At 39.3% G+C, this 63,620-nt stretch overlaps 1 protein-coding gene across 4 annotated transcripts; it reads left to right on the plus strand.

Annotated features, from left to right (window-relative positions):
• Window positions 1-10,157: 10,157 nt before the first annotated feature.
• Window positions 10,158-59,690, plus strand: myt1la (myelin transcription factor 1-like, a). 4 transcript variants are annotated; one of them, XM_053489538.1, is made up of 24 exons: window positions 10,158-10,380; window positions 22,928-23,053; window positions 23,292-23,346; window positions 23,588-23,621; window positions 25,431-25,493; window positions 34,842-35,356; window positions 36,682-37,671; window positions 43,071-43,205; window positions 45,345-45,435; window positions 46,927-47,034; window positions 48,152-48,372; window positions 49,450-49,506; window positions 49,693-49,982; window positions 51,262-51,480; window positions 52,029-52,147; window positions 52,278-52,346; window positions 52,430-52,492; window positions 53,228-53,311; window positions 53,428-53,649; window positions 53,762-53,853; window positions 53,963-54,066; window positions 54,178-54,321; window positions 56,934-56,996; window positions 57,644-59,690. In XM_053489538.1, the coding sequence occupies exons 3-24, from the start codon at window positions 23,292-23,294 to the stop codon at window positions 57,782-57,784; spliced, it is 3,879 nt and encodes a 1,292-aa protein (XP_053345513.1). In that variant the 5' UTR covers window positions 10,158-10,380; window positions 22,928-23,053; the 3' UTR covers window positions 57,785-59,690. The 4 variants fall into 4 exon arrangements, with proteins under 4 accessions (XP_053345513.1, XP_053345514.1, XP_053345515.1 ...); XM_053489539.1 differs by having other exon boundaries at window positions 34,884-35,356; XM_053489540.1 differs by lacking the exon at window positions 56,934-56,996.
• The last annotated feature ends 3,930 nt before the right edge of the window (window positions 59,691-63,620 follow it).

Below are 63,620 nucleotides of genomic sequence, written 5' to 3' on the forward strand. Positions count from 1 at the left end.
AATCTTTAAATATGACCCCTAAAGCTATGCACCTGGAAATACAGAAAAAAACAACAATTCAGAAGTACAAATGCCAGCACTGTCAGCATGTCATAAATAAACACTGTAAATGCATCAAACACCATGGTCTTTTTTTGTCCCATGAGCTTCACATTTGACTGCTCACACGCACAAGAAAGAAACACTCCTTCTTGAATGACATTTTTTTTTTGCTTTTGCTTTCCATGAGATCCCAGTCCAAATATGCACTTTTAGTCTCAACTAGATGCCATGTAAAAATTTTGCCAACCTTTCGAAAAAACTGCACCTTTTTCATGTTTATATCCATTTATAACACATCATCTGTATTCATTTTCATCTTCAGCATACTGCAACCAATATGTAGATATCGTTCCTCCAAAAACATCAACAAAGAAAGAAATACTAATCTAATACAAGGCACAATTAAATTATATTTTTATATTCTCACTACAGTGGACATCCTTCTTCTGGGAATGCTTTTCACGAGATTTGGGAGCCAGGCTGCAGAGATTTTTGTTTTCATACAGCCACAAGGGGCGTTATTGAGGTTCGAAACTGATGTCACGTAAGAAGGTCTGGGGTGCAATCGGTGTTCCAGTTCATCCCAAAGGTGTTGAATGGGGGTTGAGGTCAGGGCTCTGTGCAGGACACTCGAGTTCTTCTATATCGATCTTGCCAAATGAGTTCATGGACCTCACTTTCTGCACAGGGGCATTGCCATGCTGGAACACGTTTAGTCCTCTTAGTTCCAGTGAATGCAGAGAATTTGTAATGCTACAGTGTACAAAGACATTTTAGACAGTTCTGTGCTTGTAACTTTGTGGAACAACATATGGTCAGGTGCCCACATACTTATGGCCATACTTATTTCATCTTGAAAAAAATTAAGAATGTTAAATGAGAGCAGTTAATATAAATAGATTATTTAATCTCTCATTCTCTAAAATTTTATGCACACATTTCCCAATTAAAGTCCAAATTAGACAAAAGTACAGACATCAGCACCTTAAGTGTAACGTCTTCAGTTTGAAAGCGGGAGCGGCAACTTTTCTGTTTACTCTTCCTGCCGATTGAAGGAAACACAGCAAGATGCCAGCACAGCATCATGGACTTGAAAAATTTTGACAACACAGACGGAGCCGTCTAGATGCCTTTAAGTTTGCTTATATGTGTGTGTGTGTGTCACCAATGAGACATTGTGATATAATGCACCAGTCTCCCCTAATAGTTTCATTGGTGAGCTGTTGATATTAGATTTTATTCTTCCCATCCTTTATAACGACCGGCCGTCGCTGGTCTTAATGCAGTTCTCTGTCCCAGCGTGTGCCAGCGAGCAGGAGACATGCACATGCTTGAGATTCTCTCCTTCTTTCACATCCTTCTCTCACCTCTTTCCACTGACGCCCTTCGTTCTTCTCACCTCGCTACCAAGCCTGGGAGGGAGGGAGGCAAGGAAGGAAGGAAGGAAGGAAGGAAGGAGAAAACAAGAGAGAAAGAGACTCTGTGTATGTGTCACAGAGAGAGAGAGAGAGGGAGAGAGAGAGAGAGATTGATCTCGGCTTCAGTACAGCAAACATGTCGCTGCAAAATTGTCCTTCACACCTGGTACCTAGCAGGCAGGTCTACTGAAAACTACACCTCGCTGTAACAGGCTTTCACTGCAGAGGAGCAATTATATTTTGAGCTGCTCTGCCTCTAACTTTCCACAGTGCTGCAGATGTGTACCGTATACTGCTTACACACGGCCAGTGTGAGCGTGATATTGCCATGCATTGCATATGTTTTCTGCAAGCATCGTGGGTACATACTGTATTGACCAGCTCTACGGTTATTCACAGTAAAAAAAAAATAAATAAATTGTGATTCGATTTTAAAACACATTATTTTCTGGAAAAGATTCTTTATTTGTCGAAGCTCCCAAAAACTAAAAGTAATATTCAAATCACAGCTCGAAAAATGTAGTTCTTCTGTTTATGTGTTATTTTATTAACCGTAAAGTAGTATGATATGATATTCTATATTCTGTATATTTTCTATCTTTTTTTCTTTTGTTGCCACTAAATGAACTGCTAAAACTTACCAGCTTGGATTAGATCAAACCCTGATGTGAATGTTTCATATCTACATTATAAATACAATCATTACCCTCCTCATCATACTATGAGCAAGCAAAGGACCCATGGGTCTTACTGTTCTCCCTCTACTGTGTGTCTGTGCAGGAATGTGGATCTTTTTTTTTTTTTTTTTTTGCTTTTTTGCTTTTCACACCGCCAATAGCAGCCTGAGTGTGTGGCATTAGTGAAATGATCTAATTAGCCACATTGCATTGCTCAGGGTGGATCTACACACACACACACACACACACACACACACACACACACACACACACATAAACATACACGCCATACTGTGTAGCCTAGCAATCAGTTTCCATATGTCTTTCTACCCCGATTTGACTTTTACACACACACACACACACACACACACACACACACACACACACTGCTCACTGGCTGTCTTTCAGTAAAGCCACATGCGATCGTTTTCTAGCTCCCTCTTCAGCCATATGGCGATGCGGAGGTCATTAGAGGTAGAGTGGCAGCTGTCAGAGACATGGGAGACTTAACACAATCTGAGAGGACTGGGGACAACCTGAGACTGAATTTAGTTTTTGCTTTCTTCCCTTTTTCATTTACTCCTCGCATGTCCATTGATCAATAACGTCTATTGCATCTACACGCATCTCGTCCATACTGTACATTTACTTATAGACTTACTGTAGACCATCATCTTCACGTGATATCTTCTGATTCTGTAAAAAGCATCTGACCGGTAGCTACTGGGAACAAGTGGAAAATGATTAGTGAGTATTACAGTATGAAAGTGGAAGAGGTCTATATGATCTATATTTCTGTGAGGTTCAGGAAGTTAAATGGTTAAATAAATAAATTCTCAGGCTCTGCTAAGAGCTCTGCTGTGATTCTGATAAAGCCTGCTAATATTGTTAGACAGTGAGAGTATCTATACGCCTCGATATGCCATTTCACCACTCTGGCCTGTGGATTGCAGTAATAAAAACGATAAGCAAAATATAATGTATAAAATAAGTAATATAATTATTAATAATAAATTATATAATTAAAACAATATTGAAATATAACATATATAACACGCATGCATATATATATATATATATATATATATATATATATATATATAAAATGTAAATTAAATTTAAATACACGCATATATATATATATATATATATATATATATATATATATATATATACGCATATATATAATACACTCAATTATATATTTATATATATATATATATATATATATATATATATATATAATTTAAATATTTACTTGCATATATGTATGTAAAGAGACTATCACAGAAAAATAAATAATAATAATAATAATAATAATAATAATAACAACCAATTTCAATCCTTTTTTCTGGTTGAAAATGTTTAAAAACACTGATGATTTTCTCATTCTTTCAGTTCTCTCTCTCTCTCTCTCTCTCTCTCTATTTCATTATCTCTGCATTCCTGCACGCACTTATAAAAGCTGTTAATATTGTTAGCCTCTGAGAGTCTCTCTACTTGTAACCGAGACCAAACACAGCACAGTCCTCGCTACTGTTCTACATAAACGTGATCTGGTTCAGGTGTGTGAGATCATGACTGTTTTTGGTGATTTCTCTTTGGAACTTTTTTTTGTTATCAATTTATAGCATATTCCATTATAATATGCATGATATGAATAGGACAACCTGGACATGCAGTATATTTTTAAGAAATTTGGTTTAAAAAATTAACCTTCTGTTACTTATAACATAGATTTGAAGTCCCAGTTGAAAAGCCAGTTAAACCTCTTACTTTCGATACTGGATTGACCTCACCTTTTCATTCTCTTTCTATCACACACTCCTAATATTTTTACAGTTCTGCCCTGAGATGACAATGAAAAAGGCAGATTTGTAAAGATTTGATGACTTTGATGAAATATATATATATACTTTATATATAAGTTTAGAACCCGGATACGTCCATGCTGTTGTTTTATCTTGCATTGTTCCTATTGTTCCTAATATTTGTTTTTTTCTGCATGTAAAAACTAAAAAAGTATCATCTGGTTCTAAGGCTATAGTTAATTTGAGATGTACGTACCGTATAAGAAAATAGTTTGTAAGTCTCATGGCAGAATCGTACATTTAATGTTTAGCCTCTTGGACCTTAATGCTTTAAGTATCCAGTTTCCAGTGAGGTATTGCAGGAGTATTTTTATGCGAGGCTGAGGTTAGCAGAGGTTAGTCAGATGTGAGCTCTAGCAGCCTACATACCATCTGCCCCTCCCATCATCACCACCCACCCGCCTCCCAGCTCCAGCATCCGCTCTTAGACCTTGCCCTGTCTGAATGGCTCTCTTTTGCTTTCTCCCTCTCGCTCTCTCTACGCTTTATGAGGGGAGACTGTTTGCTGATGGTGAGACGCAGATGTTCGAAAAAGCTGTAAGAATCGTGGATTCCTGTACCACCACCATCACCACCACCATATCTCTCTTTCTCTCTCTCTCTCTCTCTCTCTCTCTCTCTCTCTCTCTCTCCCTATTATTCAAGCTAGGCGCTTTAATTAGGTCATGCTGCCATAGCCTTCAAATGAGCCCAGACTGCGAAGGCAAGAGGCACACACACACACACACACACACACACACACACACACACACACACACAGAGTAGCACCCTGACACAATATTCTCTCATTCTTTGCCAATAATCTCTAACGCACCAGTGAATGATATGTGGTTCAATAGCTCAATAGCTCCAAGATTTGTGTATGTGTGTGTATGTGTGTATGTGTGTGTGTGTGTGTGTGGTGGTGCAAGAGTGCTTGGAACAAACATTTGCTGCAAATTTAGGAACGGAATTTACTAGACGGAGACTGTAGTCAAAACAGAGAGAAATCGGAGAGGCTGTGAAGTGATATTGTTGCGCCCACTCTCGCACTACGCCTCTCTCTGTGTCTCTCAGTTGTTCTCCTCATGAGACCTTTGTTAGCAGGTCTGCGCCGAGGAGCCGCCTTTCCTCTGCTTTCGTGTGTGTGGCCATGTTTTCGTATCTCAGTGGGGACCAAATGTCCTACAACCATAGCGATATCTGACAGGGATGGTCCTCCATTAGAAAAACTTTTTTTTTACTTGAAATATTATTAATTTTTATGAAGATAAAAAGCCCAACGGTTTTATTTTTGGTTACAGCAGTTGGGGTTTGAATATGATTCAGATTTGGGCACATTGTTAATTAGCTGCATTGGAGGATTGGACAGTGGAAAGTTCTCACAAGCATATTAATCCTAACAGTATTATGTATAATGTAAAGTTAACCTATAGGAAGACAAAAAGGCCTAAATGTCTATAATAATAATAATAATAATAATAATAATAATAATATATTCTATAATCATATAATATTTTAATAGAGCTTATATGCTTATATTATTTAAAAAATAGAATTATTGCTTATATCATTTGCCCTCTGATATTTTTGCTATTTAAAATGTGACTTCAGCACTTAAAATATTCAGGGTAAAAAAACATACTGAATGCTTTCTCTTTATACAGTCTGAAGGTAAACATTTCCAGTCCCAAACAAAGCTTTTCCAAATCCAATTCCATTTTTTCCATTGTTACAGGACTTTCTCTCTCTCTCTCTCTCTCTCTCTCTCTCTCTCTCTCTCTTTTTTTTGGCTTGATCCCAGTGCCGAGTATGGGATCTGAGCCATCTCTATTAAAAGCCGAACATAAAACAATGCCACATATACACAAAAGGACACATATATTTATATGTATGCAGTCGCACATCTGGACTAGGAATGTCTGGAGCACTAAAATGCCATCAAGTCAGTGACAGCTGTGTAGGGCGCCGTGTCTCTGCTGGACGTGAAGCACATTGCCTGAGCCAAGCATGACCACCACTCCCTGCTTCTCTCCTCAGCACGCACGGGTGAGAAACGCTCCCTCTCGTCTCTTCTGCTCTCCTCTCCTCCATCAGCAGCGCTCCAGCAGGCCATCTGTCAGTGCTAATGGATGCACGCTTATTTGCATGGCTGATGAGCACTCCTCATTTGGCAAGGCTCGAGCGGAAGGTCGCGTTCTGACGCGCCGGAGAAGGAGAGTGTTGGCAGGGAGAGGAGAGATGTGTGTGTGTGTGTGTGTGTGTTTAAGAGAGAGAGAGAGACTTGTAGAGAGACTGTCGAAGCAAAGGATGTTCTGTAGAGAAATATTTATCAAATTTAATTTTTTATGTTCATTTATGTGATTGAATGTATATGTATTTATGTGTACAACTACCCCAGTGACAGGGGAAAAAATGACTGGGAAATCATCTTGCATCTTCCCAATGAACTCCTAGATAAAATTTTTGCTTGTATTAAAAAATAAATTGGCAAGAAAAGGAAATCGTGAATTATATCTGAGGTGTGAGCAATCATTCAAGCCAGTCGTTGAGATTGGTTTCTTTACAGCATCATGCAGCATTTGCATGAATTTGAGAAACTTTCACCTCACATCACTTGTTGTGCTGTCACACAGTACATAACATAGTATATCAAAAACGAAGGATCGTCTATTGCTAGTGTGAACGTAGGGTCGCGGGTCCATGCTTCCATCTTTCACTCTCATGACTGTGTGCATTAATGTAACAGTAGTTATTGAATAATTCATACATTCAAGTATACTTTGGAATGATTATCTAAATATAAAAGTCTGGCTTTGTAAAGCATCTTTGAGGGAAAAGAAAAAAAAAACATAAAAAATCCCCCTAGTGGTGGAATTAAATGTAACTTTTTTATTTTCTAAAAATTCTTATGCTTAGATGATGAGGAAGTTTTTTTTTCTTTTCAGATGAAGCTTGCTTTGGTCATGTAGTGAAGGTGATGAAGAAGAAATAAGAAAACTCTAAGGGTAGTAATACAAATATGTGTGTGTATACTGTATATGTGTGTGCTTGTATTCCACTTCTGTGGAAAATAAATCAGGTCCTATGAGGCTCCTGCAACCTATCATTCTGCATTTGTCTCCTTCCTCTTCCAGGGAAAGCGTGTCTGTCCCCACCACATCCACACACAGCTCTTTACCCATGCCTGTGTATGTCTGTGTGTCTTCTCTTCACAGGCTCCCCAGCCTATCTCCTTTAATTACTGCTTATGGCTCTCTACACCCCAACCCCTCCTCCCCTCCCTCCCCAAATCCCCACCTTCCGTAGCTGCTTCCATCCGCTCTGCTTCTTTGTGCCTGTCGCCTCCTTTGCTGCTGTTTTACCTCCAGCTTCTGATCTAAGATCAGTCTGCTCTTCTCATTCGGGGTGTGGGGGACATAAAGCTTCCAGCCCGATCTCAGACCGGTATTTACAGGTCCTTAACAACCCCTGCAGCTTTTACAGATTAAAACCTAGAGTGGCAGAGATCAGGGAAGCACCAGACAGACATGCAGCCTTCTCCAAATGGCAGGCTTTGATGCTGGGGCTGTGAAAGAGCCTTGAGAGGGGTGTGATTGCTCTGTGTGTGCTAGTGTGTGTAATTGTGTAGTGTGGTGTCTATCGATCGCTCGGTTTTCCAGGCTGTGACAAGAAGTCTGTATGCAAGAAGAAAAAAAAATCACATGTATGTACAATCCTCGAAGAACGTGTTCATTCCTTTTCCAGTAAGTAGTCATCCATTAGAAGCAGTCAACCCTATTATACATTGGCTTTTTGAGCTGGGATAAGGAGTTAGAGTACCCTTCACAAGTGTCCTCGGTGTCGGGTGGCTTTTTTACCCAGTCTCCCGTCCATTAATTAGCCTTCCTATTTTCTGCTGGCCACCGTGACATTTCCTTGCTGCTAATTCTCTGATTAAGCCTATTAATGTGATTACAGAGGCATTTCTGAGACAGCTGCCATTATATACAGTACATGGAAGACAGGCAGCCCAGTTGCTCCGTTCATCTGTTTGCTCAAACAGAATAGATATAGAGGAGAGACGAAGCTAAATAAATAAACTGTTTGTCTCCCAAACTGCCTTGTTTCGCTGCTGCTGTCTCATGCTAAATCTGTGCAGGACCACTTCAGGGTTTCAGCGCACATGCACGCTGGTCTGTTCTTTTCGTTTTTGTCTTTGGCTTCCACTCGAATCTGTTAAGCATTCCCAATGTGTCCTATATTCGTTTATGCACATTTCATAAAGGAAGAGTTTCTGACTCGGATTTCTGTAATAATACTAATACTAAATCTGATCCTGAGATCTAATACTGAATCGGCTACTAATGCTAGTTCTTCTAAAACTGAGGAAGTGCAGATCCTAGCTTGCAAGGGCAGAATTGTGCCTCCAGGATGAGTTCAAATAAAAATTATTATCAATAAACATACTCTACATATACATCAATTTGCCAGTGAACTGTATGGCCAAAATATTGGTGGACACCTGACCTTTACGACTATATATGGCTACCTTAAACTGCTGTCACAAAGTTTGAAGCACAACATCTTTAAGAATTCTTTTTCAGGAAGGGTTCCAAATCTGTTCCAGCATAACAATTCCTCTACACACAAAGCAAGCTTCACAAAGATAAGGATGATTGGTTTACCAAGGTTGGAGTGAAACAACTTCTTAAAGCTCTAACCTTAACACCACTGAACACTTTTTGGATGAACTGGAATACTGATTGATGGTATCCAGGCCATTCTTGTTTTCTTATTCTTGTCCAACCTTTAGGATGTTCTTGTGACTAAATGAGTCATGCTTCAAAATCTACTGAAACTTATTCTTATAAAATTTTGAATTTATAATGGAAAGCTCATAAAGCACAATACTATAGGTATTCAAATATTTTTCACCATATTGTGCATATGCAGTATACAACCTGTAAATTCCATAAAATTGAGAAGTATGAATGTGATAAGAATTTGTTTTCTGTTTCTGGCTTGTTCTGTAAACATTACTGCTCCATCAGAACCAGAAAACCATCATCTCAAAAAGCCATCTTTGACAAAAGAGCAGCATTGTTCTCTACTTAACATTTGTGGTTGCGTTTGGATTGTATTTACTGTATTGTTTTTGCCCTTTTATAGCTTTGTACTTTTGTGAGTTGCACCTTATGTATAAGTCCTTGCACTGATTCACCAGGTTAAATTTGTGTGTATAAAGGGATTCTGAGTTTGATTCAGCAGGCTCTCTTCAGTGTTCTCTGAGCTGTGCACTCTGGTTGGGATTTCAGCACCGGGAGCTGTCCCTTAGAAAAACCTCAGTCCACACGCGTTGGGATGTTCTTGCTTCCCAGAGTGCTGCGGATAAAAAGCTAATTTATATACAGTATATATATATATATATATATATATATATATATATATATATATATATATATATATATATATATATAAATTAATTTAAATATAAAGAGAAAGAGAAATGAGCATCTTATATACTTAATAATCTATATATTTAAAATAACATACAGCTGAAAGTGATTCTATTACCATATATAAGCAGAGAGACACTGTACCTATAGAGTATGTTCTAATCTATGTTATAACATCAAACTCTATGGTGTTAAAAAAAGACCTGTTTGGAGCAAATTAAGGCATATTCTCCACTCCTCTCTCCCTCCCGTCTCTCTCTCTCTCTCTCTCTCTCTCTCTCTCTTTCTCACATGCTGTGGTCTAAAAAAAACTCCAGCCCTGACTGAATACAGCAGAAAGAGAAAGTGAGTGAGAGAGAGAGAGAGAGAGAGAGAGACATTTTCAACCTGCCCTCAATTCCCTCACGGGTTGGCTGGTGGTGAAGTGAAGAAGAGGTAGGCTAGGCCTGGCTCTGCATGCTCCATCCGTCCTCCACACACTCTCTCTCTCTCTCTATCTGCTGCTGCAGCGTAGCATCGCTTCTGGAGGCTTCAGTCGCGCTCACGCTCTCTCTCTCCCTCCTGCCTCGTACATTCTGCTTCCAGCTCCCTCCCCTCCATCCCTCGCTCCCCTCCTTCCTGTCTGTCTCTTTCTCGCTCTTCCTCCCACCCTTTCTCTCTCTCTCTCTCTCTCTCTCTTTATCGCTCTCGCTCTCTCCTCTAGAGCGGCTGCAGCTCCCCCGCTCCTCCACTCCCTCTCCCTCCATCTCTCCAAGTGCTGGCGGAATACAGAGAGCGCAAACAAAGAAAGATTGATAGAACAAGGGAAGAGAGGAGCTTAAGAGTGAACAATAAGCAAGGATAGACAGAGAGAAAGAGAGAGAGGGAGAGAGGAGAAAAGATAGAGGGAGACGGTCGCAGCATTTCAAGCTACAGGAGAGAGGCAGAGACAGTGTGTGAGAGAGTCGCCATTTCAGTAGGTTTCATTTTGTTCACTTCTTCTGTTGTTTGGGTTGAACATTCTTATGATATAGAGTGTGTATGTGCGTCTAGACGTTATGGCGTGAGCTCTTGTATAAGTACGTGTCTCTGTATGTTTGCATATCTGTGTGTGAGCAAGGCAATCTTTAGATTCATGAAGCAATCACTTGTGCATTCCAGCACACTAAGCTGCAGACTACTTGTCTAACAAAGTGATCACGACAGATCCGATGCATTTGTAAGACTGATGCTAGCTTGTAGACACCATGCTTGATTTGTAACTTGACTTTTTTTTCAGTGTCAGCATCTTTTCAGCCTGACAGTAGGGTTAAAAAAAAAACAAACTAATATTACACTTACCTTGATCTTGCACTCATTCATGGGATTGTTTCATGACTCATAACCAAGCGACTGGGTTAACTTTCTACTCTCAACGCGTCTTAGATGAATTTGAACTTAAACAAGTTGCAGTTGCATTTTTCTGGACAAACTTTCACTCACCTAAGGTTTTTAAAAAAAACTGATATTTACCTTATAAACAGCAACAACTTCTCGACTTTCATCATAAGTTTATTTCTTTTTCATTTTAATGTTACATTTCAGGTTACAAATGGAGCAATGATTGTCTTTTGTCCTGAAGTTTTGTTCATAGTAAAGACTTGCTGTTTATTATTAACATGTAAATACTTTGGTTCAGTTGATTATGCATGGTTATTAACTAAGAGAAATTCTTCGTGTGATTTTTCTAAGAGCTTAATTTTAAGAGAACATCCTTGTATCGATGCTGTGCTACAGCTGTTCATGTCTGGTGCAGACTTTCAGACTTGAACAGGCATGAACAGGATTTTGATACTGTAAATTAACATGTATAAATGTGTTATAATTTCGTAGGACTTACTGTATTGTTCACGTCTTTTTTTTTTACTAATTGCACTATGAACAATTTTAAATAGCTAGTATGAAATGTTTCAGTTTAAACTTTTGAATGTTTGCATGCTGAGGTTTGCAAATGTGAATTATAAAGTTAATATTTAAAGATTCTATAATTTAGACCTTTCTCTGAAACTATTTAATGATGTTTACGGAATATACTTTTTAAAGTATGAAATTTACTGTGGGTACTATAAATAATTAGAATTGTTTCCATCTGTTGTAGTTGCAAACCGTACATGGTTTTGATCGGGGCTGGTTGAGGCAGACGGCTCAGCACGCTGCCGGTTTTTCAATTTTATGATCTGAGTCTGTAACTTTTTCACATTCGAATGTGCAGCTGAAGATGAACTTTCAGGTAGAAGCTTTAAAAATACGAATAATTACGGATTCGTTTGAGCCAATCTGAATTATCTGTCTGTGAGCTGTATGACCCCAGAGGGTTTTCCTGCCTCAGTGAGCCAGACTCAGTGAGTCATTAATAAGATAGCTGGCTGAGCGAGAGAGAGAGCGAGAGAGAGAGAGAGAGAGAGAGAGAGAGAGAGAGAGAGACGCCCTGCCTGTTTCACAATGTTGCAAGCTTAATGAACACCCCCACCCCAATATTCACACACACACACACACACACACACACACACACACACACACACACACACACACACACACACACACACACACAAACAGTCTGATGTGTGTTGATAAAAATAGCCTATTTGGTGAATGCGGCTTGGAGAGAAGCCGTGCTGTATCAAGTGGTTACAGTGGTTTTACTGGTGTGTAACACACATTCGTAACATAATTATGTCATTGATTTTCTGACCTGTTGTATTCACACATGGTCCCAGGAAATTCCTCATGCCTCATGTTTTTGTTGGTTATTTTTTTCCCCTCCGGGTGTGCAAAGCAAAAGCAGTCCCACTTAGTGATACGAGTGACACGCTAGCTGCAGTGTTTCCACAGTTATTTAGTTCTGCATAAACACACAGAAAAAAGAAAGCTGCCGTCGGCTCTGAATTCCAATATTACACCAATTCATTAAAACTGCTCTGAAAGCCCATACTGCTGTATTCCAAGCAAACATACTCTTCACATGTACGTGCGTTTACATTTAGAGGGCGTTTTTCCCAGTCGAGGCGAGATTAGCAGCATTATGAATTCAGTGTAAAAAAAAAAAAAAGTACATAAAATGCAGAGCTCGTCAAAACAATTCTATTTTGCTACTAATTATTTAGTTTAGTAGGGTGAAGCACTAAGGGATTGGCTTTCTTTGTTTCATTAGACGTACGGACAATGTCTTCACCGGTCGTTGCCTATGATTGCGGCTTGGCCAGGTCAAAGTCTCTGCTCTGAATGAACCTCATGCATAATACAAGCAGGTCCAAGTCAGAGAACAAAAAAAAAATACAAAAATCATTGAATAGAAGAGGGTCAGAAGGAGACTTTTTCTTTCCCTTACAACCTGTCACGTTTTCCAAGCCAGTAAAAATCCCAATTGTAGGAGAGCGTTTAAGCTGCCATCGAAAGTATGTTCATAATGACAAGACAATTAAATTAGCGCAGCACATCTGACCAGTCCTGTAATGGAATAAGGTGCTCTTTACTCTACCTGATATTTGATAAAGGCTGTAGAAGGAGGAGTAGAATTACCATATAGTGGACCAGCAGAAGTTATCCTTGAAAAATGCAAAAAAAACAAAAAAACAATGTACTGTAGAGCTAGAAGCTAGAAGTTTCGGTAGGTTGAGTGCAGGATAGTCATGCTGGCCACTCAGACGATAACACGCTCTTGTTGGGTTTTCATAAGAAGTTCATAAGAAGCATCTGTGTACATGGCACACTGCTTTGATCCAATTGATGGGGCCATGTGAAGAATAATTGTAATGTAGACATTTAGACTGCTTCTGTTCCAGACACATACTTGCCATTCAGGTTCGTGAAATGATAACGTACAGTACAGCTTCATGTCGGCCTCGGCTAAGGCGGCGGAGATGAGCGACATTAGTTAATCAGTAGTTGATAAAAACTAAATCGTTTTGGCTGGGGGATGTTAAACTCTATGTCAGGTTAGGAATAATACACGACAGGTCGAGCTGTTGAGGGAAAATAAGCCATGCCAGGTGTGAAATAAAGCGTGAATGCACTTACATCATAGCACACATCAACAAAATAACTTATCTTACATTACAGCATCTACAGTATAAACAATCTTTCTCTAACCAGTCTCGCTTTTTATCTTATGCAAAAAAAATTAAAAATCACGTTGCTGAGAAACTAGAAAGTGCAAACACCTCTGTTCTGAAGTCTCTCACATAATGTAAGCTTACTGAACGGTACAAAGTTTAGATAAACACAGACAATCTCCTAACACAGTGCTTAAAGAAATCTACAGTATATTATGAATAAATATTTACCTTGATTAATAACATGCTTTTTTCAACAACCACAAAAAAAATTGCTAGGTTTAGATCATGCATCGTGTCTCCGTGAATAAACTGTTGCTATACCGTATACATACTGTATACAACATATTAAAAGAGACCGATGAATTAATCCACAGCTTCAGATAATTCAAAACTTCTTTTTATAATTATCTGTAGCTTTAGGACAATCAGTCATTTCACTTGAGAGATTTCTATATATTTCCCCCCCCTTTTTTTTGGTCTGGTTGATGTTGAGTAAAACTATATTGGAAGATGATGGCATGCTGTCATAACGTGTATAAATCAGAATTAACAAGCTATCTCTTCACTCACTTCATTCTCACTCGTTCCATTTTTAGCTACTCTACACTCTTCTCGAAGTGTTAGTCTAGCTAGCTAGTTTGGCATTTTGTATACTCTGTTTGAAAGCAGCTGTGGATGCATGGTCATGCCGGGTGTTCCCGACGACAGCTGGAACAGAAGCAGATTGGACGGAACATGACGAAATACCGTCCATCTTTCGATAGCCTACAAAACGTCCTTACCCAGTGTGGCGCGAGATATGTTGGATAATAATTAATTAGCCCGAACCGACCACAGTGCCATCAGTGTGATATCGGGGAATCCAATACGAACTGCGTTAAGTGCTAACTATGACACTATGCACCATGTTAACCAAGTGCTTTAACAGCATCAGTCAAGTGCGCGGAAAGATTTCACATGAACAGCGCACTCATGTGATGTTGTACCAATTTTCCAAAAGTGAAAACCGCGACACAATTCTTTATTAACTGACATTGTCAGTCACTTAATTGACAATCACTGCTAGTTATAATGAAGGTGTAACTTTAGCAAATTTAATGTTGTATTTCCAGCATCATTCTACCTTTACACTGTTTGTATAAAAGAGTTAAATCATTAGCCTCAGTCAGTATAGCTACTGTATGTTCAGTGTCAATATTTCCTAGTTGCTTAGCAACACCATTTTCTTGACTTCAGCCACTCTAAAGCACAAACTCACATTTTATGTTTAAATGCAACCTTTTCTATAACTAACGTTTGATATCAGCACTGCATGTAATTCACACTCCCAGAATTCATCTATTTTGCTTTTTTCTTGCTTTCTTTTTTTTTTTTTTCCACTGCAGTCTGATAGAGCAAACAATCAGAGGAACAACACTGGAAGATTAGTAGCAAGGAGGAAAAAAAAAAGTAATACCATAGCATTTCTCATGCATATAGACCCCTGCAAGTTCGCATTCGATTCGCATCACTTTAACTGAATCTATACTGAAGCTCCAGTTGTTACAGCGCACACGTACAGTACATTGCCATGCAGCACACACCACTCGCTTCCACTAACGATCCTATCTGAGCAGGCAGCGTGTGTGCAGTAAGCCAGACAGATATTGCAGGAGGTGTATTAAAAAGGAAACTTCTCATTCACGCTCATCTGATGAGGAGGATGATGATTCAGATGTATCTCAGAGAGGTTTTCTCTACCTGAGCCTGAGTAGTGTGATGAGGCCACTATCCTGAAAGCTGAAAATATGGATGGGGTGGGGGTGGATTTAGGGTTGGGGAGGGTGGCTGTTCGTGTAGGTAGAGGGAAAGCCATCATCATCACCACCCTGGTCTTTGAAGGCAGAAAGGACTCTTTGTGTGTGGGTTTGTGAGACAGGGCATTTTCCCTAATTACTCATCTCAGGGGATTATATGAGTCCTGCCTGGTTTCTCTCGCCTCTCTGCGCACCTCCAAAGAAAGAAAGAAGGATATAGAGTACATTAGGACGCCTAAATTGGGACAAGTGGCTATTTTGCAATTATAGACAGAAAGACAGGTTACAAGGTTTTTGTGAATAGTGTACTGCCAGGAAACAGGAGTAGTGGAACAAGACAAGAGGTGTTTTTTTTTCTTCTTCTTCTTCTTTTTCTCTCTAAAAGCTAGCTAGAAGTAGATTACATTCATTTTATGCCATGTTGTGATAATTAGGTGTACACCGCAGCATTATTTGGTTGCACGAACAATATCAGTTGTATAATAGGGCTGAATTTCCTTTACTTTGAAAGTAAAAAGTCAGAGCTCTGATTCACATCATTTTTTATTTTGAGTTACAAAGTTGGCAAAAAAATAAATAAATAAATCCTCCTCCGCGTTCGTCTTTTGTTAGCGACAAACTAGCCAGCTAACATTTCTGTCAGAGTTACAGATTTACTCAGCGAATATGCGTCCGTGTTGATTGATCTAACACAAACCCTAGTACACGTACTGTAGAATAACTCACTTATACATGAGAAGTGTTACTTTATTTATCGCTGACTCTGCGAGTGCCTACGTTGACTTGCTAAACGTACAGAATTCCTTCAGAGTTTCAGAGTTCCATTCTTCATTCACGGACAGCGCAAGTACTGTATATGTCCATGTTTATAGTTTTGGAATCATTTTTATTTATTCGCAGTACTCTTTATTGATATTAAGCTCAATTTGACATTTTTGCTACAGCTATCCTAAATCCTAGTAATGTAAAGTAGAATGTGGACATGACATTCAAGAATGAGTTATGTCAGTTTTAATATCACTTCCAGAACACATATGGTAGGATTGTTGGGTTCAATTAGAAGAAAATTTGTAGATTTATATGGGGTTTAAAAAAAAAAAGGCAAGTGTGCAGTGATATTTATAATTTTTTTCTCTTTCTTTTTTTTTATTGTTCGTCATTTATCATTTAGTAGCTGGAAGCTTTTTTTCTGGTGAGGGTTTTGGTGGTTCCAAAACCTACCCCCGAAACAATAAACGTGGACTACACCATGAAAATCGACAAACACCAAACTTCCATACTCTCGCAGCAATGCTCTAAGACTCATGAATACTATTCGTCGTATTTCTAAATCATCTTTGTAAAATTGCTTCAAAAAATCCTAATTCAGCAAAAATGATTCAATTACAGCCTGAATCAAGTTCCCTCTGCTTCGGTCATGTACGCAGGACGACGTCTACTGTTACGTAATCACTGTGTTTAATAAGGCTTCTGTAAAGATTCATTAAAAAAACATGTTTAAACTGTCTTGTCATAGGTACTGGATGAGTTGACATATTGTAAGCATGGGACTCATGCAGGCACACACACACACACACACACACACACACACATATTTATACACAGATTAATAACTGATCAGCCTGTAAATCAAGTAGTTGGCTGCAGGGTTTTTTTCCAGACGTTGTTTGGGAGAGTCGGACAAGCAAGCCCACAGAATGAGTCACGAAGTGGGAGAGTGGTTATTTTTACCACACACACACGCATGCATACACCAAAAAAATAAGGAAAAAAAAAAACCACGCTTCACACAGGCCACTATGCAACTGGCTCACCGGAGACAGATTTGTAATGGGTGATATGAGGCAACACCTCCGTTAGAGTCCAGTAGAGGCCCTTAAGCATGATGACTCAGCAAAAACACAGTGCTAATTATTCATTAAATCCAAATGTCTCTAAAGAACATGGCAGCGCGAGCCTCCAAACACACGCAAGACCATATTCCCCCCCTAGTCAAGCAGGTTTGGTGCTGAAAATGGAATTTTAACAAGATGAGTAATTTTTGTTATTCTTACGTAAATGGGAGAAGTCATATAAAAATGGCAAATTATTGCATATAATTATGCCAAGGCCTCTAGCCTTCTCTCTGAGCATGAGGAGAGCGAGAGAAAGAGAGAGCGAGAAAGAGAGAGAGACAGAGAGAGAGATCCTGTCTTAGCTGGTGGTAATTAAAGCATGTTCTTCTCGGTGGGATGCAGTAGAGGTCTAGCTGATTGCTCCGTGCCATCACCATCTCTAAATGCGCTGTGAATGAGACAGACACGAAAGAGAGTGCAGGGAGCAGCACGCTGATTAAAATCATATTTCCTCTCCGTCTTGGCCCAATCTGCCCTGATTTGCCTTGCTGATTAGCACTCACTCACGGCAAACCAGGAGATCCAATCAAGCGCAGGAAACCGGCCACTACTGTACATTCCAGCATACAGGTTTATTTAAGGAAAATTCAAAACATGTTTTTAATGTCCAAGAAACTACTCCAACTGACCTAGGGACATGTCTATACCTTCCCCGCTAATTAAAAATCTGTGAAAATACATAATATTCAACCTGGAAACAGCCGCTTCAGCCATTCAGTGGAGCTTACCTACTCGGTCTTCTTATAATAAAGCTCATATTTTATCATAGGAAGATAAAATAAAGCTCATATTTTATCACAGGAAGACACCCCTGGGTTAGAAGTTTCTGTAAAAAGAAATTTACAGAATTTGTTTCTTGCAAATATACTTCTCAAATAAATAAATAAATAAATAAATAAATAAACAAACAATGGGAATACTTTGTCCCGGTTTGACTTGAACAAGCTTACAAGGGGACAAGGTTTTCCTTTTATCATTTGAAGCAATATATAATGAGTGGGGTTTTAGTAAGAGACTCTTAATCACCTTTTGGCATGCAGTATATACAGTGGTTGTCCAACCTGTCCAAATATTTTTGTCTCAATATGTAATTTCATTGGTTACTCATTTAAATATCAAGCATCAAGCATACATTACCCCATGTTTAACAAAAAACAATGTCAACTGTTTTCAACCATTTTTTATATCTAATATATATATATATATATATATATATATATATATATATATATATATATATATATATATATATATATACAATTGAGGTTTGTACAGTTTGAGTGGACAAGCTAAAATGTTTTTTTTTTTTTTTTTTAGGTTTAATTGCAGCTTTAGGTTGAGATTTACCTGAAACATGCACGGTACTTAAAATGCCTATTGCGTTGACTTACATATTTGTTACTGGATGATCAACAGAACACAAGCGACATCTCAATCGTGGAATCACCCAGATGAGCTCATCAAGTTAGCTCGAAATGGAAAAATGTAAATTTAGCACTGTGGTACACTAATCAGTGTGAGCGGAATTAGCCATCCAAGCTTTTTCTTCTTCTTCTTCTTCTTTTTTTTTACATAACTTGGCATTCAAAAATATTTTTGTGTTGAGGGGTAAAAGGTAGAAAATAGCTGCATGTGTACTTTAGTACTTTTACATTTGTACTCGAAATAGAGAAAATAGCAGCTTGATCAGGGTGTATACAGCAAGTCAATCATTTACACACACACACACACACACACACACGAGCACACACAAAGCCTGTGGAGAGCAGGCTTGGTGAACCCCTCAGGCTGCTATGGTGCAGCGAATGTGCTGTAATTGGCAGGTGTGGTGTGAAAGAAGGCAGACAGGAAGAGCTGCAAGGTGGCCTGCACTGCGAATACGCTATCAGCAGCAAGGTTCATCGTGATATTTTCACCTTTGTCACATGACATTACAAGGTCTTTTTTTTTCCCCCAAGTTAATTTCGAGTGTGTTTTATTATTTAAAAAATCATATTTTTATAGATATTAGAATGAAGAAGCTTTGTTTAAAGACCATTACATTGATTCTGTTTCTTACATGTCCTTGGCTAGTGTGACTACTGACAAGGAAAACAAGTGAAACCCTGTCCTCTCCAAAAAAAAAAAACAATCATTTATGTTTAGTCGGTTTAATTTTGAGTTGAAAGGCTTGGTCATGACCTGGTGTTACCCAACAGCAGGGCTCGGTGGGCCGAAAGCTTTCCTTTGTCCATGAAATGACGTCCCTCTGCCTCCCTGGGAGGACACAGCATCTCAGGGAGGTTTTGCCTCTTCTGTCTTTGTCAGAGAAGACTTCTAGCACCTCGGTTGCCATTGACAACGTGTTGGTCAGATCTCCTGCCGTTGCCAGGCATCATTAAGACTTGCTGGCATGAGCTTCACTGTCTCCACGAGTAGGCCTTGTACAGGGAAACGGCAATTAAAGATCCTCTCAGCCTGATGGAGGAGAATGATACCCTGATATGGGGGGAGTCTGAGGGAGAGAGGGATGGAAGGCAAGGATAAGGAGGTGGTGGTAAGAATGTGACTTTGTGTTCGAAGTCTTTTTTTTGGGGGGGGATGAAGTGGTTGTCTGTTTAATGGAGGGTGACTGATTCATGCTGTGGATGAAAACATCATCATGGATAATGTTCATGCTACGTGTAATATCTCGTTAGCTCAGAAAGCCATACAGCGATGTTCTAAACATTTTTATGTAGATGGTGTTTTAAGGCCGTGCTTCTTCGCTAATGGTATTAGTGCCTGAGTCTCTGTGAGCTCCGTCCAAACAGGAGTATATTATGAGGAACAGCACTGTTTTTTTTTTTTTATTCTTACAACTTTAAATCATTCAGATGGCATTATTGTCAGGATGCTAATTTTACCTACAGCCTAATTTTAGCTGTTTTTTTGTTCCATGCTCTCTGTCTCTCCAGGAGTCTCCGAGTAAAGTCACCGGAGCCTGTGTTTTTCGTTGCGGTTACATGTCCAGTCGTGCGGCTAATCATGAAGCGCTCTGGCGTTTGTGCTCAGAGAGCAGATGAAAGTGAGAAAACACCATTAGCCTCAACTCTCAGCTCTCAAGGCTGATTGGAATTCTTCCTGATGATTCTGCAAGCGTCTCTGAATTACTGCAGGCACACAAACACACAAACACATCCATTCTGCACTCACCCAGAGTGAGTCAGGCCATTTGACGCAGGCAGTGATAAAGCCTGAAGTCCTTGTCAAGCTTCTAATTGAGCCGTGTTCCAGACATCAGTCGCCACCAATCAGACACGGCTTTCTTTATTTGTTTGTTCATTCTGATGTGTTGAGGAAGCTGAACTCTGACTTTATAAGAAAGCTTATGTTTTTCTGACACAAGAAAATGAAAATGAATAATTATTTTTTCCCCATGACATATGACTTATGTTTCAGGGCTCTAGACGGGGAACAACCATCGAAGCAAATCAAACGAGTCACGTCACATAAGTGTTTAAGTAGAAGAACAGTCACATGAGTTAAAGTTTAAAACTGTTCTATTGGATGTAGCTCTATTGAAATGCTTCATGGTCAATAGCCTCACCTTTAACTCTAACCATAGTTTTGTATTTATGCTTTTTTGTTTTTGCTTTTTCACTTCCTCTAAATAACCCAGTCAATCAGTGTCATGGGCTCCATAGAATGATGGTGGGCAAAAAGGGGGTTTATGAAAAAATCATAAAAAGGAAGAAACTACCATTGATAACCTTGGCCTAACTGGAATGAGTAACGATCTAATAATGATAACAATAATGGCGGCGTTATTGTGCACAGTGGCTTACTGCTTACCATTGTCGCCTTGCACCTCCAGGATCTGGGGTCAGTTCCCGCCTCGGATCTGCGCGCATGGAGTTCTTGAAAGCGTCTGTGCTCGGTGGGTTTCTTCAGGGTACTCCGGTTTCCTCTCACAGTTCAAAGACATGCAGATTAGGCTACCGGGCATTCCCAAATTGTGTGAATAAGCATGTGAGTGTGTGTACTGTATGTGTATGTGTGTGTGCCCTGTCCAGGGTGTACTCCAGCTCGTGTCCCCAAGTCTCCTGGGATAGGCTCCAGGACCCCTGGCCCCTGTATTACTACTAATAATAATCATTTTTAAATAATGATCAACTTCTTCAATTTGTTCATAAAGAAAGAAATAAAGAACCTTTAACTCTCTCTCTTTCAAAAAAAATGTAAATCCATCAGTAATCATTTTTAACATTTAACACAAGTTAGCTTGTTTAAATTCTTTTGACTTCTGGAGACATTTTTTATTACATACAACCAGCAGCAGATCTACAAGATGTCCAGGGGTGACAATCATAGTGATTGCCATCCACATTACCACCACATGTCTACAGTTTCTAAGATGCATTATGATTTAAAAAAAAAAAAAAAAGGAAAAAAAGTCAAACATGGCCATAACACCAGACTCCTAAAATGATACCAGGTCTCATATGCACATACTTTTACCCAAGTACATAAAGGAAGGATTTGTATCAGTTGACAAACCCTAACAGACAACATTGTCATAGACATGCAGGAATAAAAACGTTGACGGCGATAACAATAGCGACGATAACAATGACGATGACTGCGAAAATAACAGTAACCTCTACTCTATGAATAATCAATTCCTGTGAAAAGTTTTAAGAGGTAAGCTTAGCATCAGGCACACGGTTAGTGTGCTTTTTACGCTTCCATTGGTATGAAATCAACCGAACTCTAATCGCATCACCATCAATTGTTTGAATTCTTATGAATTTTACATGAGACAAAGAGGGCATATCTGTGTTTGTGTATCATCAGTTATGAAAAAAATAAATAAATAATAAAAATGTTGATGACCAGCATTTGTCTTAGCGTCCAACTGACTCACAACAGGAATCTGATGTCTGGTGGAACAAGACATGTTGTGCAACAGGACTGTTGGTGCACATGCCATTCACGGCGAGACTGTCTTTTGAGACAGCAGGAATAAAGGTTTAAAACTGCAGTCCGTGTCTCGACCATCCACCAAATAATGAGAGAGAGAGAAAAAGAAAGAGAGAGAGAGAGACACAGAGACAGCGAATAAGCAAGGGGGAAGAGCAGAAAGCCTGCACAGGCTGCTTTGGGACTGTGAAGCTGCATGGCCCACTTTATGCAGGGGAGCACTGTATCATATTATATGAGACAGATGGGAGCTTGGCAAGAATACTAAGCAGTGTTTTCCCCATTTATGGCCAGACTGAGTTCGCTAGCAGTGGCTGGGGCACAAACCGTGCTTGAATGCATCGATCCAACCAGGTGAAGAAAGGATGCGCGCTTTCTCCATCATGCATCGTCAGAGTGTGAGTGATGTGTCAGTGGAACGAGGCTGAGCATGTACGTGTTAGAAGGTGATGTTGCATTCACAAAGGACTGTCCTTTCAATAGAAATGAAAAGTTTTTTCTGTTGTTGTTGTTGTTGTTTCTTTCAGGACATGTCCTCTGGCCTTGAAGCACACACACACACACACACACACACACACACACAAACAAACAGCGGTAACTAGATTTGCTGTTAAACACACAATATGTTCGCTCACACGATGGAGGATGTGAGATGGTGTGTGGTGATGTCTATATATGCGTTCTCCTCTAAACAGATTTCATAAGTGACAAAGCCAACTGACATTTCTGCTGAAAAAGTAATATCCGCAGTGAATCATAAGCGTATATGTTTTCTTGTTTTTTTTTTTCACTACCAGAAAATGATGTTTGAGGAAGATCACCACTACTGAACACAGCATAAGGGACATTTCAGCCAGAAAGCCCAGGAAGGCAGGAGGAGAGCTTCAGACACCGCTACCCCACCCTCACTCAGCTAATCTCAGGTAGGACGGCATGAAATGCACACGCTCCATGATTTAGTGCTTACACAAGTTGAAATACCAGAGTTAGAGTTGAGAAGTTTTTCTTCATACAGAGATATGCACACACACACACACACACACACATACTCCCAATGACAGCTCTAATGAGAATTAGCGACGAGAAGCATGAGCGTACTGTCTAGATGATCCAGTCTCGATTGCTAGATTGCTGCATGCTGATGGCCGCTCTGCTCTGCAGATGGAGGTGGATGCAGCTGAGAAGCGCCATCGAACACGTTCCAAAGGAGTGAGAGGTACAGTACAGTATAACACTGCAGCTGGACTCGAATGAACTTCAAAAATAACTTCTTACCCATAAGTGATTCACTTGTACTGTATATTTGGCTTTTTATCAAGATCCCGCTGCATTCTGCAGCACAGTACAGTAGCTACAGTACACCACTGACGCTGATTTGATTGGACAACATAATATTACTATGACGGAGCTGATATTGATGTTTGTTCCTTCTAATTGTCTTTTCTTTTCTCTTGTAGTTGCCGTGGAGACTGCAGCGCAGGAGCTATTCAGGTTAGTTTGGAAGCAATGAAAGATGCATTAAACGCTCAGCAACCTTCGTGGCACCTACATATTTGACGATGAAGTGGTCACAATAGAATAGGTAGCAGATCTTATATTTTCCGGCCTCAGGGGAAAAAAATGCAGACTGTATTCTTTTGATACGATTCGATGTGATTTATTTGCCCAATATGTTAAGAATGCATTTTATTCTATAGGTGCGTCTGATGAATAAACCTTTATAAATGTCCTTTCGCGAGAACGTATGATTATCCTAATTAGTATTGGTAAATATCCCCGCACCCTTAATGAAATCAGACATAATAACGAGAATGAATGAACTGGTTTTCCTCAAGGGCAGAAAAGAGATTTTTATCAGGCCTCTGCTCTCCTCACTTCAGAAGCTATAGTGCCACTCTTGGCACACTTTACAAGCATCCGTAATGGCAGCATCTCCATCATTAAGAAGTGTTTAACACCCGTGGACCTGTAAACGGAGCTGTAAAGAAGGTTTATTTTTATATTGTCTTGTTACTCTAAGATGTGTTCAATTAAAATGACAACAGCAAGGACAGCATGGAATATACAGTTGAGTGGTATATGGTGGAAGAGGACATTAAACAGCCTTTTTCTCTTTGTCACATCTCTTTTATTTCTTCTGTATGCAAGTGAATAATCCACTTATTTTTTGAGGGGGATGTGTGTGTGATATTTGGCCATATCCAATTCCTCCCCGTCACTAGGGGGCTCCACATTAAGGCTACTACTACCATTCAGACAGAAGGGTTGAAGACTATCACATTTTTCCCCAAACCACGTGATGCCAACCGACCGCATCTTTTCGCATTGCTCGTTAACACATGGTTGGGGGCGGCGTATTACCCTCGGAGGACAGCGCTATCCGCTCCTTCCGCTTGCGTTAGCTCATATACGCCCCTGATTGGCTGTAGAGCTGTGATTAATGTGAGAGCACTAAGTACCTCTCATCCCTCCCCTCTAAGAGCTCGGCCAATCAGCTCTCTCCAGACCTCCGGCTGCAGCATCACCCGGGAATCGAACTCGCACTCTCCGGATGATAGGGCGAGCACTTTACCACTGCACCACTCAGAGGACCAATAATCCACATTTTCTCACTAATGCCACCAATATGAGCTGCTGCTTTAGCAGGCTGGTCTGGTATAAGGCAAGGGGCACCAGTCTGGATTCGACACCGATACCGGGCAAGAATCATTTTGTGCGCGAGAGATAAAAAACTAGATGAAACATGCTTTTATTGATGATCAGCTGCCTTGTGAATCATACAAGTGCTCTTGAGTCATTCGATATTTTTATATTTAAGACTAAGAACTTCATATTGAATTGGTACTTTGCCAATCAGAGGTAGAGTTATATTAGTTTGACTAAAAATAGAAAGTAGAGCATTTGCTAAAAGATCTGAAGGTGCTGCATGGTGGTGGTGTGCTCTGTGCAGGCCATGGTGGTGGAATAAGCGGGATTAGTGGAGTATCTGACCCTATAACGTATCTGACCGCACATTCGAGAAGGGCAAAGAATCCAAATCTGGCAGCATTTCATTGTGCTTTTAGTTGGCTGGTGGTCTAAATAGAGCAGCCAGAGGGTGAAGTATGAAATATGAAATATGCAGCCTAGTGAGTCACCAACCGGGAGGTCACTGACAGCTCCGTAAATTTGCAATGAAGGCTGATGTGCCTTGGCTCAAGTGCTGAGTGTGTGAGTGGGTATGCTTGTGTGTATCTAAGTGAGAGAGTGCAAGTGTGTGCCAGCTTTTTAAAATTAATTCCTTCCTCTTCTTGTCTACAGCTGTCCCACACCGGGGTGTGATGGGAGTGGACACGTGAGGGGCAAATACGCCAGGCACAGGAGGTAAGAGTCGTCAGGAAACACTCTAAAAGAGTGGAAGGTCCACAGGTTCAAGGTGCTAGAAAAGGAGCATTGCTTTATTAGACCAAGACTTTAAACGTCTCTTCATTAACAAGTGACAAAATTTAAATTTTCCATTTGGAAAAAGAAATCTAAGACTTTCGCTAACATGCTGATTTAGGAAAACTGTAGATATACAAAATAGACTTTTCAGCATGAATAATATAGAGCTACAGTTATATTCAAATTTTAATGACAGTGTAGAAATGCTCCTAAATCCTTTTTTAGGTAATTATTAAAGCTTTTACATGTTGCAGTTTTATTTTTTTTTTTCGATTATCTTAATGACAAACAAAGAATACTCAAAATTCTTAAGGGAGTTTAGTATTAATCATGTTGTTCAACTGCCTCACTTTGTTCTCTCCGCTAATGATAATAATAAGAAAAACCCTACGAAGTCTCTAGTCCTGTTACAATATTTCTGTCTTATTAACTTCAAAACTGAGGAAAATGAAAAAAGGGTGCTGTGACATACGTGGAAACAGGAATTGATGTTAATTATGAATTTAAATCTTTAAAAAGTGTGACGGCGGCACGATGGTAGCAATGTGGCCTCGCACCTCCAGGGTCGACTATTCGATTCTCGCCTCAGGTCTGTGTACGGTTCTCCCCGTGCTTGGTGGGTTTCCTCCGGGTACTCCGGTTTCCTCCCGCGGTTCAAAGACATGCAGGTTAGATGTGCTGGTCATGATTTAGTTATCAGAAGAAACTGTAATGTTACAATTCCACGGCAGAGTAAGTGGATAGAAAAGCAGAATGATGTAGTAATTCGTCAGTTTTTGTCAGTTTAAGTGATCCTACTTTATTAATCTATCATTCTGTTTTAAAAAGGGTTCAATTGACTAGTTGCCATGTTGATTTTGGTTTGAACTTAGAAAGGGTTGAATAAGATTCGTTTTCCTTTCATGCCACATTTCATTCCCAACAAATCCTACTCTAATTAAAACAGCGCTTGATATACCAGAACAACTGCAATTTCGCTTTAATCTGTTTTTTTTTTTTTTGCTAATTTTTGCCGATGTTGTAATCTAACACTTTAGTGTTTATGTTTTATATTCGCAGTGTATTTGAAGATTTAAAAAAAAAAAGTAGTATGATGTCAAAATTCCAGTGTAGTTTTGCATTTTTCAAAAGAAATCCCTGCGGGAATTCAAAAGAATTCCTGTAATTATTTTGAACTAAGGTAGAAATGGGAGCTGGGATTACAGCGATCAGTGCACACCAGCAATAATTTGCCTTATTGACTCAGCTCTTGAGCCAGCGGTGAAAAGCCACCATCCAATTAGCCTGTTACCCTGCCACATTCCCTAAAAATGCACGCTCCTTATGAGGCGACACAGTCTGTGAAAATATGAGCTGTAGATAAATAAAAGTGATGTTAAAGCATAAAAGCTTGGTATTGTCTGGCTAACCGCTATGCTCGGATGCTCGCGCGCACCACTTATTAGCATGTTTCAGGAACATGTGTGAGTCTGGCACCATTAATATGCTAATCAGCTTGAAGAGGGCTCTTGTAGGAAGTAGGCTGGTTGTTTCTGCTTGTGTTTTTTCTTTTGTTACTCGCCTTTGCAAGTGTGCTTAAACAAACAGGGGGATGTACTGCTAGACCGTGACCTGACAACTTTTACAATAACGACGAAAGACACTTTTCTTTGTAGGAAAAGATTTCAAAGATTTCGCCCATTCTAAGGAGTTCATTTATTTCGCCATGTCCTGACATACTGTAAAGATGAAGAATCCTCTTAACCGTAAGGAGCCCGCAAATGTCCGTTGACGGCCTGTGCCGAACGATGACGGTCTAATTGCTTGACAAATGTTGAATCTTTTTCAGTCAGGGACCATGTTTAACATGATGCTGTTTACTCCAGCGATAGGATACGGAAGAAAGGGTGGGGGGAAAAAAAAGACGAGACTGATGGTTACGATTGCGGTGTCAGCCTAGCAGCGGGACCCTGTGAACTGCAAGTCGTAATTGCATTTCTGCAACAGACAAATGACAGCTCCACTAGACCTCTCACTCAAGAGGGAACCAGTGTGTGTTTGTGTGTGCGTGTGTGTACGTGTTGATACCTGCATGTGTGTGATGAATTATCAGCAGTAGGAGGGCAGGAAGTGATGCTCCGGTGGTGTTTCTAGAGGCCAGGACTATACGTCAGGGGCATCACAGGGATGCCGTGGCGCTGCTGTAATGAGGACACTGTATCACCTGTGAAGAGTGCGCTGCATCTGCTTTGCCCTAGCCAGCCATTACGGAACCATGATGACAAAGCAATTGCTTTTTCTGGCCCTCGCTTTCTGTACATGAGGTTAGATCATGGCAAAGGTTCTCTCCCTTCTGGTGGAAGGCTAATGTATAATGTATTATGAACATATAATCTATAGGGCTGCATTAATCCATCTAATAGCCTTTCAGGACCAGACATTTCCTAGCCACGCTGAATGCCGTACGCACATATCTGAGCTCTTCTGCTTCTCTACACTCGGCTAAGATTTTTAACTACATTTGTAGTTATGTGATTTCCAGACAAACAGACTGATACCGTACACAGAGACTAAAAACATCATAGACACTGACCCATTATACGCGTCGACTATACGCATTGTCTGCGTATCCACTGAAATATTACTGCATTATTGCACATTAGTAATCCGAAGGGGATTGAACAGGCATGATAGTGGAAAGAGGTAGTGTGGAAAATTGCAAGTTGCTTTCATACAGTGATTTCGAGCTCGTATTCATTTCCTACATAGCCCACATGAGGAAGGCTGCTACTGTATAAAAATAGCTGAACACAAAATAGTCCAAAATCACACCTGCCCTCAAAAACATGTTTTTTTTTTACCACCTCAATTCGACAATAATTTTCCTTCGCCCTAAAAAAAAATAAATGCTTGCAATAAGCAAAGCTATATGTCAAGAGAAGAAGTTTGATTAGTAGGCTTATTATTTGTTTTACTGTAATCTTATTATCTGTAATATAAAGTCATTTGTCTATGTTCAAGAGCTTTACACTTGCAGAGGTATCTTTATTGTAGTGTAAGTACAGAGATTTAATTTTTTTTTTGTTTTGGCGGGGGTGGGGTGAACTTACAGTATGTAGCAGTATGTGTTTTACATAAAAAAAACAGAATACTGTATATGAGTTGTGAGATCACAAATAGAATTGAATGTATCATGTATACAGTAAAAATGAGCAAGCTGTGAAGTGAATAGCTAAAATATGAAGGTGAATATGGGTTTGATGCAAATGCAACTACTGTATAATTGTAAGAGAAACGTTCAGGCTGGTGAGGGTGGTGTTATAGTGTGGGGAATGTGTACTCGATAGACACTGGGCCCTTTAATACTAATTGTTTAAATGTGATAGTCCGTCTTAGTATTGTTGCTGTGTATGTATGTGTTTCTCTTTATCGACACTTTCCACAACTTAATACTGTATTAATAATTTGCAGTATGATAATGATAATGTACCAAAAAAAAAAAAAAAACTTGCAAACAAGACTGTTGGTTCAGTGTACTTCAGTGGTATTACAAGTCTTTACAACTTCTGTTAATCTACTCCAATACTTTTGGGATGTAGTACCGTGAGAGATTTGCATCATGAATAGGAATAAATAGATGAAAAAAAATTACTTTATGTGAAACGATCATGAAACACAGAACAGAATCTCAAAGGAATGTTTCCAACACCTTGGGAAGTCCATGAGTATTTAACGGTCCTTAAAAGGTGGGCAGCGAAAAGGTTTTATTATTATTATTATTATTATTATTATTATTATTATTATTATTATTATTATTATTTTACATTTACTATCACCGCAGCGCTTTCTATTCTTCTTTCTCTCTTTCCTCAATTAATTGTAGCTCATTATGTCTGTAACTCCTCACTGTTTCATCCTTCTAAACCCCTTTCATTCTATTGTCCTTTGTTTTCTCTTTCGTTCTTTCTTTCTCTTTCCTTTCTTTCTTTTTTTCTTCCTTTCCCTTTCTCTCTCTCTGATGGATGATGACTCACATGGACTGGAGCTGGATAATTCAGAGCCTGACAGGTAGCACTCACTAAAAGGATTGTCACTGAGCCAAAAGCTAGTGGCAAGGTCTGGCGAGTGATGGAGTTACGTTCCTTCCTTTCTACCTGCATCTCTCTTTGCTGATGTTTTTGACAGCATGCTCCACACAAATGCTCTTCTTATATGTGAAGACTACCAATGGCAGGTTTAAGGGTGTTTTTTTTTTGTTTCTTTCTTTCTTTTTTTGTCCCAAGTTTGTTCCATTATAGCATTGGAAATTTTAGGAGGTGATATAGATTAATAAAGTCCGTTAAAGCTTTTAAAGAATTTGAATGTTTTTATTTAATTTGATGTTTTTATATATATATATATATATATATATATATATATATATATATATATATATATATATATATATAATCTTTTGTTTTTTTACAACTGTGAGTACCAGAATACCAGAACCAGGGTGGGTCGTGAATAAAGTTCTGAATGATGGACAGAAATAGACATAGATATAGGCATCTAATTTACAGCATCAAGCTCTAATTTGCATCTTTCCGTGTCGCAGGAAGAGGAACGTGCTTGTGCGGTAGTTCATTCCTAACCAACAGCACGCCAGCAGATGGTCTCTGGACTGTGTGGGAGGCATATGCCATCCTTTCCTCCTCTCTCTCTCTCTCTCTCTCTCTCCCTCTTTCTCTCAGCCTTGAAGATGGAGACTGTGCGGTCTGTTGGCTTTGCCGCTTGTCAAGTCACTCTAAATTGCCATTGCTATACATGCAGAGGGCTTGTGAGGGCTTGTTTGTTATCTCTGACTGGTATGTAATTCCTCCAAACTGTTTTTCAGCTAAAAGGCTCGGCCAGATGTCACTTTTATTTGGACGATGTCCATATTCCGTACATACAATGCACATATGAACGGATCACTTTCTGTATGAATTGCAACCGCTCCTTGTTTACTTGACATCCATTAACCCTCTGCACCACCACCTTCCGTTTTGCTCTCATCTCTTTTTTTCCCCGTTCGAATCTACTGTACCTGAGGAGATTTGCGAACAGATGGGCAGGCTATGGATTGTACCGAGAAGTTTCAGGAGACTTCATTGTCGATGAAATGCTTATGCACAATGTGACAATCTCCTCCTGCATGTTCGTACTCGGTTGATTGAGGCTGAGAGAAGAAGGCCGAGCCTGCGAGACAGACTGAAATGCTCAGCGCCGGCGCCTCTTTTGTTCTCTTGCTGGAACGGCTGCAGAGGATGGGAGGGATGCCTGTCAGACTTGCGATCACCACTCTCTCTCTCTCTCTCTCTCTCTCTCTCTCTCTGTTTCTCTCTCACTCTCTCTCTCCCTATAGCACACTCTCTTTCTCTCACTCTGTCTCTGTCTGTCTGCTCGAATGGCAAATCCCACTCCGGAGGGGGCAGATCACCATGGCGACGGTGCCTTGGCACGCATGCCTGTGGATGCTGCAGTGTGGAGACATTGAGACTATGCGCTCCTATAGCAACTCATGCTGGGAGAGGCAGCGGCAGACCCCCTGCACCGAACTCCCGGCTGCCTGATTTGAGGATATACATATTGCCAGCATGATAAGCGAGAAATCAGACTTGACAACGCTCTTGACACTCAAACCAATTAAATCTGATGGAAAAACAAGAATTTTTACTTACCATGCCATGGTACCGCAACACTTTTAATCTCAGCGCTTCGGATGGAACAAAAAGAGGTGGCTATTTTCATAGCCTTGTATAAGCTCTTTTAGACTATTTGTCTGTACCAATCAGGAGACATATAAAAAGGCCACGAATCATCTGTTAATAATTCCAATAAGTGTATTTCAACAATATATATGCAACGTAGAAATACTGTGTCAGTAGCTGTAGAAATTATGGAAAAGAACCAGCTCTGGCAAATAGTCATTTTTTGACATTAGTAGAGTTCATCGGAGCGTTTGTCCACCAGGAGTTGTCTGGGGCTGAAGTCATTATTTCTCTCAGCAGCACTGAAAGGCTCATAGCCTCTCTCTCTCTTACTCTCTCTCTCTTTCTCTCTCTTTCTCTCTGTGCATAATTACAGCAGCCGCACTCAAACCCTGCCTGCGCTGCTCCCTCATTCAAATGTGGTTTAATTACCTGTGGAATTTTAATTGGCGTGGCCTGCCAGTGGGAAACGCGAAGGTGTGCGAGGTCACTCTGTGTGCCTCATAAACGCTCTCCCCCGCCCCACACACACACACACACACGCGCGCGCTGCTGGCACCTCCACTATGGAAGCCTCTACAGTATGTTCTATAAAAATGTTCAGCATGCACACAACTGCATAAGGGTGGACATTTTAGGAGCTTGCTATTACACACTTCTACACTGCCATTTCTATCCATTACGGAGGCATTCAAATGGGAAATGCCAGCAGCGGTTCGCAAGCCATCATAGACCTCATATTAATTGATAAATCATTCATTTACATCAACCAAATGAGAGCTCGCCTTTTTATGTATTATTCATAAGTGTCAGTAAGTGTTAGAAAGAAGGAAACACACATACACACATATTTTCTTCAACACAATTAACATAGAAGAAATGATCAGTGTAAAGGTTTTATCTTAGTTCTTTAAAAGTAACAAGGATAACAGGAAGTATCATGGCGTATTTAATGCATGGATTAGGAAAGATAGGTTTAATCTAGATTAAACAAAATTACTGTAAATAGCTCATTAGACTATTTTTAAAAAGTTTAGTTAAGCCACTAAGCAAATCTGACCGTAGTAGGTCCTTCTACGATATGTGCCGCCTGGTACATCAGGCGATGGATAAATATGCGTCATTTCCATGGCTGAGCTGCCAGTTTGACGCCTGATTGTATTTGAGCACTCGAGGTTGATGGATCTTGCTCAAGGGTCCAACAGAAGCAACATCAGCGCTCGAACCAGGGACCTCCTGGTTGGTAATCAAACATTTTAACCATAGAGCCATCCCCGCCCCAGCAAATCAGACAGACTTGGTAGAAAGCCATGCTATATTCTGGCTCTGGTAAGAACTCATATTTTTCCATATTTAAGGTGTTAGGCATAACGTCTTTAACCAATTAAACTTCTGGTCTATTACCCACAAGCATGTTACTCAGAAGAAGCTACTGTAAAAACTTTTGGCAGCTGCTATAAAAGCTATTGAGTCCTGTGGGTCTCCAGGAGCACAAAAGCAAACAAACTAACTAAAATCCTTGTACTCACTCCATTCTTACATACAATATTTACTGTACAGGCAAAATTTCTAAATGTGCACAGATATATATGCGTAATTATTCTGTAGTACCCTATGGACCAAGGGTTCTCAAATTTTTTTTTCTTTCAGCCAAGGAATGCTTTAATGTTTGAAAATAAATTCCATGACACAGCTTGACTGACACCTTGACCTGTCAAACTATTAGTATGCAGCCTGTTATTACCACTACTTTGTTCATTTTTGGGAGTGTCTTAGGAGCTCTCAGATTTGCTCCAATCCTCAGAGACCTTGCTGTTAAACTCCCGGTTTGGTGCAGCTCAGGTCAGAGGGAGTGATGTCAGGAATAAGCTGCCAGCTGCGTTTCAGTCAACTCATTCCCACAGGACCTGAAGTCTCTGGATCGCGGATATGGTGCTGATGTGGGACAGAAGCCCTGAGGCGGTGACTCAAATGTGTCACGGCCAGGGAAAAAAAATCATTCCAGTAAAATGTTCATAAAGATGAGGTTTTTATATACGGTTTACCCTATGCACTGTACACGTGCAGGTCACTCTGTTGGTAGGCTGCGCTTATTGTAAACTCTTAATGGTGGATGATTTTTTTCCATAGACATAAATTCAGAATTTATTTAATTCTGGAAAATTAAGGGAAAAAAAAGATTTATTTGCAAGTTTTTTAAAACAAGTAAAAGATTAAAGTTTTTTTCCCTTTTATAGTTTTTAAAATAGGGGGTTGTTCCTCTGTTTGAAATCCTTTCCACTGAAGGCACAGGGATGATAACAAAACCAATAAACCTGTCAAATTCTGCGATTATTATTATTATTATTATTATTACTTTGCTATTTTCTATAAGGTTACACTTATGCATGCAAAACTGTTTTAAAAAGTAATTTTACAAAATCAATTGAAAACTATAGTACCTTAAACGGCTTGTTTTTATGTGACAGTGAAGTGCAGTTTGGTTGACAATGGTCATTAAGCACATTACATTACTGCAGTTATTTCGGTATTCTTCTGGCACACAGTTCAGACACTTTATAATTGCCATAGCAACATCCAACACACTCAAGTGGACCAGCCTCCACTATTATGTACAGTATAAATAATGTAATAAATTAATGTAAAGTAACATAATGTACAAGCATAATTTCTATGTAGTGTCCAGTTTCTTAGGCATGTCGTTGGAACACAAATGAAATATTTGTCTGATTATTAATGTTCAGTAATATTTCAGTTTCATAACTTTAAAATCATATAAGAAGTTAAATTAGTTAATTCAACGATTAAGTGTAAAATATTTGATAACGCTGGATTGTGGGTAAAAAGGGGGGGGGGGCAGTGGTGGCTGAGGGGATCAAGGCTCTGGGTTGCTGAATGGAGGGTGTCAAAACTTACACCCTATACACCCCAGCCAGATGAAATTGGAGGGTTGCAACAGCAAGGACATCCGATGTAAAACCTGTGCCAGGTCTCGTGGATCAAATGATCTGATGTGTTAATCCCCCCAGGATAAAAGGGAGAAAGTTCTTCTTTAGAAAATTGTAATAAATAAATAAATGAATTAAAGAGCCCCCTGTTTGATGGAGTCCATGTGCGCTCTGGCTCTAAATTGCGAAAGATTAACCTAGCCTTTAAATCCTCCCCATCCAGAGTCTTAGTCAATTGCTCATACACCACCGAGGGAGCAGAACCTTCAACCCTCTTGGCATGCCAAAAGCAAGTCCTCTCAGACAGAAATAGGATAATTAATTTTATGAATTCCACTTTTAAGCCACACATAATTGTGCATGCTGTTTTGGGGCAATTAAAGTGGAATTTCTCAACAGTTAAGGATAATTAAGGGATTTGTATAATTAAGGGCTGTTTGGATGACTTTAGCTTTCTTCATTTTGGTTTTGCAAATGCAGCTGGACAGATTGAAAAAAGTAGCATCTTGGGGCAACAGCATTTGTGTTTTTTTTTTATGAATGAATGCCTGAGGTTGACTTCAGGCCAGATAGTGCAAAATGTGTTGCATTAAAATGAATTCTGTTCTGTTTTTATGATGACTCAATAGAAAAACACCTTGTCCTCCCTCATTTTTGCATGCCCTCTGCAGTGTTTATGGATGCCCTTTGGCTAAGAAGAGGAAAGGCCAGGAGAAACCTCCACAGGAGCCAGCTACTAAACGGCAGCCATTTTTAACCATGGCTGACGGACAGCCGGTGATATACAACAACTATCAAGCTATAGAAGATAATGAGGAGAGAAGAGAACAGGAAGAGTTAGACGAAGACGTGGAAGAAGAGGAGGGTGAAGGCGAAGAGGGAGATGAAGAGGAAGAGTGCTCTGAAGACAATGATGAGGCTGGTGAGGAGGAAGAGGAGGAAGAGGAGGAGGACGAAGATGAAGGAGAAGTTGAAAGGGAGGAGGAAGATGAGGTAGAGCAGATGGAGGAAGAGCTGGAGGACGATGAAGAGGCGGTGGAACAGGAAGGAGATGACGAACAAGAGGAGGAGGGGGAACAGGAAGAGGAAGATGAGGATGAGCACGAGGAAGAGGAGGGATATAAAGTGCAGGCTCATCACCAAGGTGAGGCATTTCTCCTAGTTGGCAAAAATGGGTATTGTTGTATTTTTTTTTTTTTTTGTACTTTAACATTTAAATTTGTAGTTTTCATAAGTAACCGGCAGATATACTGTATTTTTCATAATTTCCACACTCCAATCTGATTGATTTCAAATTAAACAGTGGCTATGAGGTTAAACTCAGTTTTAATTTCAGTATATTTATGTGTTACAATAACATATGCAGAGTCAGGAACTTGGCTGCTTCTTTGGTTCTTGGCGTGTTGTGCTTCTTTGCATAATTAACTCAGACAGAATAAAAAAAAAAATAAAGGTCCGGAGTTGATTTCAAATAGAATATTTACATCTGGAATGTGTTACTACTGTCCCTCAACATGTTGATCAAATACGTGTTAATGCCAGTAAACGGAAACGCTCAGTCACACTGTCACCCTGATAGTTTCAACATGCTATTAATTGACATCTTATTCAAGAAATCCAAATCCACCAGCTAAATTCGCTCAATATCGTGTAATTAATTTTTCCCGAATGAGAACGTTTTCATTTCAAGCCACATAATTGACTGGAGTACAATTGAATCGTTCCACAGTCTCCACTGGTTAAACAGCACTTAGTATTCTGACTACGGCACGGCTGAGAGCTGGGAACATCCCTTTGCTCCCCTCTTGAACTTGAGAAGCCACTGATTGCTTAGTATGCATCTCGGCCTCATACTCAGACTTCCTCAATTGTTTTTGACAGTGTCTTCCCAAGAAGCGGAGGGAGGGAAGCTCTCTAACTTATTAACGTTGTCCGCTTTCACATGCACAGTGCCATTTTACAAGTGTCAGATACATTCAGCTCCCCCTCACCCGTGGTAACGGGCTCCTCCTAGGGTTATTTCTGGCTGTGGAAGCAGAGCATCACATCCTCCACTTATCCCTGCAGTCTCATTCTCCTGTGTCCCAAATACAAGCAATACTAAAATCCCTGAAGGAGATTTCCGGCACTACTTTCCTCACAGTTTCCTTAGCAATAGATGTATTTCAGACTGCTTTTGTCATCTCGATTTACATCTCACATTTACTATTGATTCTGACATCACATTTCTGTTGTACTTGTTATTAAGTGCAGCACAATTATAATAATGTTCATTGCCATTTAGGAATCTTTGGATTTTGCAGATGTTTAAAACCAATCACCTCCCTTCTGTACAGAAGTAGAAATAATAAAAAGAAATTTTTCTTTTCCATTTTAGAAGAATTTCCTTCAGAAGCAGTATGAACTAATGGGAAACATACATAAAGCATGCTTTGATATGCTGTTTAATTGTTTATCCTCCCACTTTAGAGAATACTTATTCTAGTTGTGGACAATCAAAGCCAAGCCAGATGTTTGAGAAAGACAGCAACAACAACAATAACAACACAGCCGGTGAAGAATATGAGAACTATGATGAGCTTGTAGCCAAATCCCTGCTAAACCTGGGCAAAATAGCAGAGGATGCCGCGTACCAGGCTATGACGGAGTCCGAGATGAACAGCAGCTCCTCCAACAGTGCCGGTGAAGACGAAGATGATGATGATGAGGATGGTCCTGAGCACGGAGGACGGAAGGGAGAGTTAAGTGTGGACTTGGACAGCGACGTGGTGCGGGAGACGGTCGACTCACTGAAGCTGCTGGCACAGGGTCACGGAGCTGTGCTGTCAGAAGATAGCTACCCTGAGCCTGCTCCTGGCCAGGTGCACCATAACGGCCAGCCGGAAGAGAGTGAGGAGGGCGTGTGCCTTAGCAGTCTGGAATGTCTGAGGAACCAGTGCTTTGATTTGGCACGGAAGCTAAGTGAAACACAGCCACTCGAGCATGCGATGTTGCAGCACCAGGTTGAGCAGCAGCACCTCCAGCTCCAAATGCACCACCACCCACCTTGCTATGAGAATTGCCAACAGGCCCCAATGGAGACTCAGAGACCAATGGAGAGAAGCTACTCAGACATGGTGAACCTGATGAAGCTTGAAGAGCAGCTTAGCCCAGCGTCCAGGGGCTGCCCCTCCAGCTGTGCCCATGAAGGAGACGAAGACACAACATCTGTGGCATCAGAGCATTCAGACGAGGCCTTTGACATCACCAAAGGCAACTTGTCACTGCTGGAGAAGGCCATCGCTTTGGAGTCTGAGCGGGCCAAGGTCATGCGTGATAGGATGGCATCAGAGCAGGCAGTGGTTCGAAGGGACCATCAGCGACTACATGGGGAGCACAGCCCCAGGCAGAGTAGTGGAGCTGAGGAGCGTAAAGCGCGACTTCACCATGATGGTGCAAGAAGAGCCTATTACCCTAAAGGTAATAATAATGCTAAGGCCACAAAGAATCACACCAATCAATTATATGTCTTTTAGTCTATTATCATGAAATACAAGTACAAATTTAGACACACTTTTTTAAGATTTAATCCTAAAAATAATCAAATGAATTACTGTACAATAGACAAATCAACACATCAGCCAAACTGGGATCATGGGTAATAAAAATTGTATTTTTCATTACGACATTAAGAAATGGCTTTAGGCGTTTTCTAAAAACATTGCACTGCTTTAAAGACATGTACGGATAAAATATCCAAGATTTGTGGTTAATTTTTTTTAAAAAGAAATAAATAAAAAGCCGTCTTCCATAGAAGTGTAAGTTCATGCTGAAATTCAGTGAAAATGATTAGTCTTAGAAATATTTTCGTACGCTCAAGTGTGGACACTTTAATAGTTTCACTCAAGTACAAATTTGACCGGCTATTTCCACTTTCAAGAGAGACATTTTGACATAGTAGCCATAATGGCACTTTTCCTGACATGAAGACAAAGCCCTACTTGGTCTGATCGGCTACTGGTTAGTCTCTAAGAACCAATTACAAGCAATCAGTGGACTTTAAGTTAGGGCGTTTTAGCGAATAAATATCCCTCAATCAAGGCCTGAAGGGGCCATGGAGCAGCATATTTTTATACCTCAGAGATGATTCAAGTAACAGTCTTTGCATTAAGGCTTAGCTACATTACCCCAGTGGCGTATGTACTAGCTGCAGGACTCCTTTAATGAGACAGACACATTATTCTGCTCGATCTCCAACGCTCAGATTGCAGTGGCGGTGACAGCAGTAGCGGCAGCAGCTTATGTTGTTAAAATAGGCCTGCACAGTAACATCAGAGGCTTGCCTTGTCAGGCATGAGTAATGGCAATCTGCACGGCCCGTTAGGACAGCAATTCTGTCCATGGCCTATTTCTCCAAAACTACTTTGATTCACACCCACCTCCTCTGGGAAAGACACAGCTATGCTATGTGCTCTTATTATTATCCGTAAGAATCTGCCAGATTTTATCAGCATACCGTTTTTCAAAGGGTCGTTATGGTGTTCTCATCCTCTGCTCACCTCTGGATACTGCCCATTGTAATATACGTCATGACTTTAACGCCATCATTCAGGCTGTGAAGCTTGCAGCAATATCCAAACACTATATATTTCAGTCACACTGCAGCTGTTCATGGGAAATAATCAGCTAGGTTTAGTTATTGCGCATGCATGACCAGAGCAGCTAATGAAGCGTAATCAACCTAGGATCATACAGTCATTTCTCATCTCCAGGCTAATAATCTTAAAGAGCAACTCCTGACTGGTGTTCACACGGCACAAACCTCTACAGCAGCAGGTTTTTACTGTGTTTGGAGATGAAGCATGACATCGGGATCATTTAAATAATATTTTCACTGCTATAAAGATTTAATTAAATGTTCGGTAATAAACTATTAATAAGCAAGTAAGACAGTTTACTAATTAAAGACTGATTGTACACTTTCATTAATAGATTTGTAAGCATTAGTAAATATAATAATAAAGCAATTTTCTCCGCTTACAACACATCTGATCTAAGACATGAAATAAAAATCTAAATAAATAATAAACTTACTTTGCAAAGATTCTTACAGTTTTAGACAAGGGAAACATTTATTATAGCATCCTAAAAAGATGACTAACTATATACAAGTTATTTAAGATGTTTAGTTTTTTAATGTTTTTTCTTACTTCATGCAATACCGACATTAATAAACCATTAATTAATCATTAATAAGCTATTAATAAGCTTATATGCTTATAGATTAATTTTTAAATGTTAGATGAAAGTGATACCAGTGTTTTCTATAATTTATAGGATTAAGAAAGAATTAAGAAAGAATTCTGTCATGTACATTGAATATGAGACTTTTTTATTATTATTTTGTTATGTTTTTTCGTGGTGCAGGGAGAGGCAAAGCAGTGTATAAATGGAATTGAACAAACACATGAAAAGACTTTCAGTACCTTGATTAGAGTACTTAATTAGATTAGGACACTCTGGACACTTTAACACAGGCCGAGTTCCTGGTGAGACGCATCCAGTGCAGGAAGCTGATGTTGCCAGTGACGTTGTAATTAAAGATATTGATGAGCAGTCTTCTGGATGGTTAGAAAGCTTTTTCAGGCCATGTTGGAACGAAACAAAACAAACGCTACTAACTTTCAGTGAAGCATGGCTGGTTTCACACTTATAAATCTTATCTAAGCTTCATTATTTTGCACTGGTTTCCGTGTAGTTACTGGATAATTATCATTAAAGTTTATATAGGAGCATTAGAAGTTAATGATTCAGAAAAGTGTTGTTTATGCAAAAAGTAAAACCCATTCTATGTACTAATCCAAATGCGTTGGACAACTGTCTTTCAACCTAAAGGTTTTTAATATTGCATATTCTGTACATCACTATAAAACAGTCTTGTCATAATAACAGCCTGATAATAGCAATGTAAAACTAAATATTTTCAGATGGTGTTGTGCCTGTAGAGTAAACCTTGATTTTCTGACATATTTTTTGCACAAAGGCACAATGGTTAACACTCAAATAGCCTCGTAACTCAAGGCTCGAGGTTCTAGTCCCGCCTCTGGTCTGTGTACATGGAGAGGGCATGTGCTTGGTGTGTTTCCTTTGTGCACTCCGGTTTCCTTCCACAGTCCAAAGAAATGCAGGGTAGACTAACTGGTGTTTCCAAATTGCCTGTGTGAGTGTGTGTCCTGTAATGGATTGGCTCCCTGTCCAGGGTATACCTCGCCTTGTGCCACGAGTCCCCTGGATAAGCTTCAGGCCTCCTGTGACCCTGAACAGGATAATTGGTTTAGAGAGTGAGTGAGTGGAATTGACAATACTTTTGAGATAAATGCCCGAAATATCATGATGCTGAAGATTTTAAATTTTGTCTATTTAAAGATTTTCAATTTAACATGTCGAATTTGTCCTTCTGTACACATGTTGAAGAATGCATGTTGAGTTTTGTCCATCTGTATACATGACAACGGCACTGAGTGCAGCAAAGCGAAATCTCTGATCCAGCGATAGCTAAAACAAAATGTTCAACTTGGCTAGCTTATCTAAAAGAGTTTTGCACAAAATACTACTACTAATACTACTGTTAATAATAATAATATTATTAATAATAATAATAATAATAATAACAATCTTAGTAAAGAAAAACTTTTTAGATGATTAATTGAAATAGCAATCAGCAGATCGCTTGAGCGTCAAAACAGTTGTTAGTATCAAAGTGAGCAAGCACTCATAAGAACAATCATAATTAATCATGACAAAGCAATTAACAAAACATTTTAACCAAAAAAGGATCAGACTGTTTATGACGCTAAGCACAAAACAACAGATAATTACATTTATTTAAAATTTCAAAACTGCCATTAAAACCCTTTTTTATATCTCAAACAATAAACACTACAATCTATAATACGTCAATCAAGACATGCTAAGAGCTTTGACTTATTTTTATGGCATAAGTCATAACCATGGACCATTTTTTATTTGCATTTTTTGCATTTGCCTGTATCACGAGTGTTCTCGATAAATATTAATAAATAGGAAGATATTTTTTTCATTAAGCTATATCAATCTTAACATGTTACCAGCCTAAAAGTCTTGGATTTGTCCACCTCTTCAGGAAAACTCAGTTTTTAATTTTCTATTATACTGTAATTAATAATGAAAACCGCAAGTTTGAAATTGGAACTATTGACCTGTAAATTGGTGATTTCTCTAAACCTCCTAACTCTAAGGTCTAGGGTTCGAGTTCCAACTTCAGATCTGTGTTCTTGAATGTTCACCACATGCTTGGTTGGTTTCGTCTGCGTACTCTGGTTTTTCCCCTACAGTCAAAAGACATTCTAACCTGATAGTCTCATAAAAAAATAATCTTCACTGTCTGATTGTAAAATGTGTACCAGTGTACCACAGGAAACGAAAAACCCAGATTTGGCACTTAAACAAGAGCCTTATCTTCATCTCTATTTCCAGTGCTGAATTATATTCTGAACGGTATTTACTTATTTACTTGGATCCTGTTGTCTCTCTGGCTGTTTGAGCACTCTTCTCTGTTTTGATGATGATGATGATGATAATGATGATGTGATGATGATAATGCAGGACTTTATAGAATCCTATTTCAAAATCCAAGTTAAGGACTCATGCACCTTATTTTTAGAGTTGTTTGGAGTCTTTTTTAGTGTAGAAGTGTGTACATTCTTAAGAAGAAAACACTTTTATCTGCACTGACGCTGGTCTAATCATTACGCGTTATGTCCCTACATTTTTAATGAAATATGAAAGCCCTTGGGCAGGAGGAACTTACAAATGTAACGTTTTTATACCTAGGAGTATAATAGAAGCAGTAAATCTTACGTTATGTTTTATATATATTCACTGCGTACGCCACCTATTTAGCCAGTCCCTTTATGTCCTCCTGTTTGGAGGGTTAACAAGCAGAATATAAAAAAAACAATTTCACAAAACAGTTGGAAAACTGTTCCGAAAGGAGGCTCTTTTATCTCTTGTAACTTTCAACAGTTGGGCGAAATGTAACAGTGTGTGCATAGACATTCGAAGTGAAGGTGGTAAGTTGGGGGCTAGGTGTGCCCAAGCCCCTCAAACCCCAACAGCCTCTTTTCTATACCGCACAATATCTTTTTCCATAATGGATTTAAACTTTTATTTGTATTCATATAGGCCTGTCCTTACAAAATAAATAATATGTCCTAGGATTATTAGGGATTTAAAGTGGGAATGTCCTACTACAGACTGCGTTTTTATATTTGTGTATTCCAATTTTGTTCCTTCAGTCTCCGCTCCAAAAAATTAGAGGGTTAAAAAGAGTGAAAAGTTGCAAAGCAATGAACCCCATTTTTACTTTCTAGTGAATTTGATTGAGAAGCGGTTTGCGCATTGATTTGTAAACTCAAGTGAAGGCCACATTCCACGTTAAGTCATACAGTACATTCCCACTAATGTATTTGCTGACTCAACAATTGTCGATTCAATTCAAAACTGCTACCTGTAGTCCAGCTCACTCAGGCTAAATGTATGGAATGCTGATGTCCTTCAATTTAACAGTTAAAGTTTATCCAGGTAACATGGGGCGACTCCAAGTGGGGTTGTGCTGGGAGATCCCCATTCATGGAATGCCTCTGCTTTGTTCAATCAGAAATGAATTAATTGTTTATCCAGGCCTACAGTAGCTGTTTTATTTAAAAATTATACTATTTTTTTGCATCCAAACAAAGACTGTTTTTGGCTAGTAGCCCCCTGGAAAACATTCAGCACTCCCTCTCAAAAAATAGTTCCAACATTGCTGAGACTGTGGAAATGCTCTTTTTATTCTACAGATCCATCAAGAGGTGAGAAAAAAGAGAGCAAGTGCCCCACCCCAGGGTGTGATGGCACGGGCCACGTCACAGGGCTGTACCCACACCATAGAAGTCTGTCTGGCTGCCCTCACAAAGACCGCGTACCACCAGAAAGTAAGAACAGCCAGGACATGCTGTGGCTCATTCATGGACCTTTTTCACAGTTCTGTGTTCACGAATACAGCGGATAATTAGTAGCGTTTCAAAACTTTCAGCGAGATAAATATAATCGCAGTCACTGCAGTGTCCCTTGATGCACAAATAATTCATGTAAATATGGGCACTTGAGCTTTCACTCATTTTGCACTGATGTGTTTGTGAGAAAGAAATGGATTTATGAAATTTGCTGAGATGAGAGTGAGCATTTTAAGAAGCATAAGGCTGTACACATAAGACTGTAGATGGCGTTTGAAAGAATCTGATTAATTGAAAAACCACTGGTTGTTAAAGTTATATCCTGAACGCAAAGATAATTTGTTGTAGAGCAAAATTCTTTTGACAAACCCACCACAAACTGAGAAAAACTAGCAATGTATGTGAGATCTTCCCATAGTATATTTGATCATGTGACATCTGACATTCCTGCACATGCTCAAATTGTTACTACTCAACAGTTTTTTTGGTCATTGGTGGCTCAGTGGTACGTTTCTTACCTGCCATTTGAAAGGCCCGGGTTTGCCAGTTCAAATAGGAGGGTTTCAGTAAGGGCTGCAGCGACCTTTTTACGGGGTCAGCTAAACAATTTAGTTAGTTAGTTTACTGTCATTTATTCATTTTAGTATTGAAATAATTTTTAAAGTAGAAACCATAGCACAAATATTCCCTAACAAATATAACAACAGACTCTGTGTGAAAAAGGTCCATTGCTTTAATAATCCTGGGTGCAGTTACACCTCCGTGGTATAGGGGTGCTTCTTTTTTTAATGTGCTTGCTGCCTGAAATTGTTCATGTACGTGCTGCTGTTCAGTTCCTGTCCATGTCTGTTCACAAATGAAAAGTGTGACTGCTAAGACAGCACCTTGTGGGTGTGTCTTGTCTGTTTTTCTTTGAGTTGGATTGGTACAGTATGTGCATGTCTGGGTGTTGCTGATGCTCGTTGAGGAGGCAATTAAGGCAATCGCAGGACACATCACAAGCCATTTAATGATTAGATTAAACCGGATTATGTGTTTTTGAGAAAAATGATGTTGTGAGTGCTTGATAATGGCTTACCATTTACTGACTATTTTATTTTGGTGAATCGGATCAAATGTGTAATTGCATGAGTTAACGGTAAAGTTCAACCAATTCTTTAAAAATACACATGAATCTAATTTAATAGGGCATGAAGATGATTATGGGTATTTGTTTAAAGGTGTCATATTTTACTATTTCTTAAACAGGTTAACATAGGTCTCATGCCTCTCAAAAGTGTGTGTGTGTGTGTGTGTGTGTGTGTGTGTGTGTGTGTGTGTTAATTCTCAATCTAAAATACCCTTCATATAGTGAGAATTAACTCCTTGTACCTCACCACTCTTGATTTCTCCAAAGAATCCTGGAAATTAAGTTAATGGTAACATACAGTATAATTAAGGAATTATTACCTTAATTTAGTATTTGGTGTATATTTAATTTATAATAAATTACAACTAATCAAACCTCTTAGTAAACACAGCTATGTACAGTATTAGCTAATTAACTAATGCTACTGCTAATGTTACTGTACTGCTTTGTTAGCAAAATAGACATTAGCGCTTTTAATCTAGAATAATTTTTTTCATGCTATAGTACCTTTACAAGGTACAAGGTACAACCTTTGTCTGTAACAAATACCCAATATTCATCTTTCCTCATTTAACAGACACTGTAAATAAGGCTAAACATTTTAAGCTAATTCAAATCATAAACCTTATTCACCTAAGTAAATATTTCTTTTGAACAATTGGTGAACTTCCACTTCTTTGAGGTAAAATCGATTTGTTCTCATCATGTCTTTAAAATTAATCACCTAACGTTCTTTATAAGCATGTGCTGAGTTAGCCTTTAGCGTAAAATTGCATGCTACTAACACCGCTCTGCAGCTAGCCGCATGCTCTCCTCTTTTTTCTGCATGGCCTGACTTATATGTCCTTATCTTATGAACATTATTGTATGTCAACAGCTAACTGAAACTCATTCGGTCTAATTTGAAGGGCAAGCTCTTCATTCCACCTTAAATGCTCCTAACCTTCACTGTCTCTGGCCTTCTCCTGTCTTCTCCTGTTTTTCCAAAGTTCTTGCAATGCATGAGAATGTTCTAAAGTGCCCGACGCCTGGCTGCTCGGGACGTGGCCACGTTAATAGCAACAGGAACTCACACCGCAGGTGAGTCAGTGCACCTGAAGGGCTGAAGGATCTGGAAGTGCTGTTGGTTTAAGTGCTATTATAGGCTCAGGCTGTTTGAAACCATTGGTCTGGACATTAGGAAAGACTGCTGTTTGAGCGGAGGTGTGAATGAATGGATAGATTTGTGCGTCGGTGTCACGCCGTCTAAGACTTGCTGAGAAAGGTGACATTGCATGCCTCGATGTAAAGGCTAGGCCGTTGTTTCCAATTCAGTTATTAAGCTTCACAAATTGTAATCACTGTAAATGATTTATTAAGAGCAAAACTGGTAACGCATTGTGGCACAAAGCTACGATATGGTTCACAAACTGTAAAGCATGCATTGTTTTTTAATAATTAATGGCGTCCTTTAAGGTAATGATATACAGGTTATAAACAATTTGACAGTTTTATGCATTATTAAGCTGCATTAAGAAGAATAAGACACAATTGTACAATCTCCTCTGTGTACTGCCCCCCCCCCCCCCCACACACACACACACACATACACCACACACACACACACACACACACACACACACACATACACACACACAGCTCAGGTGCATGTCTCCTAATCATGCGTATAGCTGTGATCTCCCGATCTAGCAGACACAGGCTCACACTCACAGCCGCTGCAGGCCATGTTATATGGAACAGGTCCTGTGGGACAGGCTCACACCCACAGTGCCAGCATTAAACAGGTTGAGATATGGAAGAAGAAAAAAAAAGATAGATAGAAAAAACATAGAAAGGACAAACACACACACATATATACAGTATATATATATATATATATATATATGTATATATGAGGCATAGTATATGCCATAGTATGTATATGTGGCTGCCGTGCCTCGTCTCTCAGTTGTCATAGCAACTCGGGCATATTGACGGCGATCCTTCTGTCTACCAGTCGATTTTTTTTTTTTCAACTAATTCAGAAAGTATGCAGAACTGTAAAGTATAGTTCACAGAGTCTATCCTCATCTTTTCTACAGATGTTTATTTTTAAGAATAGCTGACGAGTCTATGTGTGTTATGATAATAAAAAGAATTCACTGTAAAAGCAGGCAAAGGGGTATAAGGAGAGAAATGAATAAGTGAGATGAGGAAAGCAGAATGTGAGAGAAGGATTGTTGTTCGTGTTGTAGCTCTGTGTGGCAGCGCTGCGGTTGGCACGATCTCACTGAAGCCAGACAATCACAAAGGCCCAAATAAGTGTACCGCTGAGCCTCATGCTATAGATAGAACATGCATAATTCATATATGCATATTTTTTTAGTGTTCACCCACGCATACAGTGTTCCTGCATACAGTGGAAGCAGTAGGGTATGGTGACTGGCGCAAGCCTTTGTAGTCATGTGGGTATTTATGTGAATGTGCGTTAGGATGTGTGTGTGTGTGTGTGTGTGTGTGTGTGTGTGTGTGTGTGTGTGTGTGTGTGTGTGCTACAGTACCAATGAAACTATTGTCTTCCTGGTGTTGCAGTCTCTCAGGATGTCCTATAGCAGCAGCTGAGAAGATTGCTAAGGTTCAGGAGAAGCACCAATCAAGCGACGGACCCAAGTCCAATCAAGCATCTGACCGCGTGCTGAGGTACGACTGCACTCTAACCTGGTTCTGTAATCAATCACACACTGTTACACACACATACCATAGACATACTCCAGAATTTGTGTCACCTTTCAAGAAAGCAAGCATTAAAAAAACAATTTTCTTATACATACGTCTGTTTAATAATAGATCTTTTCAATAAATCTGATAAAACAGCAAAAGTATATTTGGACTGCAAATCAATTTAATTAAAATTTTTTGCATAAAAAAAATTCTTTCAGGCTTTTCTGTTGTATAATATAATGCTGAAAATGTGTAAAAATCTCTATTATATATTATAGTATGGATTCAGATGCTTTCTGCACCACTTAGACAAATAGTGATTGAGCTGCAGATATCAAGATAAAATATATAAATTTAAAACAAATACATTAGCATGTAAAATATTATTACACATGATGACAAGTGAATAGCAAAAAAATAAAATTAAAATTACCCTATGAGAACTAATTTGCCTGTAAGAAGATGATATAAGCATTTTGCCCCTATGTTATGTAAAAAGAATGGGGAAAAAACTAAAACAATCAGAGGTGCCAATACTTTCGAAACAGCAATCTTACAACAAGAAAAAATGCACTACTTGAGAACACATTTTATATGTGAGATTGTGTTAAAATAATCTCTATGGATTTTTGTTATGGATCTCAAAATAGCTTCAAATATAAATCGTATTTCAATGTTTTATTTGAAATCTATATTTGTTTATGAAGTAGAAAGAATAAATATGGAGTTACAGTATATAGTACACATATACAAATGAAGATACACTAAAGTTGATGCATTGGTATAGAGATGCTCTGAAAATCCTTTTGAGAATCTTAGAAGTAGGTCACTGTAGTGTATATTATACGGTTGATAATAATAATAATAATAATAATAATAATCAGGGTATTATGCTTTAATATGATGACGCGTTTACTGCGGAATGAATGATGCACGGAATCATCCGGTTGACGCTCAGATTCAGAGTAGGTGTGCAACGCCGAAGTGTTATCATAAATTCATAGCAGCGTCTCAGAGATAATTAGATTTTGTGCTAGTTCCGTTGATGCCCAGGCTGGGTTTTCCTCTCCCGCCTGTGTCGATGATTATCTTCCAGGCCTATGTGCTTTGTGAAACAGTTGGAGATCCCACAGTACGGTTACAAAAATAACGTCTCCACCAGCACGCCCCGCTCCAATCTAGCTAAGGAACTGGAGAAGTACTCTAAGACCAGCTTTGACTACGGAGGTGGCTACGACGGCCAGCCTCACGCCTACAGCAAGCGCGCGCTCACGCAGAAGAGCCACGGACGAGACACTTCACCAAGAGGATACGATGGTGAGAGCAACCTGATTAAACTTTGTCATTTCTGGAAGTTTTCTTTTCTGAAAGTAACAGCTGGGAGTGGAAAAAAAACATCAGTATGCTTCATTCAATTTGACAATTTTTTTATTTTTATTACAAAAAGAGAGGCAAATTCCGACCATCAGCACTGAACACTTTTAACTTACTGTATGTAGATTTTTTATTTTTTTTTCCCATAAAAGATTCTCGCTGTAGTGTTTGCTTTGCCTCCAGGTTGAAAATATCCAAATATTTGGCAAGCTGCAGTGAAGGCATTATTCTAAAATAATCAGTGTAGGTCATTCTTTTTTTATACCAGTGCAAGTTCTTATTGAATGAAAAGACAATGGAGGAGTTTGGGTTCGTAAAAAATGTTTTTTGGCCTTCAGAAACAAACAAACAAAAATAGCTCAATCAAGTCATGCAAGACTGCAAGTACACATGAACATTTCAAACTTAATATCAATATGCAAGTATGAATAATCTGTGCTATACAGTAACACTGAATCATCAGTACCATGGTCAGTGGAGATAATTATAGACTCAGTCACTCAGTCTCACTCAGTCTCTATATCGCTTATCCTGCACAGGGTCGTCCAGGGGACTTGGTGCACTAGGTGGGATACACCCTGGACAGAGTGCCAATCCATCCATGGGCACACAAGGACACACATGCCCACAGACTCACTCACAATCCACATGCAATTTGAAAATATCCCGCATGTCTTTGGACTGTGGAATGAATCAGAAAGATAAAACACAACACCAAGCACATATAACCTACCCGGTGGTGTGAGGAGATGTGTGGCTAAGACCACTAAGCCACTTTGCCGAACATAATTAAAGACACATTTGTGTGCTTAGTGCAGAGTGTTCCGAGATCTGATCTACAGAGATACGAAACCATCGTTATGCTGGACAGCTCCCTTTTTCAAAGCTGTTTTTTTATTGCACGTGAAAACATTGTAGTAACAAATTTTATTGAAGGTTTAACCAGTGTATGATGTAAATGTAAATTTTCTCTCTCTCTTTCTCTCTCTCTCTCTTTCTCTCTCTCTCTCTTTCTCTCAGACTCATTTGCTCTCAGCATTTATCATGGAACATCAGACCATCCAATAAGCGAGTCTTGTAGGTGTCTACCTATCTACCCATCTATTCATCAGTTGTTCACCCCTTTTCCAACTTTACTTTAACTCCATATACATGCATTTTGTTTCTTTATGCCATCTGTCATGACTTATATGTCTCTATTCTGCTTACTGTATATGACGGTAATTTTATGCTTGTGTGTGCACGTGCGTGTGTTTTTGACAGCCAAGCGGTACTGTAAGACCTCGAGTCCGGCCAGCAGTACGACGAGCAGCTACGCTCCCAGCAGCAGTGGCAGTAGCCTGAGCTGTGGGGGAGGAAGAGGAGGGAGAGGAGGAGGAGGAGGAGAAGGAGGAGGAAGCAGCGCCAGCAGCACCTGCAGCAAGAGCAGCTTCGACTACACGCACGACATGGAGGCCGCTCATATGGCCGCCACGGCCATCCTCAACCTGTCCACGCGCTGCCGGGAGATGCCCCAGAGCCTGAGCGCCAAAGGCCCCGAGCTTCTCGCACAGGTGAGCCCCTAGCACCTGTTCTCATACGCATACAGTATACACACACAGGGTTCTCTACCCGCGGTTTGATTTAGTACTTCTGTGGTTCTATGCTTCCAATGACACATTTTTTGTTTTTGTTTTTTTAATCGATATAGCCTTCTTTTAGTACCGCTGACCTGCTCTTTATTTCACACACAAGGACTTTCCTGTGTTGCTCTGACTGCATGATAAATTAATTTCCATGCCTGTGAGTTATTCAGAGTTACTCTCTTTTCCATGCAGCGTTAGTTTATAGCTCGACTTTGTCGTAAAAGGTGTGGTTTTTCATGCCACATTGAGCTCAACTGTGTGATGAACAGCTCTTGATTTCTTTACTGACACAACGAATGCAGAGATAATACACAGGGTGAGAAGGAGCATCCGACAGCTGAAACAGAGCCGGTGCAAAATCAGCGTTCTGCCCTCACTATGGTTTTTCTTTCTTTCTTCTTCTTCTTTAACATCTGACATCCTTTCTCTCTCTCTCTCTCTCTCTGTCTTATCTCTCAATCCTTCCGTTTCTTACTCTTTCTCAGGATGAGACAGGTTGGATCGATGGTGTTTTCAGCCCTGGTCCAGGCTTGGCCTGTTTCTCATTGGGCTCAGTAGGAGGGGTGTGACCTCTCTGTTAGGACACTGGAGCTCGCTGTAGTCTAGAGAAAGCAAAGAGCAGGATGACTCAGATTGAGCACTGAGACACTATGGAGATGTAGGACAGGGAATAGTGCAAGATCATGCGCTTAATTTTTTTTTTTTCATTTCATTTTCCTTGCTCTTCTTATCTAATGCTTCCCTCTGCCAGGTATATTTATCACCTGTTCACCAATTCTAATTATTTTTTTTAAATATTAAAATTTTATTTATATTTCTTTTTATTTGCTCTTCTCCACCCTTTTATCTCCTTTCTCCTCTGTTCTACATCCTCCTGTTATTTTATCTATATATTACATCTTTACATTATTAAATTAATGCCTTTTTATTTCTGTCTTATTATATGTACATTTCCATTTCTCCTTGCTTCAAATCTCTTTTTCTATTGTCTCATCTTACCGTCCTCGCCTTTCTTTCTCGCCTCTCTCCTCCAATCTTCAACTTAACATCACTTCACATCACTCCTCTCCTCTCTTATTCTCTCCTCCCACTCTCCTCTCTTTTTCTCCATTTCTTCTCCGGTTCTCGATTCCTCGACTCTGTTCCCTTTCCTTTTCTTCCCTTCTTTCATTTTTTGTTTTGTTGTCTGCTGCGTTCTCTTATCCAGAGTCCAGAGGAGCAGGAGGTGGAGGAGAGTGGGACTCTGGAGCTGAGCGTGGGTCGTGCAGGGGGCATGGGTGAGGGCACGGTGCTGACGCCGCTGCAGCCCATGTCCCCTCAACGGCAAGCACTGCTCAACAGCCGCTGCTACCAGATGAGCCCAGACTGCTGGGACCTGCCAGTGGACTACACCAAGATTAAGAGCCTGGACGAAGACCATAAAGAGGTACAGCCTCCAGATCCCACCTGGGAGCAGTGCTGCTTTATTGGAGTTTATACAGATGGATGGTAGAGCAGGATCTGCTAGTGTTTAGTTGGCTGCCGTATACCAAGCACTTTAGGGGACGAGAGTAATCTCTCAGGTTTTAATGGGGCAGCAGATAAAACAGATATGAGATATATGTCATATTTTACATTTTGACATATGGTTTGTGGGAAATAAAATCCAGAGGCACCATTGCACCAAAAGACCTTTAGAGACATCTAGTGGCAGAACCTGGAAGTGCATGCTGAGTGTTATCAGCAGCTTGATTTTTAATTCCAACTTGTTCCGCTTCGAATTTTGTTGAAGTTAATTGAAACTCTAGTATCGAAGACATTTAATCAAGCAAATTCAGTCGAGTGAATTATTATTTTTTTGATATGTAGCCCTTTTGAATGACGCCTCCCAACTGACTGTAGTTTAATACAACCCTGGGATTGATCCATATACTGTACATAGACAGGATTAATATTTATATGTGTTTATTGAATTTTTTTTACTGGCCGTGATAGGATGAGCTGGACCCTTTCCAGGAGTTGCTAGAGAATCAGCAGTACCCGGGTGAGGTGTCACTACCTAGCCCTAAACATAAATATGCCCCATGCAAAGAAAGCAAGAAGGAACTCCTCACGTAAGAAGACTAACTTTACACCTTTAAAGGCTTTATAATAATGTTATACTTTATAATAACGTTATACTTGCTCTATAATTAGCATTTAAAAAAATTCATCTATTAACCCTAAAATGCATTTTCACCCCAGACTGACTAGCTGCCAGTTAGCTGATAAAGGAATGCGTAGTATGATGACGACAAACTCACAGGATTTAAAGTAAGTCTTTCGGATATGATTCGTGTACGTCTGTGTACCTCGAGTCGAAGTTCTTACTGTAGGCTTTCTCATGCTTGTTGCAGGTGTCCTACTCCAGGGTGCGACGGCTCTGGGCACATTACAGGCAACTATGCCTCACATAGGAGGTAACCACATGCACACACACACACACACACACACACACACATACACCCACACGAATACGAGCGTACCCTTGTAGCCAAGCTGAAATGTTATTCAGGATTGGTTCAGGATTCTTGATAATCTTAGTTATAAGAGCTTCCTCAAGGCTGTTGTCGAACGTGAAGCCTACCTCTAGGACAAATATCAGTAGAAACTCTTTGTTTTTGACAACAACAGTCTAGTGTGTTTGCAGACAGGTTTTTGCAAAAGTTAATGAAACATAGAGGTTTAACTTTGTAGGTTTGACACATGCGTGATTGTGCATTTTCACAGGAAAAAAGGCGACAGATCGATTGGATCTGTTTTATTATGAGGTCTATTATTCCATCGTGACATCCTGTGTACAGTCCTGTCATGATCAGACACACGGCCCATCTGTTAATGCATAATTCAGTTCGGCACCTACTACATTAACACAGCGGCATTCACCTGGGACCTGCCACCATCTCTCACACACGCATTCCAAAGCATACAGGCAACTGTGTTTATGCCTTGTATTTTATATTAAAAAGTAATATATGATTATGTATATACAGTATGGATATTGCTTGAGCTCACTACATGCATTCTTAATTTTACAGAAGGGTGCCAATGTCTCTTGATTTGCCTCTGTGTTCTAATAATGAGTGTTGCAGAATGTAAAACAGTAATGTAAATAATAATAATAAAAAAAATTATACTTTTTTTTACTCTTATAGTTTGTCAGGTTGTCCCAGAGCGAAGAAGAGTGGAATTAAAATCATACATAACAAAGAGGACAAGGATGATCAGGAACCAATTAAGTAGGTTTTCAATCTATGTAAGCCTGAATGTATTTTAAGACATGCCACGCCCTGTTTGTGATGTAAAAAAAAAAAAGAAGTCTGCATGATAATCAGAGCCCTACTGGATATCGCAGGTGTCCCGTGCCTGGATGTGACGGTCAGGGTCATGTGACTGGGAAGTACGCGTCTCATCGCAGTGCGTCTGGCTGCCCACTGGCTGCAAAACGTCAAAAGGATGGTTTCGTGAACGGAGCGCTGTTTCCGTGGAAGTCTGGAAAGACTGATGGCATGACCTGCCCCACACCCGGGTGTGACGGCTCGGGCCACGTCAGCGGAAGCTTCCTCACCCACCGGAGGTTCGTCTGAAAAGGGAGACGGAATGTGGACACGGGCTTTTTCTTGGATTCTGAGAAGCATGAAATGTTTCTGTAAATAAATAAATAACATATGTGTGTTTTCTCTGTCCAGTCTTTCTGGCTGTCCCCGTGCCACTTCAGCCATGAAGAAAGCACGAATGACTGGGGTCGAAATGCTTACGATCAAGCAGCGTGCCAGCAAAGGTATAGCATCTGTAAACGGAATGTAACATCTGTTAGCAGAATGATGATGTTCACACTGGGCATGATGATTGTGTGCGTGAAATTATTCTGATTTCCTCATTTTGTTCAGGGATTGAGAACGATGAAGAAATCAAACAGCTGGATGAAGAAATCAAAGACCTTAATGAATCGAACAATCAAGTAGAGTCAGACATGATTAAACTTAGGACACAAGTACGTTTTTTTGCCTAATATAATCGGTTTTATTTCTCAATTCATTCTTTTCAACCTGTTTCTAAGACATCTGTCTGTAGTCTTAGCAAACCCTTTTTCTTTATTACGCAGATCACCACCATGGAGACCAACCTGAAGTCCATGGAGGAGGAGAACAAGGCCATTGAGCAGCAGAATGACTCACTGCTGCATGAGCTGGCTAACCTCAGCCAGTCGCTCATCAACAGTCTGGCCAACATCCAGCTCCCTCATATGGTACGAGACAGACAGACAGCTTCTCACCTACACACTACACCAAGCACTTTGAGATCAGATTGTCCAGAAATAACTCGGATGTAAAAACGCCAATGCTAGAGGATATAATAAGGAAAACCCTTATTAATAACTTGCCTAAACCTAAACCGCACACAGCTGTTTGTGTGTAATGGGTCACTGATACAGCTGACTTTCTGCCATCTGCTTCTTTATGTATGTTGTTGAGTTTGTCCCAGCTCCATATGCTTCTGTGCTTAGGTCACTTTTCTTACTGATCATTCTATGAAAACAAACTCACACCTCAAATGACTGTCTTTCAGTTGAGTAAAAACATGGCTTCGAATGCGCTGGCAATACACTCATGCATTATCTGCTCATGGCGCTTCATATTCTCCCCAAGACAGGGTGGCATTGGACAATCCCTGTTTCTAATGCTGGCCATGTTGCTAAACAACTGAAACATGTCCTTTCTGAATATGGCTCTTCAGTTCTCCACCTTCACCTCGGGCGAAATGGGATTCGATCCGATAAATCTCGGCACCCTTCACATCTCACCTGCATTGGATGATTGTTGGCTGTTTCTGTGCTGTTTCTAATTCTCTACATTCTCCATTAGGAGTCTGAGGCGAACTTGGATACATAGACCCTTATTCCTCAAAGTTGTGTGCGAATCGGGTTCTTTATTAATCGGAACCTGATTTATTAATCTTGATTAATCTGTCGGTCTGCTCTGGTGTACCTGTATGTTTTTTTGTTTGTTTTTTACAACCTGGAAAATGCTTTATTTGCAGTAAATCAACTCCATAATCGATAGTATATCAATTGTTAAAATCCAAGAAAAGTATAATTAGACAATCACATTTTGTTACAAACGTTACTACAGTTGCATGCAGTGGATCCTTTTACTAAAATGGTTGGTATTGAAAAGCAATATGGATCTTTATTAGTTTAATTAAGTAATAATGATCCTGGCTTCATAAAACCACAGTTATGTATAACTCATCCCTCTTGTCAATCATTGGTGGGGAAAAATTATAATGTATGCCACAATAGAAGAAACTCATCTTAAGACTAACTGGAGAAGGAAGCAAGGGTGGTAGCTCAGTGGTTAGGGCATTGGACTAGTGGTCCCAGGTTCAAATTCACAAAAGCCTCGTTCACACTGCAGGTCTCGATGCCCAATTCTGATTTGTTGCCTATATCTGATTTTTTTGACCGTCTGTTTGCACGTTCTTTGACCCATATCCGATTCAAGTGTTTACACTTGCCATACCATCTGAAACATCGCAGTTTTACACCACTTAAAATGCGGTTCTTGTGCTAAACCATAGCCAAGATGGACGAAGGCGAAATATGCTTAATGCTTGCACTGCTATATATGCAAAGTTCGCGAAACGTCACCATGGTTTTAAAACGGAGGAGGAGGAAAAAACACCATAATTGCAGTCTTGTGCATGTGCTTCATTCATCAAATACTGAATTCTTAATATTATTTAGCCTAAATAAGCATTAACACAGGGCGGGGAGATTTTTCCTCTTCCATGTCACCTGCGATGTTATCATTTCACACGCGCTTCCACCGGGAATAACGTTACGTCATTAAACCACAAAGAAGTCGCAGTTTTAATGACGTACAGAATAAAATGCCTTATGAAATCCGATCTGTCTGTTTACACGACAGTCACATTAGCACATACCTGATTAATATCTGATTTGACACATATGAAGGAGGCCTGAAATCGTTTTTGAAATATCGGAATATATGCGTTTTTTTCCTGTTTACATGGACATAGATCATATCCGATATGTGTCATATATGAGCAAAAAATCGAAATTGGGTCACATTTAACTGACAGTGTAAATGTAGCTAAAGTTGCCACTGTTGGGCCCTTAAGCAAGGCCCTTAATCTTCAAGTGTTAGATGGATGGATGGATGGATGGATGGATGATTGGATGGATGTATGAAGAGAGAGAGAGAGAGAACTGTATTAATTCCAAAGGGAAATTGTACAAGGTATATAATGAAATAAAATGGGTCGCTCTCGATAATGTACTGTAGCTGCGTTTCAAGGCTACAACCCTAAATAATGCCTTTTAGGAGGCAATACTCTCTAATAGAGTGGTACAGTATATACTGTATATATATATATATATATATATATATATATATATATATATATATATATATATATATATATATATATATATAGTTGGGGTGTGTTTCATACGAATTAGATATTATCTATGTGAGGTTAGAAAAGGTCATATTATTTGTATACGTAAATAAGTGGGCAGAAGTTTGCTTCCCTGGAGCTAAAGCTGATTCATCACCACCTGTTTTGATCTTGTATGTCTCTGTCATGAATCAGACCTAAATTTGTTTACGTCCTTCTGCACAAATCTGCGCTAGATTTTTTTTTTTTTATGCAACTTTGACGAATAAGGGCCACTGTGTTTCTCAAGTGCACGTTCACCTTTTTTTCCATTCTTGTAAAGTATACAAACACCATTCGTTGAAATCTTCAGCATTTGGGGGGAAGAAAAAGAAAAGAAAAAACAAAAAGAACTATGTGTCCAGCTAATAGTATTCTCTCTACACCTCTCCCCTGTAGAAACCGGTGCCACTGAAAGAGGCCCCAGTTAAAAATTACTGCTGTTTACAGATGCCCCACAGAGTAAGACATTCATTTTCCACAGTCTAACTTTATCCTTTTATTACTCTTATTATTTTTTTTTCCCTATAGCCCTCCTTTTCTCCGTTACGCCCACTGTGGTGTGTATATATAGTATATCGCAATATGTGTTTCTTCATGAGAGTTGAAAGAGCAGTCAGAGAATACTAGTAAAGTGTATACAGTAGATTATTGCTGATATAGAGTAGAAGTTACACCTTGAGCCATATTGACTTGTTTTCTAATAAGTTATAAGCCAGATATTTAAATAGCTGGTGCTTGTTGATACTCTTGCCTTTCATGGCCCTGCAATTTGTGTTTTTTTCTTTCATTAGTATCGGTGCTGATACATTCATATGCATGAGATTCATCATAAGGCATGCACTCATAATACATGTTTTTGTATTTTGTTTGTTTGTTTGTTTGTTTGTTTATTAATTTGTCCATCTCATGATGTACGGAGTATACAGGACAGTTTAGAAATCTCATAGTTTCTTTGTTAGATTTGCCCCGTGCAGTTGATGATGCACAGAAAAATCCTTTCCTAAGACATACCACTTCCCTGTCTCTTGTTTGTTCTACAACAAATACTTCAAAAAAAAAAAACTTCTCCCTTCGTTGGCTTTCATTGATTCCAATCTGTTCCACAGGAGCCGATGAACGAGCAAAATTTTGACAGTTACGTGAGCACTTTGACAGATATGTACACGCATCAGGACCAGTACCAGAGCCCTGAGAACAAAGCCCTGCTGGAGAACATCAAACAAGCTGTGCAGGGCATCCAAGTGTAGCTCCCTGAGCCACTGCCTCGTTTTTTAAGGGCTTGCGTTAAGCAAGCGCTGATAAGCAAAAAGAAAGAAAAGAAAACAAGGGGGAAAAAAGGAGAAAAAAACAATGTAAAAAGTATGGATAATGATTATGATTTTTGCTGCTGTAATTTATTGTATTATCTTTCATTATTTATGATTCTGTTATGCTTTTGAGGGGAAAAAATACACCAATTATTTGTTGCCTTGCTTTAACGATAATTACCAATGGCAAATGTTTTGAGGAACATTCATGTTTTGTACATTTTTTCATATGACCTGACATAATGTGATGTACTGTTTATAGCTGCTAATGTATGCACATTTTAGTGTATATGTATTTATTACTTGTAAACAAAACAAAAAAACATTCATTGGTTTAAAAAGCTTAACGACAAGAAGGAAAAACAAAGTGTTGAAAATGTGGTATGCGGGAACTGTCAAGGGCAATCAGCTAACATAAGCTTTTCCTTTTAAAAATAAGAGGAATTCAATGCGTACAGTGTAGGGTGTTAAATGTATGTTAAAAGTTTTTTTTTTTTTTTTAAATAATGTGAAAGAATTTCACAGAAGTTTGTCATTGTGTTTAGAAAACGTTTCGCGGCGGTCTACATGGGCACTCTAATGAAGTATACATGTTGGTCCTTCATTTTCAAAAACGTTTTAAAAAAAAAAGGAGAAAAACAGATATATGAAGAAATTTTTTTACAATTTTGTGAAACATCATGACACGGAAACCCACTGGTGTAAAATCCCAAGATTGTGAGAGAAGTATTTCATATCTTCAACCATTCATCTTGTATATTCTTCAAATGTTATTCCCATTCGGTTAATTCCAGTCACTATGGAAAATATTAAGGAGACAATCCAGCATAAATTAGGACGTTACAGTATGGTCATAAAAAAAATATATAAGTAGGTAGTAAAATAGCATATCAGCAATATATGACAATGAATCAATCATTTATTTAGATATGGGATGCAAATGTTCGGGTATATGCAATTTCTTATTATAAACATCACAGGAAACTGATTAATCTTTTTACTAAATGTAAAGTATTGAGTTTTATATAAATCTTTTACTACAACCATGTTTTACAGTTTACACATGAGTGATCGAATCCAAACGGATGGATGCGTATGCATAGTAATTATGATTTTACATTCCTCATGTTCTGTTTGCACAGGGACACCTTTGTTTCCATGTTTTGATGTTCTACACACGCGCACACACAAGTTAAGGAGGTGCCCAGGAGCTTGAGTTGTGTGGAAAATGTTTTGCAGAGAGTTCCTTTGTTTGTGAATGTTGGAATAAGTATGTGCTGGACTTACAGGGTTAACGTCACTGTCCAATTCATCGCTATATCGATCTTATGCATTATCACGTTAAAAAAAAAACAAAAAAATAAACAAACAAAACGAACAAAAAAAAAACTGTATATCAAAATCAGATGCAAAGCACGTGACATCTTTCTCTGTCAGTGTTATGTGCAGACATAAGCCTTACGGTTATGTCATTTTCAGAGTACCACGTACCAAGGGCAGTATTTATTACATTTGTGGAAATCTGTATTTTATTATCACATTCTTGATTTTCTTGGGTTTTGTCTACGGTGAATCCGAAGCACTTTAAAGTCTGAGAATCACGGAAACCTGAGTAAGGTTTTAGAGAAGCGTTTTAATATATTGGACAATGGCATGTTGTACAGGCCTAAAATCCTCAATTAACCGTTGATGGATGACTATAAGAGCAATCGGTTCGAGAGCGAGCAGAACTCTTTACTGGCAGTCGAAACGTCTTCACGATGCATATGGAAATATACGTGCACTCAAGAGTTGTAGACAGAAATGCACTTGACCTCAACATATTAAACTCCCCGAGCATGCCCCCCCCCCCCCCCCACCTTTTTTTTTTTTTTTTTTTTTTTTAAATATTGATAACACATGCTGGCATTAAGCAGTATCGTATTAATGCTTCAGTTTAGTGGTTTAAGAGTCGGTTGTGTATACTAAGCATGATCTTCATAAAATACATCAGGTTACCATGCTGTCACCACTATACTTAGCTCTTTTCTTTACTCATTATAGGCTAGCACAGCATTTTTTAAAGAGTTCACGCCAAGGTGCTAATCATCCTCATGTATCATGCGTTCAAACAGAATAACAGATCAGCTTCTTTCTCTTCTCTCCAAAGCTTTGTGTATGCAGCTGCCGATGTAGTAACGCTTCTAATAGACTGATAGCAAAATTTTCCTTCCATAACCTCTCATTACTAATTCAGCAGGAAAAAGGACAATAAGCACAATTTTGCTGCTCACCTTTTGTTCGAACATATTGTAGTATCTAATTAAAAAAAATGTTATCTGTAACTATTTAAATAGAAAAACACTAAGTACAGTATCACATGCCTGAATGCAGAATACTTTTCTTATTATTAATTGTGAATTCATCAGGTTACCATTTGAAGAGGACTTCAATGAATCATTTTAAAACAGGATTTTATATTCGAAAAAGAAACATGGCTTTTTCTTATCTTGCGCTCTAACTTTAGCTGTTTTTTTTTTCCTTTTTTTTTAAATACATGGCATGATTTCGGTTGATATGATACTTTTGGTTGATATGATACTGTAAATGTTAAAGATCACAAGTTGCAGTGATATTTCATTCTGAAATTGTGAACTTTGTACAATTTTTATTATGCTGGTGTTGACATCTCTTAATCAATAAAACTTGTGTTGCCACAAAGGCATAGCTCCTTAATTTAGTGTTAAAATATAAGGGAAATACACGCGTCAAACACAACCCCAAAGAGCTGACAGGGATGCCGCCGCTACCAAGAAGTCTGGTCCTTCTTGACACTGATTTGTATGCCCGAAATGATTCAAATCTACTTCAAACATAAAGGAAGTTTTTTAAGTAGAAACTACGTCACACATTTGACCTTGCTGTGATCTTGATCTTGTTTGAAACTATTCCAATTCTACATGTTAATTCATTCACCGATTGCAGTGATAACTCCATATAAATACTACAAACATTTAATCACTTATTCCTCTGATATTAAACTAACAATAATCTTAAAAAGACAAACTGCAAAAAAAAGACAAAGACTACGGCAAGCAGTCCAACTTAAAAACAAAAAACGCAGTGAGCCGAAAGCAATGGCTCATGAATTGCTGAATATGAGCGAGTACTGTAAGTAACATCTACTGTATGTGCAACAAACAAATAGGAAGTCATTATAGAGAAAACATTTAAGATAGCTGACCTTGCTGTGACCTTGCTCAACATGGTTATAATAATAAGTCCACAATTTGAAGCCCCGACCCTGGAGGTAGAAGGCAACTAAGTGCTAACCGCTGAGCCACCATGCTGAGTCGCTAATGGCTTGTATACTAAATGAATGAAACAGAAGAGGAGTTTCTCTCGACCCAGCTTGGAAATCTGGTGACCCCAAATTGTCAGGTTTTTATTTTCTACTGTCTAGAGATGATCTTGAGAAAATAAGGCGTGCTGTTCATAATAATGCACATACGAGACCTTCTAGACCAGTGTCTCTTGTTCTGGAGGAAATCGTGAAAAAGGTACAGTAGATGTCCATCTCTCTCACACACACATACAGTATACACACACACACACACACACGTACCAATCCAACAAAGATTTCTCTCTCTTCTTCATTATAATCAATGTTTAAAATTAACATTTATGTTTTTATTGACTTATTTTACAGAAATTTGAAAAAGTAGTAGACAGTGCACTTAGCCATGACAGAGCAGAATGTACTGAAATAGCAGGTCATCTCAGGATTAGCCCAGCATAGGTTTTCAGTCCTATGGTTTTTTGTAGAGTTTGGCAAAGATTATGTCCAATAAAGAAGTGGTATGCTTTGGCCTCATCCCAATGTGACGTGGTGACATAGCTCACAGCAGGTTATGGTTCTTAAACCGCTGAATGTCCAGGTGGTGCTCTGAAAATAAGGTGTGAATCCCACCCAGGAAGGTGCTGGTGTCATTTCATGCAGTTAAGCTCCTAGTCTTAGAACAGGGCTATTTAATCGGTGACTACCCAAAGCCCAGGCCGGGGAGCAGACAAACAGGCAAACATGATCGTCTGCTAGCTAAGTCATCACTCAGATTCCCCCAAATTGAGACTGTGCCAGTTCCCAGAGCTAAACAAGAATGACTCAAAAAGTCTGTTTTGGACACCAGTGGCATTTTTTGAGTTTGCAAATTTTCCCTCAAACCTGGTCAGCATTTATTGCTGGAAACTTTAATGATCATTTTAAGAATTTAGAAAACCCTCCGAATACAGCATTTATGCATATTCTGTATTTAGTAGGAATAAATCAGTGCATAGCAGCACCCATTTATAAGGCTGGTCACACTCTAGCTCTAATCCTAACCTTCTATTAAATATAATAAGCTTTGATTGGATCACCACCAGACCCCACAGAACTCGATCAGGCCACTAAATGCTTTGAGTCAACACTCTATTATACCTTAGATATATAATAATAATAATAATTAGAGATAAAAACAAACTCCCTGGTATAAAGATCACACATGCAATTAAAACAGTCTTGACCTATAATAAAAAGTTCTGCTCTTAGCATTGCTAGATCAATGTATCTCTCCACTCATATAGAATATTACAAAAATGATCCCAGATTTTTATTTAATATTGTAGCAAAAAAAATAAGACCACCACAGAAACCTTGACATCAATAACATGCAGTAGTGAGGACTTCACTTTGGGCTACCACAAGGGGTTGCCCACAGAAAACCCTCATTTGGCCCCAAAAGGGCAAAACTGCTGTGGGACTTGCATGGACTAACCTACAGAGGGGGACTTGTGGGTTTACTGTGGGTAAGCCCACATTCGGTGCTCCACTTCTGGTTGGAGATCTCTGTGTGGTCTGTTTGGGATGCATGTGGTGACTGTGGATGGTTTCACTTAACCAACAAGATGGTCTTGGACTCAGCTGAGGCAGACTTCTCACAGACAGTTCTCTGATGGGTTGTGACTTGTGACAGCCATTCAATACAAACAGTTTTGTACCTGAGCCTCCAATAACAAAAGTGGACTCCATATAAACTGAAACATCTTTAATTAAACTGAACGTCCAGCCTCCTAACATACATTATGACTACAGAGTCATTCCTGCTATCATTTATGACACTAATGAGGATGTGTTCCCTGTTGTGTCTGGTTCCTCACAAGGTTTCTTCTTATTGCTTATTATATCTTAGGGATATTTTGCTTGCCTTGTGTTGTTTTCTTGGCTTGCTCATCAGGGACAATCTAATCATTGTGATTCATACATATTTTCTTATACATTTTTTTTACTAATTTCTCTATTATTTTTTTTTTGATTCTGTAATTGAACTGAATTGAACTTAATTAAATGACTGACTAAGCACTGGAGTCTTTAGGTAACCCATGAGTTCTCATGTCAAAATCAGTCTTTTAGATTTTTTTTTTTTTTATAAATAGGATAAAAATGGAGCTTCTGAGTGGTGCAACAGAATAGTTCACATGTTCAGTGTAAGGAGATCACAGGTTCCAGCCCTAGTTGTGTGGATTGTGTAATAGAGCATGATATACATCAAGCTGCTATCCAAACTAATCTGACACAAAGTTCTAGAAGGGAACAGTCAGGGTTAGTCCTAAACTTTGATCATCCTGTGGAGCATCAGTAAATCATAAAAAATAAAAGAATATGACAAAACCAAAACCTACAGAAAGCCGTGCATCAGGAGTCAGTAAGCAAGTGAAAATGGGTTTAATCTGAGACACAGCAGTACAAAACATGACTATG

Source organism: Clarias gariepinus, chromosome 27, assembly GCF_024256425.1.
Source record: "Clarias gariepinus isolate MV-2021 ecotype Netherlands chromosome 27, CGAR_prim_01v2, whole genome shotgun sequence".
Classification (NCBI taxonomy): Eukaryota; Metazoa; Chordata; class Actinopteri; order Siluriformes; family Clariidae; genus Clarias; species Clarias gariepinus.

What these genes read in the sequence shown, in the direction of transcription:
- myt1la (XM_053489538.1), top strand. Translation starts at nt 23,292, where the DNA reads ATGGAGGTGGATGCAGCTGAGAAGCGCCATCGAACACGTTCCAAAGGA. An exon ending in GCATCTGACCGCGTGCTGAG is followed by an intron (nt 47,035 to 48,151) that starts GTACGACTGCAC and finishes ATTATCTTCCAG; the next exon opens with GCCTATGTGCTTTGTGAAAC. An exon ending in CCATCCAATAAGCGAGTCTT is followed by an intron (nt 49,507 to 49,692) that starts GTAGGTGTCTAC and finishes TGTTTTTGACAG; the next exon opens with CCAAGCGGTACTGTAAGACC.